The following is a 72089-nucleotide window of genomic DNA, read 5'->3' as shown; positions in this document are numbered from 1 at the left end:
CCTGCTAGTGTTGCAGGGTCTCCTGCAGAGGCAGGGAGTGGCTGTGGCTCACCGTGGGGACAAAGACACTGGTAGCAGAAGTTCTGGGAAGTATTCCTTGGCGTGAGCCCTCCCAGAGTCGGTTATTAGCCCACCAAAGAGCCCAAGTAGGCTCCAGTGTTGGGTTGCCTCAGGCCAAACAACCAACAGGGAGGGAACCCAGTTGCACCCATCAACACTCAAGTAGATTAAAGTTTTACTGAGCTCTGCCCACCAGAGCAACAGTCAGCTCTACTGACCACCAGTCTCTCCCATCAGGAAACTTACAGAAGCCTCTTAGATAGCCTCATCCACCAGAGGGCTGACAACAGAAGCAAGAAGAACTACAATCCTGCAGCCTGTGGAATGAAAACCACATTCACAGAAAGATAGACAAGATGAAAAGGCAGAGGGCTATGTACCAGATGAAGGAACAAGATAAACCCCCAGAAAAACAACTAAATGAAGTGGAGATAGGCAACCTTCCAGAAAAAGAATTCAGAATAATGATAGTGAAGATGATCCAGGACCTAAGAAAAAGAATGGAGGCAAAGATTGAGAAGATGCAAGAAATGTTTAACAAAAACCTAGAAGAATTAAAGAACAAACAAACAGAGATGAACAATACAATAACTACACTAGAAATGAAAACTACACTAGAAGGAATCAATAGCACAGTAACTGAGGAAGAAGAATGGATAAGTGACCTGGAAGACAGAATGGTAGAATTCACTGCTGTACAACAGAATAAAGAAAAAAGAATGAAAAGAAATGAAGACAGCCTAAGAGACCACTGGGACAAAATTACATGCAATAACATTCACATTATAGGGGTCCCAGAAGGAGAAGAGAGAGAGAAAGGACCAGAGAAAATATTTGAAGAGATTAGGGTCAAAAACTTCCCTAACATGGGAAAGGAAATAGCCACCCAAGTCCAGGAAGTGCAGAGAGTCCCATACAGGATAAACCCAAGGAGAAACACGTCGAGACACATAGTAATCAAATTGGCAAAAATTAAAGACAAAGAAAAAGTATTGAATGCAGCAAGGGGAAACTGACAAATAACATATAAGGGAACTCCCATAAGGTTAACATTTGATTTCTCAGCAGAAACCCTACAAGCCAGAAGGGAGTGGCAGGATATACTTAAAGTGATGAAAGGGAAGAACCTTTAACCAAGATTACTCTACCCAGCAAGGATCTCATTCAGATTTGATGGAGGAATCAAAAGCTTTACAAACAAGCAAAAGCTAAGAGAATTCACACCACCAAACCAGCTCTACAACAAATGCTAAAGGAACTTCTCTAAGTGGGAAAAACAAGAGAAGGAAAAGACCTACAAAAACAAACCCAAAACAATTAAGAAAATGGTCATAGGAAAATACCTATTGATAATTACCTTAAACATGAATGGATTAAATGCTGCAACCAAAAGACACAGGCTTGCTGAATGGATACAAAAACAAGACCCACATATATGCTGTCTACAAAAGACCTACTTCAGACCTAGGGACACATAAAGACTGAAAGTGACGGGATAGAAAAAGATATTCCATTCAAAAGGAAATCAAAAGAAAGCTGGGGTCTATTTTAAAATAGATTTTAAAATAAAGAATATTACAAGAGACAAGGAAGGACACTACACAATGATCAAGGGATCAATCCAAGAAGAAGATATAACAATTATAAATATATATGCACCCAACATAGGAGCACCTCAATACATAAGGCAACTGTTAACAGCTATAAAAGAGGAAATCAACAGTAACACAATAAAAGTGGAGGACTTTAACACCTCATTTACACCAATGGGCAGATCACCCAAAATGAAAATAAAAAAAGAAACAGAAGCTGTAAATGACACAATAGACCAGATAGATTTAATTGATATTTATAAGACATTCCATCCAAAAACAGCAGATTACACTTTCTTCTCAAGTGCGCACAGAACATTCTCCAGGATAGATCACATCTTGGGTCACAAATCAAGCCTCAGTAAATTTAAAAAAATTAAAAGCATATCAAGCATCTTTTCTGACCACAACGCTATGAGATTAAAAATGAATTACAGGGAAAAAAAGCAAAAAACACAAACACATGGAGGTAAACAATATGTTACTAAATAACCAAGCTATCGCTGAAGTAATCAAAGAAGAAATCAAAAAATACCTAGAGACAAACGACAATGAAAACATGATGATCCAAAACCTATGGGATGCAGCAAAAGCAGTTCTGAGAGGGAAGTTTATAGCTATACAAGCCTACCTCAAGAAACAAGAAAAATCTCAAATAAACAATCTAAGCTTACACCTAAAGGAACTAGAAAAAGAACAAACAAAACCCAAAGTTAGCAGAAGGAAAGAAATCTTAAACTCAGAGCAGAAATAAATGAAATAGACACAAAGAAAACAATAGCAAAGATCAATAAAACTAAAAGCTGGTTCTTTGAGAAGATAAATACAATTGATAAACCATTAGCCAGACTCATCAAGAAAAAGAGGGAGAGGACTCAAATCAATAAAATTAGAAATGAAAAAGGAGAAGTTACAACAGACACCGAAGAAATACAAAGCATCCTAAGAGACTACTACAAGCAACTCTATGCCAATAAAATGGACAACCTGGAAGAAATGGACAAATTCTTAGAAAGGTATAACCTTCCAAGACTGAACAAGGAAGAAATAGAAAATATGAACAGATCAATCACAAGTAATGAAATAGAAACTGTGATTAACAATCTTCCAACAAACAAAAGTCCAGGACCAGATGGCTTCACAGGTGAATTCTATCAAACATTTAGAGAAGAGCTAACACCCATCCTTCTCAAATTCTTCCAAAAAATTGCAGAGGAAGGAACACTCCCAAACTCATTCTATGAGTCCACCATCACCCTGATACCAAAACCAGACAAATATACTGCAAAAAAATAAATTTAGGGACCAATATCATTGATGAATATAGATGCAAAAATCCTCAATAAAATACTAGCAAACAGAATCCAACAGCACATTAAAAAGATCATACACAATGATCAAGTGGGATTTATCCCAGCGATGCAAGGATTCCTCAATATACACAAATCAATCAATGTGATACACCATATTAACAAATTGAAGAATAAAAACCATATGATCATCTCAATAGATGCAGAAAAACCTTTTGACAAAATTCAACACCCATTTATGATAAAAACTCTCCAGAAAGTGGGCATAGAGGGAACCTACCTCAACTTAATAAAGGCTATATATGACAAACCCACAGCAAACATCATTCTCAACGGTGAAAAACTGAAAGCATTTCTTCTAAGATCAGGAACAAGACAAGGATGTACACTCTCACCACTATTATTCAACATAGTTTTGGAAGTCCTAGTCTCGGCAATCAGAGAAGAAAAAGAAATAAAAGGAATATAAATTGGAAAAGAAGAAGTAAAACTGTCACTGTTTGCAGATGACATGATACTATACATAGATAATCCTAAAGATGCCACCAGAAAAGAGATAATCAATGAATTATCTAGAGATAATAGAGGTAATAGATATCTAGAGATAATCAATGAATTTGGTAAAGTTGCAGCATTCAAAATTAATGCACAGAAATCTCTTCCATTCCTATACAGTAATGATGAAAAATCTGAAAGAGAAATTAAGGAAACACTCCCATTTACCACTGCAACAAAAAGAATAAAATACCTAAGAATAAACCTACCTAAGGAGGCAAAAGACCTGTATGCAGAAAACTATAAGACACTGATGAAAGAAATTAAAGATGATAGCAACAGATGGAGAGATATACCATGTTCTTGGATTGGAAGAATCAATATTGTGAAAATGACTATACTACCCAAAGCAATCTACAGATTCAACGCAATCCCTATCAAATTACCAATGGCATTTTTTACAGAACTAGAACAAAAAATCTTAAAATTTGTGTGGAGACACAAAAGACCCTGAATAGCCAAAGTGGTCTTGAGGAAAAAAGTGGAGCTGGAGGAATCAGACTCCCTGACTTCAGACTATACTACAAAGCTATAGCAATCAAGACAATATGGTCCTTGCACAAAAACAGAAACATAGATCAATGGAACAAGATAGAAAGCCCAGAGATAAACCCACAGACCTATAGTCAACTAGTCTATGACAAAGGAGGGAAGGATATACAATGGAGAAAAGACAGTCTCTTCCATAAGTGATGCTGCGAAAACTGGACAGCTACATGTAAAAGAATGAAATTAGAACACTCCCTAACACCATATACAAAACTAAACTCAAAATGGATTTGAGGCCTAAATGTAAGACCAGACACTATAAAACTCTTAGAGGAAAACATAGGAAGAACACTCTTTGACATAAATCACAGCAAGATCTTTTTTGATCCACCTCCTAGAGTAATGGAAATAAAAACAAAAATAAACAAATGGGACCTAATGAAACTTCAAAGCTTTTTCACAGCAAAGAAACCATAAACAAGACGAAAAGACAACCCTCAGAATGGGAGAAAATATTTGCAAACGAATCAATGGCCAAAGGATTAATCTCCAAAATATATAAACAGCTCATGCAGCTCAATATTAAAAAAGCAAACAACCCAATCAAAAAATGGGCAGAAGACCTAAATAGACATTTCTCCAAAGAAGACATACAGATGGCCAAGAAGCACATGAAAAACTGCTCAACATCACTAATTATTAGAGAAATGCAAATCAGAATTACAATGAGGTATCACCTCACACCAGTTAGAATGGGCATCATCAGAAAATCTACAAACAACAAATGCTGGAGAGGGTGTGGAGAAAAGGGAACCCTCTTGCACTGTTGGTGGGAATGTAGATTGATACAGCCACTATGGAGAACAGTATGGAGGTTCCTTAAAATCTGACAATAGAACTACCATACAACCCAGCAATCCCACTACTGGGCATATACCCTGAGAAAACCATAATTCAAAAAGAGTCATGTACCACAATGTTCATTGTCATTCTATTTACAATAACCAGGACATGGAAGCAACCTAAATGCCCATCGACAGATGAATGGATAAAGAAGATGTGGTACATATATACAATGGAATATTATTCAGCCATAAAAAGGAACAAAATTGAGTCATTTGTTGAGACCTGTATGGATCTAGAGACTGTCATATAGAGTGAAGTGATTCAGAAAGAGAAAAACAAATATTGTATATTGACGCATGTATGTGGAACCTAGAAAAATGGTACAGATGAATTGGTTTGCAGGGCAGAAGATGAGACACAGATGTAGAGAAAAACATATGGACACCAAGGGGGGAAAACCACGGGGGGTGGGGATGGTGGTAGGATGAATTGGGCGATTGGGATTGACATGTATACACTGATGTGTATAAAACTGATGACTAATAAGAACCTGCTGTATAAAAAATAATAATAAAATTCAAAAATTAAAAAAAACGAAAAAAAAATTCTACTAACCATGAATTCTTGTAATTCTGAAACAGTTGATAAAGGTAGGAAGTTTGATTTAAGAAAGCCTCCATGAGCTAAGCATTAAAACAATACCATATTCCCTAAACAAGGTTAGGTGCTTATATTTGTAGATAAAATTGCAAGTAATAACTTGATTGTTTTATTTTCATAACTGAATCACTTTGCTGTACACTTGAAACAAACACAATATTTCAATTAAAAAATTTTTTAAAAATTGTATATTTCTATGCAATTCTTCTAAAACATGAAAACGCAAATAGAACTTTTCATATAAGAATCATGAGACAGACATTTTGGGTTTTGGTCTCAATTGTATGAGCTTGAGCAAGTCACACCACTCTTATCAGCCTGATTCTTCATTGTAATCAGGAAATAATTAATATATGTTGCTGAATTACACAGTCTAAATGCCCTCTGGTGCAGTCTTTGGCCCTAAAATTCCCACTTCTAGTTTAAAGTAAATCTTGGTAACATCTTAAAGCTCACAAGCTGTTCCTATCTCTAAGGTGCCAAATAAAAGACAGATGTTTAAATGAATAAAAAATACATGAGACAATACTCAGGGAAGGGTATTTTTTAACTTGTATGTTAAATGCAAAATATATAATCCAAGTGTTACACATGATTCCATGGAAAACAGACCGGTATTCTTAACACTGATAGAAAGCTTTATCTTTATACAAAGTTCAAGTTGATATTTTTCCCTTTGCAATAAATTATCTTAATGACTGAAATGCTTTAATCTAAAATATTAAAATATGAAACAAACTACCGGGATGTAGATGAGTGATGGATGCTTATGTAAATAAGAGAAAGTGAACCAAATGATGTATCCAGAGCTTAAAATACTACATTGCAGGCATTCTTGGCTCACAATTCATAACAAAATAAACAAAAATATGTCGATTTAGTGGTAGTTCAATACTAAGGAATTAGGACTCTTCTAGGTCTGATCTTATTCTTGATCTGCTCAAAAAACTTCCATCAGCTGAAATGAATGCCCTAGAAAATAGGGTTATTTTCATGAGCAAATACATAACATCCACTGTGCAGGGCACCATGAGTGAGTGTCATCAGTCAGCTAATCAGACCTGGAACACAGATAGCCTCTGATGAAAAGCCATCCTCTTTTGGCCACATTGCAGAAGTTTTCAAAAACTAGAAGCTCTAAAGAGAGAAAGCATTGATATGTGAACTCCCGAGGTCACCTCTCAGTGTGGGGCAGGCAGGTTTTGTGGTTGAAGCAACCCTCTCTTCACTGAACAGACCATATGGAACTCTTTTGCTCTGTGTGGTTTCTTTAACTAATGACTTAAATAATTTCTATTTTTAGACTTGATAGAGCCTTACCATCTTGGTTTGGATTCACTGTTTCTATGAAATTTACCCTGAAGTGCCAGGCCACTTAATGACAATTAGAACTATATAAGAATAACATAGGTCTCTCTCTGTCTCATTTTTAGCGAACCTATATATAGCACATAAATTTTGCCAGGCCTGATGCTAAAAACCTTATGTACATTACCTCGATTTATCTTTACACTAACTCCCTGTGGTAGATCTGGTAGGTCAGGTGCTATTTATGGATAAAGAAACTGTAAATTAAAGAAGTTAGCAATTTTCCCAAAGTCACATTGCTGCTAAGTGTCAGAGCCTTGCCCAAAACTAACTACAGATTCCATGTTCTACACTGTCCCACTTCTTGTCTTTCTTATTCCAAGATTCCTCTGGGTGTAATTTTCAGCAATTTGTAGTTTGGGGTGTTTAAGAATATGTTGTAGCTAACTTAAAAAAGAAAATCTGTACAGACCATTCTCAGAAAAATGAACAAAAAAATAACCATATTCACACATGCACGTATTCATTCACACACAGCATTGTTCACGTGTATTCTTTGTAATGGCAGCACACAGAGGTGAGTCTACTTTGTCATATCTATAACATTTCTTCCACCTGAGTTCATTAATAAACAGTGTGAAGTTGTTGGTGGTCATCTAGTAAGAGAGACTATGTAATCACTTTTATATAATTAGTAATGCCAATTTAAATGATATATAAAATATCTATAATGTCTATACCATCCTGAGTAATTAACACAAGAAAATCAGTAAATGAAGGACAGGATTTGAAACTATTCAGCAAATCTTTCAAGAGGAAATATTTGCTGGTTGGTAAACTCATCCTCCATAGACATCAAAGAGGTTTTTTTTTCTTTTTGGTATTCAGAAAATTGGAGTTTTAGATTAAGTTGATATAACTTAGACATAGATCTTAGAGTCAATGAACAAATCTCTATTCATTGTGTCTGATTTTGAGTGGAAGATTTTATGGTACAGAGACTACAGCATCCTAAACGTTTGGGTACAAGTAATGGGTACCAAGTACTAGCTCTGTATACAAACTTACAGATGATGGAAAAATATTTATTTGGTATAGCTATGCAGTTGAATACCAGGAGTGTGTGTGATTTTCCAGTTTATCTGACAGAAATAACATTCAAAGAATATTTCAAACTATCCACTATTAATTTCCCAAGAAACCTTCCTTTCTATAAAATAGAATATCACTTTATTCTTTGTCAGACCCTGTGTCGGCCCAGTCTAATATTTCTCCTCCTTTTTATACATCTGCCTTTTTCTCAAGGTAATTCAAGTACAAATAATGTACTTGCATGGCTCTCACTAAAGGCTTTCCTGCAGTCTTTTCTCAAGGCTTCTCTTATTCCTCTGATGGCAATCACACCAATAAAAGATGACATCTGTGCCTCAGATCACTGTGAACCACTTCAGGTAGGCCATGTGTTGTACCTTGACCTAACATCTCATTTCTGTTCCTACCATTGTGGCCAATTAAATAGGGACCCTGTAAGGAGCCAGTTGACTGGTCGTGTGTCGGCTATCACCACAAGAGCTTAAGGGCCACAAATCTCTGTTATTACCAAGCTGTTGCTGCCAGAAGCATGCTGATTCCTGACAAAAAGAATAGATTAGGATCAATCAAATCTCCCCCAGGCTTGTCAGTGGGACTTTTAACCACACCTTCTACCTCAAACTTTCCCCTTCACCTCCTTCCAAACACCTACGCAGCAGCAAGCTAACAAGGTGTCTGCCAAACCATATGTTCATAATTAGTTGACTTCTTGCCTGTCGCTAGAGGCACCACTGATTCAGCAACAGCCTCAAGGGTGTTGGGCATCCAATAAGACACCACCAACCAGCATCGGCCCCTCCCCTCAGCAGTAGGAGAAGAGGCATACTTAATTCCAGCTGTGGCATTGTTGAGTGAATTAACTTTATCCTCAATTTAAAAAGCCAGCATGAAATCAAAGGAGATCCCAGAAAAGAAAAATAGAGAAAATGAAAAAAAAAAAATGCTTGTAGGTTAACTCAACAAGTCTGATGAATGAAACTCAACTGGTTGGCCTCATTTAGCCAATCACTGCAAAGCAGGTTTCTGGCACCGTTGTTACTTCTGGCATAATTCTTCCTTTTATTTCCCAGTTCTGTGGTTAAGGTCTCTTGTTACACACAGAGGGGATTGATGATATAATTGTTTATGAGCCAGTGGAACACATTTTTAGGTAGTAGTGAGGTTACTGAGCAATGAGAAATTAATGTCAGAAACAGCAGTGTACAATGCTGGCTAAGAAATCTCATCTCAAGGTAAGAGTGCTACATATAAAATTAAATTTGCAATCTCCTCTTTGAACCTATGTCTGAGTGTGTAGTTTTCTTTATGGGAAAGGGTTGGCAAACATTTTTTAAAAAGTTCTAGGGCAAAGAGAATTTCATTGACTAAGGAAACAATGTCTAATATTCTGAAAAAAAATGTACATTTTCATTAAATTTACTTACATGAGTATCACTGATGGATTACACTATTTTCAATGAAATAATTTATACAGTGTTCCAATAAATTTATCAATATTACTTTACTTAAAGGATTACAAATTAATACTAAAGGCATATATGATCCTGAATTTTAGTAGGCAAAATTGGGCAATGTCATTTCTTGGTTTGAAATTTTCAAGACTATGATGAATAAATTTCTAAACTTGAAAAACCTTAAGGATACATTTTCTATAAAATAAATATTATAAACTTAATTTAAATTTTATATAAATTATGAAATTATTTAAATTAGAATGGAAAATATTAGTTAAGCAAAAATATGTATTCTTAATATATAGTCTTAAAATAAAAATTGCTATAAAAATTGAGTGCCTAAAAGCAATTGTGTAAAAAACCAATATTTATATTTTATAAATGATGCTATGAGACCAAAAATGTGGATATAAACATGCAAAAAGATAGAAAATTTAAATTTAAAATAATAAAATTAAATAAGCTGTGTTAAAATAATTATAAATGAGAAACCAGTTTATTGTTTTAAACAGCACTAGTCTTAGAATATTGTGATTTTGATGTTGTAGTTGATGTTATTGTAAAATCCTCTTATGATGCAATCTAAGAACTTTGGACAATGTAAAGAACAGGAGCAGAACAAACCCAAGATCTAGATATCTACCAAGGATGGGTCACTGTTTTAAGTATCAGCTTGAGATCTAATTTCATTGTCAATCACATAATCTCTGCTATTATATTAAAAGTCCATTGAGATTGGCAAGGGACTCGGGGTTTTGAGTAACAGACATTGTCATGATGATACGTGGCTTAAAATGAATTAAGAAACAACTGATGTGGTTTGGGACCAGGGAATTAGAAAACATAAACCAAAGGGAAACTGCAGAAACCACAGATTGGTACAAGTTACAGGCAATTTTCTTAATAAGCCCCTTTACGATAATGTCAGACAAGACACGTTAAGCATCTCTTCCCTTACTGTCTATGGAACAAACCAATTTACAATCAGAGCCAAATGTTTGCTTTCAAAGAAAAGTTGCCATCCTAAAAAAATTTCTTAAAAATATTTTTTTACAACTTAATTGTCATTAAGCAACACCTTTTTCTTTTTCTTTTTTTTAAAAACAAGAAAAATAAAATAACCAGCTTAAAAATGCCCATAGATTAATAAACACTCTTTTCAGTTTAGTCTCTCCAAATTTTCAACTTTGTTATATTTTAAATAAAATAAAGCATGAATCAACTAAAAGTATAATATTTTTTCCCTAGCCAAGGATATTTACAATTCCATAGTAGGGGGTCTTTATTTTAGCTTTTGGTGTGATTAACTTATAATGAGATTTACCTTATAATGAGTATTATATTATGGAACATGAAGATATGCATACTAGAAATATGAAATAATTTTGATCATATTTTAAGAACTGATTTTGAGGAATCTTAAAAATCTTGCAATAAGAAATAGTGAACCATTGCAGAACAGTAAATAGTGATCTAATATGATGAACAGGATGCTTTAACAAAAATCTGTTGGTAGTGAGCAGAGTAGACTGGAGGAAAACAAGAGGCTTATTGAAGATGCTGTGTTCCATATTAGTGATAAGCACTTGGCCAAGGACAGTGACAATGGGACTGGATAGAAAGAGACAAATATGAGACCTAGTAAAGACTGAATCAGACGGCCATAGCTAATGAACAAAGGAGAGATTCAAGATGATAAGGTCAAATTGGCAAGCTTGGGTAGCAAAAAATATGACAGTGGCAAACATGATGTGAAGGAAGACAAGGAGACAGGAAGTCAGTTTTTTGGCAGAAAAAATGCTGAGTTCAGTTTTAGTCAAATTAAACTTGAGGCGTGATATGCATAACAGGAATAAGTATCTGAGAGACCTAGGGTTCTGATGAGCAGATTGGGAACATTTCAATTTGGGAGTTACCAAGATGGTAAGGATTACTAGACACACATGAATGGTGTGCTCTTCAAGGGAGGTGATATAAATCAAGAGGAGAAATAGGTCAGGCCCTAAATGTTAACTCCCAGAGTAAAGGGGCAGAAGGGAAAGGAGTTAGGAATGAGAACATAGGAAGAATGTTAAGAAAAGAATCAGTAACAGAATCTACTAGACGTAATGAAATTCTAAAAAGCAAGGAAAAGTAAAAACATCTTGGGGAGCATAGAGGTCAAGTATAAAGAAAATGGCTAAAAATCCAGTTAAGCTCAGTTAAACATCACTGGCATTTTTCAAAGTCCATTTGTAAAATATGGGAGCCAAAGTGTCCAAACAATATGAAGGCAGTGATAAGTAAACAGAGCCAATATTTTATGATGTATTATTTAGTAGTTTACAACCATGCTTATAAGGGAAACTGGTCAATAATTCTCCTTTCTTATGCCATTTTTGTTCAGATTTTGATATGGAGGTTATACTAGCTTCATAAAATGATTTGGGGTATGTTTTCTCTTTTTCTCATCTCTGCAACTATTTGCAATAAATTGAGATTATCATCCCTTTGAAAGTTTGATTAAAAACTCACTTACAAAACCATCTGAGCCCAGTGTATATGTTGGAGGGAGATTTTTGACTAGGCATTTAGTTTCTTTAAAAGTCATCACGATATTTTGAGTTATTCTCTTGAGTCGTTTTGTTTTATTGATATATTTCTGAGGGGTCATTTCTTCTGTTTCCAAAAATATTTGGATTAACAAATTCACTTCTTTTTTTAAAATTATTTATTTATTATTTATTTATTATTTTTATTTTTGGCTGTGTTGGGTCTTCGTTTCTGTGCAAGGGCTTTCTCCAGTTGCAGCAAGCGGGGGCCACTCTTCATCGCGGTGCGGGGACCGCTCTTCATCGCGGTGCGCGGGCCTTTCTCTATCGCGGCCCCTCCCGTCGCGGGGCACAGGCTCCAGACGCGCAGGCTCAGCAATTGTGGCTCACGGGCCCAGCCGCTCCGCGGCATGTGGGATCCTCCCAGACCAGGGCCCGAACCCGTGTCCCCTGCATTGGCAGGCAGATTCTCAACGACTGCGCCACCAGGGAAGCCCCACTTTTTTATAATTAAAAAAAAAAACTCAACCAAAGCTAAAGTTATAGCTTCCTTTTTATATCTAATGTTTAATTTTTTCATAATCAACGATGTATGTATGTCTATTGGACTAGTGTATTTCAAATAATTACTATTGGGTTTGTTGATTAACTCAACATTTTTTCAGTTCTTTGTTGTAATTCCTCCTATTTTTTAAAATCATTTCCTCTCTTCTACTTTTAAAAATTCTGTTTTATCCTAGTTTAGATTAATCTTAGATTAAAAAGTTAGTTAATGTTTGATTTTTCTTGTTTCCCAGTATTTTAATTTGAGCTTGTGAATCATCTTCTACATCTTTATTTCTAAAAAAATTGTTTACAAAATTATTTTATGTAGTTCTAAAAATTTTATAATATGCATTGTGATTTTTTCTTTAGCTGATTTATTATTTAGTCATGCAGACATGGGGTTTTAATTTTTTCAGTTGTATTGGCTTTGGTTTATAGTATTGATTTGTAATTTTATTTAAAGGGCTGGTAACTAAATAGAAATTACTCACTAATCTCTGAGTTCAGCAAGGCTAAAGAGTGACTTTACTGTCATTATAGTGCAAAACAAAAAATGACAGAAGCTTGGACCATGATGGTGGGCTGGGAATAGAAATAACTGGAGTATTAGAAAAGGCATTTAGGATTGAGATTCCATGACTGATGGGTTGTAGAAGGTGAGGGTGAGGGAGGAGTCAATTATGACTTCCATGATCATGGCCTGAGTGACAGAATGGATGGTGCCACCATTCCTGAGATGGAGAAGGCTGAGAATGATAGCAAAGATTGTGTTCAGTTTGGGACAAGTTGTGCCTGTGTTGCCTGTGAGATAGCAAGCAGGCGATAACAAGAATGTAATAAATATACAAACCCTGAAATCACAAGAAAATTTCAGGCTAAATATATAAATTTTGAAGTCATCTAGGTGTAGAAAGTCATTGAACAAATGGCAGTACAATAGTTTGCTCAGGAAAAATTCATAGAATAATATTTGGAAAAGGGCAAGTCTGAAAGCTTGAGCAATTCCAGTGTTCTGACAGAGGAGGAGGAGTTGGCAATGGAGACTCTGAAGTCACAGAGAGTGAAGAGGAAGAGGACTGGTATCACAGTGGACAAGAGAATGGAGTATTTTGAGAAAAAGGGAATAATGAGCAAAGAGATGCCATTAACAATAAAGTTAAGAAGAATGAACACTATATTGATACTTAATATATATTACAGAAACTGGATTATAAACTGATGATTTCCAAACTGAAGTCTTCATTAGTATTATGATTAATAGGGATTTCAATAGTTCAGGAAGTCCTATGAATTGTGCATATTTTATTGATAGGATTGAATGGAGCTGTCAGATCATTAAATCTAGTAAAAATTCTCCTAACAAACTACCATGTAGTAAGAGCCTGCCACTTTCCAACAAGAGTGATAAGCACCTTATCCGAAGCAACTTTGAAAAAAATGTATAGTTTCCATCTGGATCACAAAATGGTTTAAATAAATAAATGCCTCCCTTAGTAAAGATAGTAAAACTTTCAATTTTGTTTTGTGATTTATAGTTTGCCAAGTACCTTTCACGTGGTTTCATTTAATTATCACTGTCGTGGAAGGAAAAGAATAATCTCTACTCTTCTCTTCATATATCTGCCTTAACCCATAGAAAAGGACACTGTCTACAGCTCTAACTTCTTTCTTACTCCCTTTCTGGTTTCCATGCATAGGAAGAGGGGTTGGTCATGGACTCCTCTGAACATCAGTAATTGGCTTGTATTTTGCTGATAGGCAAGGCTTCATTTCTGTAAGAAGCAGGCAGATATCCTGCTTTCTCTTTTACTTGAACTCCCATGCTTTCTACTCCCATGTGTAAAGCACACCTAGTCACATAGCTGTTAGGTCTACTCTTGCAATGCAGACCCTACATTCACTCCCTCTGTTCTGTCTGTGCTGTAAGGTGACACAGAATAGCTACAAATGTTTATGTAACCAGCTGAGTGAATGAAGCTTGTACCACAAAACTGGCCATTCTAGATTCAAAGGAAGCTGACAGATATTCAAGCCTAAATGCATTCCTCCATCATATTTTACCAGAGCAACCTTGTATTGGGGATTATCAGGTGAACACCCAAATTAGAGCACACACCACACACACACACACACACACACGCACTTTTCCCTCATTGGCATATTCTTTTTGTTTGTGTGTACAATGTTTTAACAAGAAAACTCAGAAGAGAAGAAATGAATTATTACTCACATATTATACACTTAAAAACTGAAGTTCTAAGGTCTTAGAACTTAACCAATTTCAAACTATTAATAAAAAGCAGATTGAGGATTTAAATTCATATCTTTTCAGTTTAGTTTTAGTATTCTTACACCTAATCTGTATTTTTTCACACAGACATTATGTAATAAGTCAACTTTGATTAAGCAAACTGTTCATAGCACTTTTCCTTTTATAAAATATTTGTCATATTTGTATTCATCAATAATTCCATTAAATATATTTTATCTATTTTATTAACACCCAATAATATATGGGCTTTAGGGACTTCAGAATAGAAAAATAGTGCTCCAAGCTAGAGGAACAACATTTTGAGAGTGGGAGAGAGAATGAGGGGGAGGGAGAGAGAAAACATTAAATGATAACATAATTTCCATACCTGAATAAGAAATGAAATACTATCAAATAAATCAGTTGACTTGTCATCATTATACAATCATTATTAAAATGTGGGGCTCTGTCTTATGTTCCCTCATCAAAACTTTTATAGATCAGAAAAAGAAGAGAACAAATGCAGAGTCACACTTAATGCATGGAAAACAATCATAGCTATCCCAACCTTGAATTATTATAGTCACAAAAGGCAGCTGAGAGTCTCATGTGAATAATAATGAGTTCACAATAAAAATCCTTGCACCTTCTGAGGAGTGTAAATATTCTGGGGGATAATAAATGAAATACCTGATACTAGAGACCATAGAGCAGATGGAACAGAGAAAACAATTATTTAAAACACGGATATAAATATTCTTAGAAATATAAGGGAGGATGTTGGAAAACAAGAAGCAAGAATCAGTTGGAGATATTGGTTGCCAAAAATACATTAGATGAAATTTAAAAAAAGAAACTGAAAGGATTAGTAAGAGAATGGATACAGCCTAATAAAGAAATGGAAGTTAGAGACTTGTTAATATTCCCATAGTAGGAATACCAGAAATGAAGGAAAAGAATGTAGAGGAAGCAATTAGTGAAAAGAATAACTGAGGATTCCTCATAATGAAGCCATAAGATCTCAGATTGTAAAGATTCAAATCTTAAGAAGAAAAAAAATCCCAACACCTAAAAACATACTGAAGTATAAGAATATCAAAGATAAAACCTAACAGATTCCAAGAGAATAAGAAAATATTCTACAAGAGAAGCAAAGAATCAGATTAATATCAGCTCTCCTTTATCTAAAGATATGTTAGACAGTTTCTTAATTTAAAAAAAAAATAAAACAAATGCAAATTAACATCTCATCTCAATCTATATTATCCTTAAGATGATGGATAGATATTTATTTGTTTATCATAAATTTCACAAGCCTACTTTCTTTGGAATTTAAGAGTTCATACTATTTTTATTTTTAAATGAATCTTTATCAAATTGCATTTCTTTATTTTCTACAACATGCTCTTAAAAATACACAGGACAATCATAACTCTTTTTACAATATCTTCAAACAAAAAGTTATCTTAGTTATGAACAGTGGCTTTCAGAATCCTACTCATGATTGCAGTCTCTTTCATTGGTTTAAATATTTTCATAAATTTAAAGATAGAGGATAGAAAAGTCTAGACCTGGTTGGTATTTAAAATAAATTTAGTCTCATGCTAGAAAGTCATATTAATACAAAATGTTATAATTGCTGCCACATGTATTTCTTTCACATTTACTTTATTTAAAAAGTGAAATCACATTTCTCTTTTGGATTGCCATTTAGAGGCAGTCATCCCTTCCTTGAATCTGGATATATTGGAAAAGTCTTCAGGAAGCCCCCTCTAGTGTCTGAAGGATGCAACAGCTCACTGGCAAAGGATTTGGAAGAGACAAAGATGTGGAAATTTTAGTGTATCCTCTAAAGTGGCTCAAAGGGACCATGGAGATAGTCAACTCCAATATCCATTCTATTTACAAATAGGAAAACTAAAGGTCCATAGAGAAAATGTTTTGTTTAAGGTCACACTGAAAGTCACTGGTATATCAAGTGTATCAGCTCAAATTTCCTGATTCCCAGTTCACAGACCAATCTACTCTACACTATGGACTTGGATTTGAGCCAAGCAGGCCAGAGTAGAATAAAAGCAAGGAATTTGGGGGATGTGGGATGTTTTAAATGAAAGAGGTATAGAGATGAGAGACGGGCCATTGGGATAAAGGAGAAAATAAGAAGGTTAGCATTAAGGGTTAGGGAACTGTAGTAAAGAAATATCACTTAGCAATTATTCTCTTATTCTTGTCACCTGCCTCAATAGAGTTTACTGACAATGCAGAACATGAAAATGTCATAACAAGGCAATAAACCTTTATTTCCTGCCCCGCTCAAGTTCATGATAATGGACTGGCAATGGGATTGTTAGTTAAAGCAGTCATGATGTATTATTCTTAAATAGGATGTGCAACTTTTGGCCTCCTCATCCTTCCTTCAGAATGTATAAAGTGCTGTAACCAGCTGATCTCTAAGACACGTTATTAAAGCTCTAATTACACCAAGTACAGTTGATAGTTTTCACCTCTCCCACAACTTCCCTTTCCACCACTCACCTTCCTACCCAGGAGCTTTCAGTTACTTTGTTTACTTTTGCTTACTATGCTTGCTCTCTGACTTCAGTAAGGTACCTAGTTTCTTAACTGTTCTGTTCCAAGTCTTTCAATCCTCTTGAGACATTTTTCTTTATGATCCAACATTTCTACCATTTCTTTACTAAAGCCTTCAAATCTGTCACTACATTGAAGTTCCTATAAAACTTTTTAACAAACCCTCAAATAGAGATCAATTCAAACATCCTTATTTTTCTTTACTCATATGGTACTGGTCACATAATTTAGTTACTACCCCTCCAAAGTCATTCTCTTTATTTGAAGCCTTATCTGATGATCAGCTCCCTCTTCTCTCTCTTTTGTGGCAATTTTGAACCTTCATAGATTTCCACAAGCTTGTATCTTTGTCTCTTAATAGATTGATTGTTTCCTTTACAAAGAAATTAGAAATTATCAGGTAGGTACTTTCTCAGTTTTCTATCAAAAAGTATGTCACATCAATATTCTTCCATATCTTTTTATTACCAATTAGGCCCTTTTCCTATTGAAGCTCTAATCTCTATCCTTTCTCTGGATGTTGAATCCTATATTCTTTCTGTCTCCAGGGGTATTATTTTATTAATAATTTTGCATTTGGATACACAATGTTCGTGTTTATAAGACTCAGTGTTGTTAAGATAATAATTGTCCCCAAAATGATACACAGATTCAATGTAACCCCAACCAAAACCCCAATAGGTTTTACAGGCCAACACTGAAGATGTAAATGGACAAGAATATAGTCAGATAGTCTTTTGAAAAGAAAAAAACTGTAAGATTTCAAGAACTTAATATAAAATTATAGTGATTAAAACAGTGTGGTACTGGAGGGAAAAAAAAGATGACATGAATAGATTAATAGGAAATACAAAGTAGGCTTAACTATATGATCACTTGATTTATGATTTATAGCAATAGTGACAGTGCAGTGCAGTGGAGGAAAAGAACAATTGTTTTAATAAATATACTGGATCAATTGACTATGTGGAGAAAGATGAATCTTAAACTCCACCTCACACAATAAACATTACATCAGAGAGACTGCAGATATAAATGTACAACGTAAAGCAGTAAATCCTTAAAAAGAAAAGATAGGAGACTATCTTTATGACCTTGGGGTAGCCAAAGATTTAAAAAATAAGACACAAAGGAATTACCATAACGGAAATATTGATCAACTGAATTATTTTAAAATTCAGAATTTCTGGACATCAAAAGATACCAATAGGAGTGCAAAGGCAATGTACAGAATAGGTGAAGATATTTTGTTTATCTTGATAGGATTAATGTATGATGAATTTTGGATTCTCATTAAGTATTTGATTATTTTGGAAACTATGTATTAAGTGCCTACTAAATGCCCAGGACTCACTGGATATTTAAAATCATTATTTCATTTATTCTTCACCACAATTATGCAAAGCACATGGTAATCTATTTATAGAGAAACTGAGGCTCAGAGGGATTTAGTAATTTGCTCACAATCTCACATCTACTAGGAGACAGAGGTGCAACTTAAAGAATCCAAAGCCCAAATTCTCTGTCTTGGTTGATTTAATTCAATATCTAGATACATGCATATTTTATGTGATCTACTCCACAGATATTGTATATATTAAATTTTGAATAGGAAGAGATGTGAGTATCATTTTTATGCCATAGAACACCTCAGTGGATTCTTGAATTTGGATAATCTAACAGCTAAGCAAGCTTGAGGCAACGATGAAGGGAAAACAGAAGAGGAAAGGAAATCTTCAAGTCTTCAGTGTAAAGGAAGAAAAGAGAGTCCAGAGAAAGTCTGGTGTAAGGAGACATAGAAACAAACAGGCAGACATTATACAGCCCAGAAACAGAAAAGAGTATTTCTGTGTAGTAGAAAGACTGTACTGGCCTAGAAATATGAAGTGTGTCCAAGAAAGAGCTCTGCTAGGGTCTCCAGTGAGAGCCTGGAAAAGTCCCATGATCTCTTTGTTGCTGAGTGTCTCTGTCTGTAAAATTAAAGAAATGGACAAAGTGTCTCAGATGTTCCCTCCATCTCTGGTACTGAATGAATCTCTCTGTGTATTGACCAAGTGCTACACATAGGGCAAAGAAACCACACAGCCTTTACAAAGTGAATACCAAATTGTCTACAACTAATGCATTTCTTTTCCATTTATTTTTCAAAGTTATTGATCAGTCACATTTAAATCAATGCTTTAAAGAATTGAATTTGTTTAAATCACAATGCTTTTTTTTCTGTAAACTTCAAGTTTTACTTCTTCTACTAGGCATGTACTCTATATTAAATTGTAGTGAGTTCAATCTTATCATGTCAAAGACACTGATTTAGTTTTCCACATGACTCTCTTGGTCATTTTAATGTATGTTCCTTTCACATATATCTTTCCATATAAGTTTCTTTTATGTAAATAAATACCACTGTGCAAATCTCTGGGCCACAGTAAATAAATAAATAAATAAATGAAAACAGTTGTTGTGGAGCAGCCAAAATCCCATAGAGGGCAGTATGGTTTTAGCTGACCCAGTACTAAATACTATTTCATTGTAAAGAATGTAATAACTCTTTAAAAGAATAAAAGAGTAAGGGGCAGAGACCTGATTTTAAAGTAATATATAACCAATGTAAAATCTTTGGCATATGCCAAAGTAAAAATAATTTTTAGATAACCAATTATCCCTAAGTTCAGACAGAACTGTTTTGAATTTATATATAATTACTCTCTGATTATGTGGTTTTGTATACATTTTTTTTACTTTTTTATTTTGAGATAATCATAGCTTGATAAACAGTTTCAAGAAATAATACAGAAGGATTCTACTTACTATTTACACATTTTACGTCAATGGTAACACGTTTTATACATTTTTTTGATGTCATATTTAAAATTTTTCTAGTGTGATTGAATTCTTTATATGTTATTTTGAATGGATGGGTAAAATCCCTTTATAAGGATATATGTTAATTTAAACCATTCAGCTCTTGATTGAATTTTAGGTAAATTTCATATTTTCACAATTAATGTTGTGAGAAACATATTTTCATTTAAATTTATGTCAATTTCTGGATATTTATTTATAATATGTTCTTAAAGTGGAATTAATGAGTAAATAGGTATTACCATGTAAATATTCTTTATATCTAACACCAAACTGCTTTACAGAAATGTTATACCAACTAACACTTGTGTGACTATAGCTTTGACAACACTTAATTTTATTTTTATTAGGAAAAATAATATTTCAGTTTATTTGTGATGGGAAAAAAGCATTGGTATGAATAATAGTTGAGAACTAAACATTGTAAATTATCTTAGCAAAATCTAAGAATAGGTTGTAGGCAAATAGAGTGTAAAAGCATTTTAAAGGTCTCTTGAGAAGGGCAGAGGAGAATAAAGTTGAGGGAAATGAAAATATTTTTTAAATATTATCTTATTGGAATGGAAAGAAGGAATGAGGAAGTATAATGCTTTCCTAAGGTAAACCATTAAGTCAGTGAGAATCGGTATATCATTTAGAGTTTCACAGCTTTGGCTAGACTCAGTCTACCTGGTTTGAAAAACCTCTGTTCCATCTCTTACCTGTGTGACATTGGGTAAGTGGCTCAATTCCTCAGTAGTTAGAAATGATAAGTATGTCTACCCTAGAGGATTGTCATGCTGACAGAACTAGATAATATAGATGATTATAGATTAACTACAATTGTAGCAAACATATCACACTAATGGAAGATGTTAATAATAGGGGTAATTTGGGGGAGGGGAGAGGGAGGAGGGAGTATATAGGAACTCTGTACTTGCTACTCAACTTTTTTGTAAAGTTAAAACTGAGCAAAAAGTAAAGCCTATTAACTTAAAAAATAGTGTCGAAACCTCTGCTGGATTATATACATTATTTAGTAAAAACATTTTTTTGTCAGCTGTACAACAGAATAAATTTACATAAGGTTTTAATATGTTAATTGCTTTTATATTAATATTTCCTTAAGGTATTGCTGACACCTTAAAAATTTATATTTTTCAAATATAGATAGATAGATAGATAGATTATTTCATCATGCCAGTAATCCCAAGAGCTAAGCAAAGGCAGCTACTATTTTTTTTTTTTTTTTTTTTTAATTTTTATTTATTATTTATTTTTGGCTGTGTTGGGTCTTCGTTTCTGTGCGAGGGCTCTCTCTAGTTGTGGCAAGTGGGGGCCACTCTTCATTGCGGTGCGCAGGCCTCTCACTATCGCGGCCTTTTTCTTGTTGCAGAGCACAGGCTCCAGACGCGCAGGCTCAGTAGTTGTGGCTCACGGGCCCAGCTGCTCCGCGGCATGTGGGATCTTCCCAGACCAGGGCTCGAACCCGTGTCCCCTGCATTGGCAGGCAGATTCTCAACCACTGCGCCACCAGGGAAGCCCGGCAGCTACTATTTATGCCTTATAGATTTAAAAAAAAATGGTTAACTTCACAGAACAAGAAAGTTGTTTAGTAAAAATAAAGACTAATTCTTCTGATTTCTTGGATCTTGGAAAGATCCATGTTCATCGATATGAAAATAAAATAGACATTGTACAAAAAATGCTAAAAATAGTAAATCAAATAAATAACAAAAAACAAAATGAAAGATATAAAATGTCTTATCAATCATTATTCAAGTTGGGAATGGACTATAATCTCCCTTAAAAATGCATGTTTTTAAACCAGATTTTTAAAAATCCAGCTCTATGCTATTTACAAGAATCAGAGTGAAAAAATAGTAATGAAAATCTGAAAGTAAATGCAATTGAGAGAGAGAGAAGACATAGCAATATTAATGTCAGAAAGTGGACTTTACAATTGAAAGCACTAAACAATATATAAAGGGGACTCATGTATTAATAAAAGACACATTTGGTGAAGAAGATATACAGTTATAGACCTTTGTAGCACAAACAATATAGTAGCTAAATATATAAAGAACTATATATTAGAATATTGGCAACTTGATGAAAATATAATTACAATAAAAACCTTTAATATGTTTCTTTTGAAATTTAAGTAAATTTAAGCACTTCCTGAACTTAACTGATTTAATCCTCACCATAATAACCCTGTGATGTGGACATGATTTTAATCTCTATTGCAACTGAGGAAAAGTACAAAAGATAAATAAATCAAAAGTTTCTTTTTTTTAGATGTCTAATAAAAATGATAAATCCCCCATAAACCTGATTAAGAACAAAAGAATGGAAGTAAAATATACACGATTAGAGAAGATAAGACCTAACTGAGAGGATATTAAAAGAATAATAAAATGTTATGATATGCAATTCTATGGCAACACGTTTGAAAACCTAAAAAATGGATTTTGGGGGACAAAATATATAAGTACCACAAGTGAATGAAAAATAAGTGGAAATTTTTAAATGGTTATTTATAATTGAAAAATATTGAAGGACTGGATAGGTTCACAGATGATTTCTATCAAATATTTAAATTATAGATACTCTAGGCATATTAAAGTAATATGGAAACTATTAGAAAATCTATAGATAGAGATATTGAAAAGAAATGTGATAAAATTTAGTGGTCATTTTAGTAATTACACCAAATAAAATCAGAAAGAAAAGAAACTACTAAATTTAATTATTGACTATGCAAATAAAACAATATATTGTTATAAACAGCAAAGCTTTAAAGTAATTTTATTTAAGGTCAGAGGAAGCCTGCTTTTGTCATTAGTTTTCAGTGTTGGCTGGATGTATAAAAAAAGCAAGAAGGTAAGGAAAAAAAATTAGTATTGATATTGGAAAAGAAAGAGTTTCATTTCTTTCTGTTGTTGATATGATTGTATCCAACCCAGGAGGTTCTAAAATTATAATGAGACTTTGTAAGGAGTCTGGGTATAAGATATATGTAAAGAAATAGTTTTCTCTTTAGCTCTGAAGTATATAGAAGTGGAAAGAGAGAAAAAAAAAAAAACCCTCATGGATAATAGCACACACACACAACTGAAAATACTTAGAAATGAACAGAGTAGAGTAGGACCTATATAATATATATATATATATATATATATATATATATATATATATATATATATATATATATATTGAAGTATATATGAAATATATATATGTATATATATATATAATCTTATGAGGGACATAAAATATTCTCAACTAATAAAAGTAGTTGTATGCTGATAGTTGAAATGTGAAGTATTGCAGCCAGTTTAAAAAGAAGCGTCTAGCAGCATCTATTAAAATTATAAGACCTTTGACTCAACAAATACACTCCTGGAAATCTACCTCTAAGAAATAAATTGCCACTACATCAGGATATATGCATGGAAAAGGTTAACTATGTAATGTTTATAGAAACAAAAAATATGAAAATAATCTAAATTTTCATTAAGATAAATTATTGAATATATTGTATAATATTATATATCCAATGTATTATTTTATAGCCAATAAATCTGTTAAAACTGTTTCAGTTTACTTAGCTTCTACAAGGTATCACTGAATGAGAGAAGAAATATTATATAGACAAATCTATGTATCTTTCCATTCTTTTGTAAAAGTATGTTAAAATGTAAAATAATGTTGAAAATAGCCCTCTGTGGTATGTGTGCATGTACTATCTATAGATGTTTATGTACATTTAGTTACATGGGCATGGATAAATTACCTAAGTGGGAGATGTTGGCGGAGGTCAATGTCCAGGACGGGGAGAGACAAGTGATCACTATGGCTGCATAACAACCCCAAAACTTAGTGGCTTAAAGCAGCGATTCTCAACTGGGAGTGATTTTGCCTCCCAAGGGACATTTTTTGATTGTCATGACTTGAGAAGGGATTGCTACTGGCAAGAGGCCAGGGATATTGTTAAGCATCCTTTTGATGCACAGGACAGCTCTCCAAGGCAGAGAATTGTCCCGTCCAACATATCAGTAGGGCAAAGCCGAGAAATCCTGGCTTAAAGAAATGATAATATTTATTTGGCTTATGGATCTGCAATTTGGGTCAGGAAGAGCCGAGTGAGAATAGCTCATTTGTGCTCTACCCAATGTCTGGCTAGAAGGCCAGGCTGAAATCACATGAAGGCTCTCTCGCTTACATGGTTTGGTTTTGATACTGACTGTAGGCTGAGACCCGAGACTGTCAACAGGAACGTGGATCTCATGGACCCTCTCCGTGTGGCCCCGCCTTTCTCATAACAGTGTGGTTAGTTTCCAAGGAGAGAGAGAGAGAGAAACCATATCATCTTGTGATATTAATTTGGTTGAGGCAGTCACGACGTCCCCTGTAGTTTCAAGATGAAGCAAGATAGACTCCAGACCCCACCTCTTGACAGGAGTGGCAAGGTTCTAAAAGCACATATAGGAAGGGAAAAACTACTCTGTCCATTTTTGAAAGATATAATTTGCCACACAGCAACAATGAAAGATACACATTTTAAAAATTACTTCTGTAAAATTATCTATAAGTGTGTGTGGACATTTTAGCATTCCTGGTAAGGTTAACTATTTTACACTTTGGTAACCATTTGCTGTTTTCTTCTGTGAATAATGTCCATTGCACATTTTTTTCTATTGTTAAGTTTAGAGTTTCCTTATTTATTTGTGTATGTTCTGTATTATTAACTATTCTCCACCTCTTTCCAGAAAACACTTAAACTCCTTAAAGGAAGAGAAAAAATACATGAAGTTGGCATAGAAAAAATAGGAGAGACAGAAGAAGTTAAGTAAATGCAAGGACATCAACCAAGACCAGAATGAGGGTAAAAATTAGTGCCATAAAAACCTTTACCTTCCTATAGGCTCTACACTTACACAGCCAAAGGAAAGAGGGAAACCTGGACCAAATTCTCAATGTTCATGTTTATTTTGACATAAAGAGCAGCTTTGGTCAGGGGACTGTTGGGGAAACATGAGAAAATTATACAATATTTAATTAAATACAACAATTTCATTGACATGACAAACTTCACAGTTATTCCATACAGACAGTCCCCGACGTACAATGGTTCGACTCCCGTACAGTGGTGCAAAAGTCATACTAACTAGTGGAAACCATACTTCGAATTTTGAATTTCAGTCTTTTCCCAAGCTAGCGATATATGGTACAATACTCTCTTGTGATGTTGGGCAGCAACAGTGAGGGTAAACACAAGGGTAAACAACCATTCTGTACCCATGCAACCATTTTGTTTTTTACTTTCATTACAGTATTCAATAAATTAATTGAGATATTTAATACTTTATTATAAACTAGGCTTTGCGTTAGATGACTTTGCCTAACTGTAAGCTAATGTAAGTGTGCTGAGCCCATTTAAGGTAGGCTAGGCTAAGCTATGATGTTTGGTAGGTTAGATGTATTAAATGCATTTTCAACTTAATATTTTCAACTTAGGATGGGTTTATCAGGATGTAACACCACTGTAAGTTGAGGAGCATCTTTATACAATAGGAAAATAAACCTTTGAAATATTGCATGTTTTCCCCCCGTAGGTAATTTTATGTACATATATGTATGTAATAGGATATTATTCAGCCATTAAAAAAAAAGAAGGAAATCTTGCTATTTGCGGCAATGTGGATGGAACTTGAGGGCATTATACTAAATGAAATGTCAGACAGAGAAAGTCAGATACTGTATGATCTCACTTATATGTGGAATCTAAAAACAAACAAAACTAAACTAATAAATACAGAGAAGAGATTGGTAGTTGCCAGAGGTGGAGGGTGAGGAAGTGGGCAAAATGGGTGAAGGTACTCAAAAGATACAAACTTCCAGTTATAAAACAAATAAATCATGGGGATGTAATGTATAGCACAGTGACTATAATTCATAATACTATATTGCATCTTTGCAAGTTGATAAGAGAGTAGATCTTGAAAAAATATGCATTTATGCTTAGAAAGTTACAGCTGGAGTCCAGATTACTATTAAGAATATGGTAACTTTTTATGTTACAAATATGTTTGACTGAATAAAGATGCTTAAACAAGTGGCATGATATGGCTAATATAACTGTAATTTAATTTCAAGGTATTATATAAGTTTTTCTCACGATATTTAGAATACCCAAAGAAGGCCATTAGAATAACTTTTTAACAGTTCTAAGCTGTAAAATAAAATCACAATAGCCTAAGACCTCAAATTTAAAATGTGACTGCCTAATAAACATTACAGAATTATTATCATCGCTAATCATTAATAAAAAAACAACATTGATTAATAACAAGATTGGATGGAAATTTGGAGATTCAGTTTCTGGTTCTAGCTTTGCACTTAACAACAGGTGGTCTTGGGCAACTCCAGAAACCTCCTGGATGTGTCTCCGGAGATGAAAGATTAGATGGGATGACGTCTAAAGCCTCTTTCTATTCTAAATATTATGAATACACAGATTTAAAGCCTTAGGCATAACACAAGATCAATGGAAAAGGATATTTTGTCTTTGTTTTTAAATGAAAGCTAGTTCTGCCCAAGGGTATAGGGGCCTGAATTGCCCAAGGTGTAACTGGTTGGATAAAGTGCATCCATTTTGCAGAATCTTGAGTTTGGAAGACCATTATTTTATCCAGTAATTGGTTCTTTGGAAACAAACGTCAGTTGACTCATCTAGTTAAAACCCTTCAATAACTTCCCACTGCTTTTAGGATAGAGCCTGATGCCTGCATCAAGCTTTGTCTCATCTACCTCTCCCACCCCATTACTCATCACTTTGTTTCTGAATATGTGTCTCAGGGGCTTTGCATGTGCTTTTCACCTTCCTTGTTGTATATTTCCCTCTCCTCTACCTGTTCAACTCCTACTCTTCCTTCGAGTCTTTACTAAAATGTCATTTCCTCAGGAAAATAAACCTTGGTGCCTCAGTCTACTACCAGCTTTCTTGCTCCTGGTAAATGGGTTAGGAAAACAGGTTCAACACTCCTACACCCTATAATTAATCTTTTATTGCATTTATCACAGTTTCAATTTAGGTAACTATGTGGACAATATTTCCCTCCTAGAGTAGAAACATCATTAAGGTAGAGACTATGTCTGTTTTGTTCATGATTTATCCCCATTACATATATAATACAGTGTAAAATGGAAGAGGAGCTCACTTACTTTTTGAATGAGTGCCTGTTTGCATTAACTAAACAACATCTCTGTGTTTTGGTCTTTGATGGAATACCTCCAGGAATGAAGAACCTACTACTGCTTAAAGAAAAAAGAAAATTATTTCCTTTTTGACAACTCTGTTAAAAAATATCTTCAATTATTGAACGTAGATCTGTGTCCCTGTAAGTTCTACCTTGTTTCTGTTTTAGCCTCTGACTATACGTAGAATAAGTCATTCGTGAGGGTCATAAGATATGTAAGACTTTGTCTCTTCCATACATACATTTTCAGCTAGGATATAGTCACATTTCCAATGTAAAATGAATAGTAAAACCTGATGTCTGCAGCAAAATGACTACATAAAGGAGAGCAAAAGACGAAAGGTCAACATTTGTTTCACAAAGAGCAAAAAGTAAAATACTTATTTAACTTGTGGGGTTTTTAGCCTCAAGAAAGCACAAGATTCAGTAAGCCAGTTTTCGCATTCTCCTTCTCTTCTGATTGCCCATTTTTTTGGTCCATTTTCTCCTTATAGGCTTTTTATTTATTTATTACATTTTACAACTTATGCAAGATATCGTCATCTACTTTGTGTATTTTTCAATTTTTCTGGACACCCTAGTGTCTCACAATCTGAAGTTCCCACAGGCATAATCAAAGCATCAATGTGGGAGGAAAGCTCATCCTGGTAACCTTTAATTTTCCCTTGAACCCTGATAAGTTCTGACTTAGTGTAACCTAACCTATGCAGGTCCTGCACTCCAAATTCTCATTTTTCCCTAAAACTTAAGCCCTTAAGACCTGGGATGGACTCAATATATCCTCTCACTTAATGTGCTCCTTCTATTTATTATGACTAGTTCTCAGGACCTAGTGATCCTGAGGTTGAAGGAAAAGATCCTAAAGGAATGGGGATTAGCAGTGATCCTTCCCTACCACCAACATTTTCACCCACAGCTTCCTCTCCCCATCTTCCAAAAACCCTTGGTCCCTATGGAAGTTCTATTAAATCACAGCAGAACTCTAAATCTCTATTCCCATACAAGAAAGGACAAGGAGTCCCTTTAAAGATATGCATGGAAATTAATTACAAAGACAGACTTCTAATCTCAAAATCCTGTTGAATTGTAAATTCTCATTATTGGAAATAATTTTAAGGAGCATATTTTCTTGGTATTACCAGTGTATGAATGAAATATAAAACATCTGAGATTACTGGTTATCTGGCCTTTCTGTGAATTTTTCTAGTGACCAAGAGCTCACTACTCACAGAGTATCAAGTTCTATCTTTATATACTACTGAGTGTTAGAATGTCTTCTTTTTTAAGCTGAAATCTGGCAACTTGTTAATTCTTCCTATTGGCACTAGTTTTATTTAATCTCTACAATACTTTGTTTTAATTTAAAGATTATAATAATTTATTTTATTTTCTTCTTTGATATATTTAAAAAAGACCCTAACCTTCTTGTATTTTGTGACATTTTTATCTTAGTATCAAAGCCTAAGTCTTTGTAATTTTTGGCATTTTGGAGCAATGCAGTAATTAAGTAAAGTGGCTATTTTGTGGTAAAGGATTTTTCTCTTCTCTGTAGATTTGTACAATTTTTAAAACAGTTTCAAGGTTGTGGAAAGAAATAAAATATTTTTCTGCCCCCACTTCACCCTTCATACTGCAAATTTGCATAAAAGTAGAAACATGTGGAATACTTATTTTAATCAATATACACATAGACATTGTCTATCACTACTGTTCAAGTTGCTTTAATTTTAAATATGATGTTATTCCACAAAAATCTATCACTAATGATTTTTCCCTTATTTTTTTCAGTTGTATGAATATACTTGTATGTATCTTAATGTAGTTAACATAATGTTGTTTGTCCATGTCTTTAACTCTTTTACAAAAATATTTTCTATGAATACACAGTCTATGCTATGAACATACTGCCATTTATTGAAAGAGTCTCTTATTGGACATTTAGAAAGTTTTTACAAATATTTTTTATACTGATATGATAATCAAAGTTGTACATTACTTTTGTTCAAATTTATTATTTTCATAAATCGATTATTTTGTGCTTGCTCCCTTAAAGGATATGGATATTTTAAAGTTCTTGAAATATATTCACATGTGGTTGATTTCATATAATTTTTTTCTTCTGATTACTTATGTTTTATTACAAAGCCTACAATTTGTGTGTCTGTGTGTGTATAGCAATAACACTTTTTTCTTTCTCTCCTGAGCTAAGAAACAAGCAATAAACATAAAAGGCAGGTACATGGATATAAAAGTTACCTTTATCACTTGAAAAAATAGGCTTGATTATCAAACATGATTTATATTTGTAGTTTTAATAGGCTTCCTAATAGTATTTCTAAATAATATAGATTTACTTGCCCTATCACAGGTGACACTGGCTAGCCACACACAATTCCAATTGGTACAGAGCTCTCCCTACTTCATTTCCTCAGGGGAAGCAGAAATAGTTTGTGTCATGTAGATGTTGACATGAATGTGGGTAACTCATTTCCTTTCCTTCTTTCAATCTCGCCAATCAAATAAATCCTTTCTCATGGGAACAGTTGCCCCTTTATAGAAAAGTGAGGAGTGAAGAATAAGTCTTTGTTTCCCAACACCTTTTCTCTTCACTCTGTAAGTATTTCAAGGCAATGGGCTCATTGATTCCTCCAGATACATGCATATGTATATAAGCAAATATATAAACACGTACATTTATACACATCTAAATAGATACTAAAGAGTGCACAAAGAATAATTGTTAATAATTTTTTAAAAGATAAAAGCTCTTCAATATGCAACTTGTGTTCTTACCAGTTGTGTTCGGGGACAACAAACCATTTTTTAAAGAGCTTAGTCAATTTGCTTGCTTGTCTTTTGGTGCCTTCTCACCTATAAATGAAGCCATGGAAATTTATTGTGTTTAAAATTATTGGCTATGATTTGGTCGTGCAGGGCTAATACTGCTGTTCCAGAGGTGGCAGGCAGCAGGAAAGCTTCTGGTTGGATGAAGCAAAAACAGATTATTTACACTGTCTTCATCGTGACTCTCTTTTTATACATTAACAGAGGATTTTGGAGTTTTACTTTATTGCTGGCATGGTACTTTATTCATAGTCTAATGCTTCTGCTCATTCATTCAAGTGTTATTTAGCATTATTAATTTCATAGCAATTATAATTCTCTGTATTTTTCTCAGATTGTTTTTGAATGTATAAATGCTTCCCTTAGCTAGAGGTTTTTATTATGCTTTCATTTTGTAAAAAACAATGTGGAAAACAGTTTGACTAGAGGCACCCAAATTTGATTATTACAAATTTCAAGTAAGTTTCTTTGATTTGATTGTAAATAAGGTGATTTTGCCACAAATTATTGGATCAATAAGAATTCCGCTAACATTTTATGGATTTTTATGGATTACAAAGATATGGAATTATAACTTCACTTTAACATTTTGTATCTAAATATATTTCTTTATCTTCTTTTAATGAAAGATGTCACATTGTTTCAGATTCTCTAATTCCAGGGTTAGAAGGAATGAGGTCCTGGTGGTCCTGTTTTGCTAACACCATGAACTAAACTTTTTGAATAAACCAGCCACTGATGTACCTATTTGTATTATCTTCGGGATAAAATTAGATGTCATGGTCTGTGCCAATGCACCTTTTAGGTCTTTAGTGCCTAGTCAGCAATCCATCTACTAACCCCGAGATCAAAAATCCTTAAGAGAGATTACAGGAGCAATGAAGGTACTGAAACCTAGTTTATGAAAGTATTACTGCTCCTGAAGCAGAAATTCATTTTATTTCAAATTAGAGTTGGACTAGCATAACTCTGATGTATAGTAATCATAATAACTCACGATTTCCATTATTTTCTAATGTGGTTAAAGTAATGAGGAGTAGAGTTGTGTTTGTTTTATGTTGTTTGGGATTCCACATCTCTAATCTTTCTGTTAATTCAAATAACTTTCACTACTTATGTATTTACAGTGCTATTGAGATTATTTTATTCCAATTTGGCCAGAGAGGAGAGCGGGGCTTCCCAACCAGTGCACCAAAGTGCAATGAGTTAAAGCTCTGGGAGATAGTGTTGTCCCCTGTCCTCATGGTGGCCTGATAGGGCCTGGGAGAAATGGGATATTTGCCCACAAATATAATTTTCTTAAGTGCCATATTATGAGAAAAGCCAGAAAAAGCAATTTCACAGAGCACAAAGGAGGTTTCCTCACTTTACACAATGAATACAGATTTGCATCCACTTGCTAGGTATCCTTCAATATGAAGTACACAGTTGATATTTGAAAGATTTGTGAATATCATTATAGTATATGATGGTTCTTAATATAATACAATCCAGTACAACTGAAAAATTAAGCAATCACTCAATGAGTCAATAAGTACAGGTCTAAAGCTGGTTATAAAGCTATTGAAATAAATTCTGGTTAAAACATCCAATAAAATAGTATCATAAATCTTCACCCGCTGCCCCCTCATTCTCCATAGCACTTATCTGAGTCAGGCCTGAATCGAACATTTCACTCTATAATTTGTCCCTGGCTCTTCTTTTCTCTGGCTAATAACCTGATATTAACAGTAGACTTTCTTTTGTATACCTTTTGTTCATGTAGAAATAGTTTTTACTAGGGCATAAGTTATTGCATATGTGATGATTATTAGAAGCTATGGGTAGGTGGTGAAGAGTAGGCAAAAACTCTGTCCATACCAGCATGATTGATTTCTGCACATCACTCTGGAGGAGTGATATTCAAAACTAAAACTAAACACGTCATAGTTCTCCAGATATGCTGAAATAAAACATGCAAATGTTAAATATCCCACTGTAAATCATTTACTGAATTGAATTTTCTCTAAGGGTTTCACTTTTCTTTACCTATATGTGAAAGCAGGCCTAGTATCTTTTTATTCCCTGGAGACTTCGCTGTAGAAGTTATAGGGAAAGGTTATGTTTGTAAAGAGAATTTTTTAATTGTTCTTTTATTATATATGCTACTGAATTCACTAATGAGGTCATCAAATAAAGTGTCCTCCAGGGGCAAAATAAAAGAACATTCCATATGCCAATCTATTTATCTCCTTGGCCCACCTCTGATCACACTCTCCCCTTTTCTGTCTGCAGACTTGGTTTGTGTACAGATCAAATTACCTCCTATTTTGTTATATCTTTGGCCTGGCAGGAGGCAGTGCCCTGATTCAACAATTGGGCTGTTATTAGCCACCTTCCTTTAAACACCATCCCTTCAGCCACAATACAAAAAAGCAGTTTTAAACCGATCTTATTTTTCATAGAAGAAAAAACATCTACATGGATTGCAATCACTAACGAAGGTGTACCTTATGCTTTGATACTTACGAATAAAAAATGGCCAAAGAAATTCACATTATTGCTTAATTGATTCATTTTTCAAAAAATAATCATCAAATAAACCATAAGGCTTATACCTAAGCAGTGGACCTTAAATAAAAATATGAGCTTAAATCACACCTTAAGAGTTTAGAAATTTTTTCCATTAGTTTATGATTGCAGGAAAGCTTTATCTTCTGACTTATGTTAAATTGCCAATAGCTCTTTACTGCTTAAAGATTCTCTGCCACCATATACACTTCCAGTCTTACTAAGCTAAAGTAGTTAATGATTTATGAAACATTTATGTGCTGAAAATCCATCAAAATGTTTTAAAATATATTTCTACCCCTCAAAAAAACCCCTGGAATTTTGCAAATGTAGTTTGTATTTTTAGTTATTTTTAATAGGCAAGGCACTGCAGCATATATGTTCAAAGAAAGAGTCTTCTACACCTAACAGTAATAATAGCTACTAGTCAGTCATGATTTAGGCAGTGAATTAAGAATGTTCAAGCATTAGTGGTCAGTTTTTTAACAAACCTCTCAAGTGGGTACTTCTTTCTTAATTTACCAGAGGAGCTAACTGAGGATTTGGAGACCATAATATAGCCTCAGGTGACTTAGTCTCAGAGGGTAGAGCAGGAATTTGAACCCAGGTATATTTGGATCTAAAGCCTATGCCCTTTATGTCATACCATGCTTGCTCAATTGCCTGTTTTGTGTCATTTTTGGAGTCAAGAAATTGTATCTCCCAGAGGCTTACATGTCTCAGTTATGACAGTTTTCAAAAACAAAACAACCTCCCTCCTCCTTTTTCTTGCCCCAGGTGCTCATTGCAAAACTAATTAGGATTTTCTTTGCCCTGAACAAGATCATTGATTCTTACCACCTAAATCAGTTTTGAACTGTTACCAGGGCATCTTTGCCCTTTGTGCAGCGAGAGCAGAGAGGGGACCACTGTTTCATGTCACTGAATGAAATGAGTCCTGTTAAGTGACTCAGGCAATAACTTCCAGGGAGTGATCTTCAAACCTGGTACTAGTCACTTAAAAATGTGTGAATAAGCAGTATTAGAACAGGATAAAAGGACTCTACTGAGTCTGTCACCTTCCTCCTCTTCCTCTTCCATCTCTTTCTTAATTTTGGACACAAAGCTTAATGAGCATCTGCTATATGTTAGTCACTGCTAAATGCTATGGATGGTAAATACAAGGACGAATGAATAAAGGTTAAAACTGGTTTAGAGAAAGGACTATGCAGACCAGAATCAGAACTTTTCTCAATTCCTTCACTTTGTCTGTATTAGTTTGCTAGGGCTTCCATAACAAGAACCACAGACTGGATGTCTTAAACCACAGAAATTTATTTTCTCACAATTCTAAAGGCTGGAAGTCCAAGGTCAGGGTGTCAGCAGGGTTATTGGTTTCTCCTGGGACCTCTCTCCTTGACTTGCATATGGCTGCCTTCTCTCTGTGTCCTCACGTGGCCATTTCTCTGTGCATGCCATCCTTGGTGTCTCTTCCTCTTCTTGTAAGGACACTCGTTTTATTAGCTTAGAGCACCACCCTTATGACCTCTTAACCTTCATGACCTCTTTAGAGGCCCTATCTTCAAATACAGTCACGTTGAGGGTTAGAGATTCAACATATATAAAATTGGGGAAACACAGTTCAATCCATGAAAATGCCCATTACATAAATATAATGTGCAGTGAAAAGACGTCAGAGAGAGTCAGAAACTATATTTATGGTAGTTAGCATGGATGCTGGAGCCAGAGGTTCAGATTCCCAGTCTGCCACTTCCTAATTGTGTGAACATTGGTCAAATTTAACTTCAGTGCTTCATTCACTATCTTTTGAAACAGAGACAGTAAAAGTACCAACCTCCTGGGTTATTGCAGATAAAATAAGAGTTGGCTGTTAGGGGTAGATGAATAGTTTTAAGGATGATATTACTCGTTTTTCTCCTCTGGATATAACATCATAGGAATGGTGAGAATAAAATGCAAGAGGAAAAATGGCAGAAATAAAACACTTTGAGAAGTATTAACACACTGAATTTCCTTAATTATATTAATTCATTCTATATAAGAGTAGTTGTGAAGAAAACACCAACACAGAGACAGACACTTGAGATTCCTACATTTGTAGCTTAATTCATTCTTCACTGAGCACCCATTACATGTTAGAAATTGTTCCGGGCACTTTGGAGACAGCAGTGAACCAAATGGACAGAAACCGCTATTCTCCTGAAGCTTACATTGTAGAATGGATATAGATCGCCTCCACATTTCACACCCACTTCAGAAGCTGGGTGAGATATTATATAGAAGGAAAATGCCAATCAATCGGCAACGTCATACAGCAAGCTGATATTTATCAAGTGGCCAGAGAATACCCATGAGCAGTATTAACCTTGGGGTTGGAAGGGTCCCCCAAGCGACTCTCTGACCCCCGAGATGCTGGTTTGGGTTTTTCCTGACCCTGCGCCCTGGCTCCCGGGCCAACCGGTGTGCCCCGCCCTGCCCGGCAGCTGCGTGCCTCGCGCGGGCAGGAGTCGGGATCGCCCTACCGGTCAGGGCGGCGCGGTCACGGCGGGTCCTGACGCCGGGGCCCGGGGGACGCGCGGCGAGCCGGCACCGGCGCGGGTTTTGAAGCCGCGCTGCGCACCCGGAGGCGGGGCGCCGTGGGCCTGCCCGGGACCCCGGCCCGCTGGTCCCAGGTCTCGGGAGGCGGTCGCCGATAGTGGCAGTGACTTTGGCTTTGGCCAGATGTCTCCTGACCCACGTCACCAGCTTGTAAGCCTCGCACCAAATCAGAGGGCGGCGCTTGCCGGGAGCCCCGGGCGTCACCCGGAGCTCCCTTAGATTAGAACTCGCCTCTCCTAGCTCCTCCCCTCAGTCCCATTTAAAGCTCCCAACGGCTTTCCCGAAAAAAATTAAAAGAGTGGGCTCAGTTTCTGCAGCGCCTTCTTCCAGGGCAAGATGGTAAGTGAGGAGTCGGCGTTAGCTAGTCCGCTGGCGAAACCGGGGGTCTCTGAGGTCTAGTAAGCTTTGCCTTTAGAATTTCTTCCACCTTGGAAACAAGATTTCTCTGCTACCTGCCAATTAAAACAGGTCTTCCTTCCTGCTCCATCTCTCTTTTCTTCTCCCTTGTCTCCTCCTGGCTTTCTCTCTGTCTCTCTCTCATCCTTTTGTCCTCTCTGTTATTTCTACTCTCTGTACTTTCTCCCAACTTTCCCTTTACACCTGTACTCACTTTTCATTCCCCCTCTTTCTCTAGATTATGCACATATTTGCAAACACTTGAACTTGAGGCTAGGGGTATTTGGGGTTTGTTTTCTTCTCAGGTGTCAATTGCATAATAGCTCAGCTTTGATTCCAATAATAACCTCAGGGAAAGAGCCTACAAACATGCTTTTAGAATAAAAGAAAATAGCACTTGATAAACTTTTGGCTGAATTTCTTTGGTCTGCACTGCCCACGCTGGACTTGCTTCAAGACTGGACTTTTTCAAAACTTAACTTATTGGGAACGTTAACAAAGTGTGACTTAATTGACAACTTTCTTTTTTCCTCTTTTTATTTGTTTTCCCTCTGTTTATGTTATGCCTGAGAAAGTTCACAAGTCAACAGAAGACTTGTCGTGGTCAAAAAGAGTTTGTCCAAAGCTGGGCTCTGCTGAAATGAATGGCTTTTACCTGATTAACCATTGACAAATAATTAGGAATGGGCTGTTGTACAAATTAACCCAGGGAGTCTGCATACCTGCCCCTAACTGGACATTTGGAAAGACTGTGTGTTTGAGGTTTGAGGAGGCTGGAGCAGGAGGGATTCACTGGCTCAGAACACAGTAGAGGATACATGCCGGGCAGTTAGTCGTGGCAAGATAACTTTGGAAAGGCATTGAGATGTAGTGATGGAGAGACCTAGCTAGAGCTTGCTGTCTCTGCTAACTAACCTGTTTCAGTAGTATCCAGTAGCATTTAAAACCAGAGGAAGAGAGGTAGGAGGAAGGGAGGAATGGAGCAAATTTATAATTCAGAAACTAAAAACGAAAATAAGGAGGTTAGATTATATGACGTGTTCTGTCAATTTCAGCCTTAGGATTCTAAGTTCTTTGTCATTTAAGGTTGTTAGAAATATAATTAAGATATTTGCTAGAAAGAGTCAAGTAGTTCTTACGTGTTTCACTCATTAAGTAGAATTCCTTTTACTTAGATCTTGGGTAGCCTGTTAGATGCCTCAGACCTGGCAACAGAGACTACTCCTAGATATTTACAAGTTTGGTCCATCTAATACTAGCCTGTTCTTTGCTGAGAGGACCTAAGGAAAGTACTGGGTAAACCAAGGAGCTGATTCCTTTTTAGTAATTATATTTGGAGCACTCAAAATCAATCTGGGATCTATATTTAACACCTTTACTGTTTTTATTCACTGCGTATATTTTCTGTTTCTTTCTCCCACTCTTTTCTCCCTCCAAATTCTCATCACCCCATCTCTTGGGACCTCCCACATACTGAATTTTACAGAACACCGTTCTGCCTTGCCAAGACCAGTACTTTGTAGGAGGCCAGAGCTATAATTGCCCGTATTCCGGTACAACGTCAGAATCTAGTGTTGATGTTTCCACGGAGACTTGGGTCTCTTTCTGGGCTGCTGGTCTCCTGGACAACAGAGAGCCCCAACAAGCACCACAGGCACAGGGTAAGTTCTGCTCTTCTGCTTTCCTGGTAGATCTGAAGCCCTTTTCCTGTACTCATAGTTGCAAGGCATTATGGGCTGGAACTCTGTAAAAGAAGGGATGATATGTAAAGTTTAAGAAAGCCCAAAGACTCCTGTATTTTGCAACCTAATAACTTGCTTTTTGTGTGCTTGCCAAATAGTGAAAATGGGCTTCTTCCCATTGCTCACTGGACAATATATATTTCTCCCTATACTTTACAGTTCTTGGAGATTTCCAAGTCACTGAGAAAGTTTGGGTCTGGGTCAATGTTATATAAACAATACTATTGGGATGCTTTTGGAATTAAAATACCAGTTAGAGCATTTTTTTTTTTTTTTTTTTTTTTTTTTTGGTATTCAGGAAAATTCCCCTGGGTATGAGAGAGAAGCAAGGAGAAGTACTAACTTAATCTTTTATTTCATAAAGGAAATTCTATGAATAGTGTCTTATAAGTGGAAAGAAAATGATTCCTTTTTGCCTAAAGAAGACTTCAACTTTGGAGGGAAGTATAACTTTGATGGAAAATTACACATTAATTTTGCCCTGGAGCTTAGTAAACAGTGTTTATAACTATTAAAGGAATTTCTGATTAACACTCAAGTTTCTGGAAGAACTCTAAGGCATTTCAGTATTCAATATCTGGACTGTTGGTTCTACCACAGGAATTTGTTGAATTTGAGAAAAGACACAAACAAAAAGCCCCCAAATATTGAAACACACTTATATGTAAGGAAGGAAGTTATTCAATTTTAGCTTTCTACCACAAGAAACAGAGAAAACAGAATGCCCAAGAATGTGAAACCAAAGAGAGTATAAAATTGTATTCCTGTTTCCTTGCCCATCATTCCACTTTAATCAGAAATATTTCAGTAATATTTTAGTTGAAATAGAGGAGAGCAAGAGTCAGAACTGTACTAGATGAGGAAAAGAAACTAAAAGTAAACAAAATTAGCATGTCCAAGCATAGTTCTTATTGGTAGGCATAGTTTGCTGTCAAATACGAAGAAACCAACAAAAAACTCTTTGAAAAAGCATAAAACACTTTATAGATGATGACATTTGAAATACATGAGTTTGGGTACAGTTTTGAGATTTTCATTGAGTTCTTCAGAGAAGCAAGTTCAAATTATTTTGAAGTAGAAAGCGCTATTCCATAGAATTCTGAATAAATACTCTCCCTCAGGCTTAACTGATAGGCAGATAGGCAGAGATTTTCATCTGGGGAAAAATGGTAGCATCAAAAATAGGATTTGATTCTGGAGCCAAACACTATATTATTAAGCACTACAGCTTAGAAAATAAGATAAAAACTTGGAAAACATAGTGGAATTGCAATGTAGGCCTAGTTGAGGGTGGGACCAATAAACATTTGCATGAATTAACAATGCAGATAGGACAGTCTTTATAAATTTAGCCAGCAGGAATATATATATCAGGAAGGAACTTGACCTCTTGACTCCTAAAAATTCACCTCTGTAGCCACCTTGGTATATTGTCTATAAATATTTGTCTTTCATAGCATGCTTGCCCCTTCTGTAAACTTTAAATGTTATTTTCCCATGTGGAGGCAACGGCTAATTTTAGAAAGGTAGTTGAACCTATTACCTTTCCAAAATCCTCCAGTGAGTTCTTTATTACACAAAAACTGCATGTGTGTTTTCTCAGTTACCCATTTGGTGTTTTCACATAGAATCATCCAGTGACTCGAATTTCCCTGTTCTTAATTCGTGTTCATGGGAAGAGGCTCAGCTTTCCTCTCAGCTCTACAGAAACAAGCAGGTATGTGTAGATGATCAGAACATGAGACCGGCCATGTTCCATGCAGTTCATTCCCAACATCGTACCTTAATGTCACATGGCTTCTTTTCCCTTGTTCAATTCATTGACTTTCAGTTTAGAACCAAAATGGATATTTGTCCACAGAAAAGTCAAAGTTAGGTGATCACTGTGACAGAAAATAATAACAACAAAACCAACAACAACCAAAACCCTCTAGGAAGACCTTCAATCAAGCCGTGACCCTACACATTTTAGCTGTATGACCTCTCAAATTCTCCTTTCTCTTATCTATGAAATGGAGATATTTGTGCTGCCTACCTCAGAGGGCTGGTGGAAAGATCAAATGATAGAATGAGTGTGATAGTATTTTTTTTAAAGGAATTCCTTTATTTTTATTATTTATTTATTTATTCATTTATTTTTGGCTGTGTTGGGTCTTCGTTTCTGTGCGAGGGCTTTTTCTAGTTGTGGCAAGCGGGGCCACTCTTCATCGCGGTGCGCGGGCCTCTCACTATCGCGGCCTCTCTTGTTGCGGAGCACAGGTTCCAGACGCGCAGGCTCAGTAGTTGTGACTCACGGGCCCAGTTGCTCCGCGGCATGTGGGATCTTCCCAGACCAGGGCTCGAACCCGTGTCCCCTGCATTGGCAGGCAGACTCTCAACCACTGCACCACCAGGGAAGCCCCGTGATAGTATTTTTAAACCATAAACAGCTCATCACTTGGACAAGGGATGATGATTATAAAAGTTCTTGCAAAGATTGCTTCATTTTTCCTATTTTGTTTGTTGTTATTTATGAGAGAGTAATTTAATCTAGTGGACGTACAAACTGACCTGAGGCTGAGGGAAGCCAACCCACGTCTTTTTTTCTTTCTTCTTTTTGTAACATGCAGGGAAGAAGTTCAGCAAAACCTTTCTAAACACCGTTTTCTATATTTAAACAGTTGCACGCAGCTCATTTTCCTGCATACCTTCCCGATCCCCTTGTGGTTACAATTTTTAAAGTCATATAATCTCTTCAAACAGTTTGCAATGAATAAAAAATTCAGAGCACAAACTGAACAATCAAGTGGTAAGTGGGTGTAGATTGAACTTAGGCCTTTGAGGACGAGGGCTCCCTGAGATTGAGTTCATAAAACAAACAGAATTATAATCAAGTTTAAGTAGGTTAAGGATCAGTGGCATTATTGTAAGGTTACAAAGTCAATATAGTGGAGCAGTCTTCACCATTGTCTGCTTTTTGCAGCTCCAAGATACTCTGGTGCAGAAGGAAGAAGAACTTGCTAGGTTACATGAAGAGAATAATCATCTCAGACAATACCTGAATTCTGCTTTAGTTAAATGTCTTGAGGAAAAAGCCAAGGTATGTGATGACCCCCTTTATAAGGACAGAGCAGTGATTTGAGAAAGAAGACCATTTGGGTAAAACTCCTTGATTCAGTGTAAGAAGTGTATTAAGCAATGTGCCTTGAAATGCGTCAATAGGATGGGCAAATTTTTCTGAAGGAAATATAGCACTTTCACAACAATGTTTATGTATCATTTCCCTGAAGTATCTAGATTGCAGATTTTAGCATATATTACAAAAGGAGCTGCTTAAGAATCAAAAACCAGTCAAGGGGATTGCTGAGACAACAGAGGCTAATCGAAAGATAGAGTTGGATGGGACATTGGAGTGGGAATTAGATCCGAGAGACATGGGTTTCTTTTAATTATCTGTTTAACTTTAGGTCAGTCACTCTCCCACTTGGGGCCTCATTTACTTCATTTGTAAGTGTATGGGCTAAAAGATCTTTTAAGAATCTTTCCAGCTCTAAAATGTTATAAATATGGCTGGAGCCCAGATCTCTTGACTGGCAATTAGACATAGCCAACTACATTATCTTTTCATGAACATTTCATTCTTACCCTTTTAAAATGAACTGTTTCTAACTCAAGGATAGTTTACCCATAGTCCCTTTTTGCTGTTCTTCCTTTTTTGGGGTTTTGTATTTTTTGTTACCTATCTGCCATTCTGTTACCATTATTGTTTTATCATCAATCTTTACCTTACTTCTAGACAAGCTACATTATTTATCTAAATCGATCATATTTCTTACGACTCTTACCCAGATATAGCAGCTCAGAGAAGAAAAACCACTATATTTAGTTCCTTTAGAATTCAGTTAGCTTTGTTAAAAAAGGGAGCACAGCTCACAGTTATTAGCCTGGGGTCCTATCTCCAGCCACCATTCTGTGAAAAAGGACAGTTATTAAATTAGTAAGTGATATTAATTAAGCAATTTTTCTCTCTTGTTCTCAATTTTGCAAGATTTAGAATAATATAATACATACCACATGGGAGTGCTGTGAAAGTTAGGAAAATTAGAGGAAGAGTGTTATGTAGAATTGTAATCAGTGGTTCTATCTAGATTCAGGCGGCTTAGGCTTAAATCTAGCAGTTTCCTCATTAAAGGAGGGTTTAATAGTATCTACATAAAATGAGATCATGCATATAACCAGTCCTCAATACATGATAGTTGCTATTATTGCCATAATAATAATAATAATCATTACTTCCCGGAATTGAAGTTTTAAAGACATCATTTACATCATTTCAACTTTTAAATGACTAGTAAAATTATATGAATTGGAATTTCTAGGTGGTAACGTGTCATCATAGATTTTGATTTAAAAGCAGAAGTTAATCCAATCAGTTTTGCTTTTGCATATGAAAATATAAATTTAATCAAGTTTTCTAAGGAATTAAGGTGACCAGTAAATATTTGACAGTCATAAAGAAAATGATGTTGATTATCTGACTGTGTATTTTCAAATATTACTTCCCCAGAAATTGCTGTCATCAGATGGGTTCTCCAAAGCATGTGGAAAATTCAGAAAGGGGAAGAGGAAACCCAAAGAGCAAAGATATTTTCCTCCTGAGATTCCCCATCATAAAAATGCCAAAAGAAACCTCTCTAGTGAATTTGCTAACTGTGAACAACCTGGGCCCCCTGTGGATCCCTGGGTTCTTCGAACACTGGGGTTGAAAGACCTCAACACCATTGACGACACCTCATCAGCTAACTACAGTGCCCTCTTGTCTCATCCCAGACGGACCACAAGCACATTGCCCCAGTTTCTGGATGATGCAGTTGATTATCTCAGTGCCTCCAGGGAAGATCTGCCAATTGACTATGGCGGTGACAGAACAACCCCCTCACACAGCACTGCCAGCCACAGGGAAGATTTTCACTTCCTTTCTCAACTTTCAAATCCCCCAGGAGGACTACAAACTCTTCCTTACTATACTTCTGATGTGTCACCCAATAAGACAGAGATGGCCTTTTCCACATCCCTGAGCCCTCACTGTAATGTGAAAACTCACTCCTTCCACCAGGGACAAGCCTTTGTTCGTCGAGATGAAGAGGGAGGCTGGAAGTTTACCTGGGTCCCTAAGCAGTCTTAGTGATCCCCTCCTCTATCACAAAGGACTGCCATGAACTCTGTTTACAAGACCTGTCTTGCACTTGAACCTGACTATGTGGAAAATGCAAGCTATTGCCCAGACTGTCTCCTGCCACTTTAAATGTCACTCTCAATTACCCACTTAAATCTGCAGGGAATGGCTTCCAGGAATCTATAATGAAACATGCCTGCTCTTCTTTCACCTAAATTTGACTTGTTTACACACCCACACCTGCTGTTGACTTCCTTCCTTGGCCCTATACTTGAAAAGGTATTTTCCAATTGCCTGAATATTCCTTTGAGACCTACATGTGCCGTTCCAATTATAACAAGTCTAAAAGCTTTTCTTCTCTCATCAGACAGTTTAAATGTTCACAGCCTTCACCTTTCCACTTTTATTTCTCTCCTGTTCCTCTTCATTTCTAAAAACTGCCTTTGAAATGAGCATTATAATTGCTCCACATACCTGTTATTGGGTGTTCAAATAACTGGGGGTGGGGTAGAAACAAGAATCTTTGCCCATTGCCATTCCTGAAGACATAATGTAGGTGTGAGTAATGTTATGTGTAGTGCAGTTCATTAACTTGAGTGTCCCATGATGGAGCTGAAAAAAAAATCTCTTCAACACCTGGAAATCTACTGATAAGCAACAACACTGATAAATTAAAAGATAAAAGAGAATGAAAATTACTTCAAAATGCCTGCATGGTGTATCAGCTTCTATGGGCACCTGGCATTGTGTTTGCAACCAACATCACTCAAACAAGAAGATTTTTGAGGAACTCGTGGTAACAGAATAAGTCACTATCCTAAACTAATTAGATGCTGATACACTTCTATTCCTGAAAGTATGGTCTAGCCTAGCTCTGACACTGTCTTACTTATCCATTCAGTCATTCATGTGTTCATTTGTTCATTCATCAACACATCCAAAATATTTGTAGAACACCAACTGTGTACCAGGCATTGTGCTATGGGGTGATGATAAAATGTGAACAAGTTAGATGCTGTGGCCACCCTCATGAGACTTAGACCCACTCATCTTCTATGACCTTGAGAAAGCTACTTCCTTGGTATGAAAATTCACTTTTCCCAGCTGTAGAATACAGAAGTCAAAGTAGATAATCACTGACATTCTATAAATTGAGCCTGGGTCCCATCGGCTTTACTCCAACACTGCCATCCCAGGGCACTGTTCTCTGCTTTTGATTGGCATTGCAGATATGTTGGGTGTACTTTTTTGTACACAATTTTTTAAAAATGTGAGCCATTTGTAGTTAACACTAGAAATCATTGCTCTGATCACAGTATTCTTTTTCTGGTATGAGCCCATTTTTGGGCTAATTCAGTCTGTGTGAGAACATGCATCTAAAAAATAGAGACATTATTTTCTAAATAAGTGTGCATAGATTTAATGGAAATATTGACATCAAAGATCTCTCTTTCTAGATTAAAAAACATGCATTCTTCATGTTCATGCTAGTTCTCCTTCTTTCCAATTCCCCAGGCTCCCTATCCTTCCCAGAATAAGTTAGGTATCAAAGATGTGCACCTATGATATTGGGGGGACCAAACTTCAGTTGATGATAAGACCCACCACGTTGTAAATCTTTCCCATTTTTCTTTATTCCACCCTTCAGTAAGTCATCTGTACAATCAATGCCTGAGAGCATGAGTATCCTATTTGGAATTCTTTGTGACTAAGACATGTCTTTTGTTTTGTTGCTGTTTGGTTTTTGCTTTATTTTGGTGATATGGACAAATGATCTATTTTATAAAGTTTTGCTACCACCCAGTTTTCTTTATAATCCATGAAGGGGAATCAAATATATTAATTATTTTCATGACTTGGGAAGAAATAGAACACATTCTATTTTCTAAAAACAAAAACCAAAACAAAAGTGCCTTTTACATTCTAATATCTGTTCCCCTGTATGGTGAAATTTATCTCTTTTTAATTACAAATATAAGAATTAGAATTGACTGTGCTTTAATAGTAGGAATCAAGAAAGCAACATAAATATTTTGAAAGTCTAAATGATCAAGCTGTAAAACAAAATTGATTAGTCAACAAATTATTTTGCATTTTTTACGTGCTTCATCATGTGTTAGGTACTGTGAGGAAGCACCCAGGCTTAGCACATTTGGTACATACAACAAAGCCACATAAAATGTAATAGCTTTTAAGCGAAACTTGGTCTCAGCCAAATTTAAAGAAATTACAGCACATTTGTGGTAAATGATAACTCGCTCTGGCTTATGCAGGAGAAAATTACCACATAGTCTTACAATCATATCTATAGGCATTTGATATTCACTGGAATTATGTATAGAAACTTATTTTAATGATGTTTGAAAAATTAGAAATTTCTCTCACCTGAGTCTATGTTCTAACTTTATGGTTTTACCATGCCCATCCAGTAAACCAGAGTTAATATTTTACTAATATAAAGTGAGAAATAAAAATTAAATAGCACTTATGTGATTGCAATGAATATTTTTATATTGTGCATAATATTTTCGAATAATGGATTTTCTTCTTCTAGGTTTTAACCATAATCTTTTGATGTACACCTCTTTTGTATGGTATACGTGGCCAGACTAATATTTTCAGCATTTAGGGTTCAATGGTTCTTTCCTTTATCCAGGATACATTAATGAGGCTTTCAGATGTTAACTGGCCTAAAAGGTCAAGTGTTTTGGGTGTACAGCATTCTCTTACCTAACCTCCCATAAAAATTAGAATCCAGTATCAGTTTTTAAAATTTGATCACATTTCCAGTGTCCTCTAATCATCTGAAAACAAATCATACTTGTATCTCACTAGCATCTGGAAAATAAGGGCAATTGGAAAACCTTACTTATGCAGGTGACATTTAATGAATGGGATTGTTTAATACTGCAGTGATGCTAAACTATAATTTTGAAAATTTTGAAGAAAAGAAGCTATGTGATCAATGAAAAGAATTACTCTGACCTATTTCAAGAAAACAGGAACATTTTTTTAAAGTGTGACAGATCAACAACTGGCCTACTAAATATAGAGTTAATACACCTATGATAATTTTTTGATAAATTTACCTCTTGCCTGTAAAGTCAAGGTATGCAATTTACATTTGTTTCGGTTTACCAAAAGATTCACATAAGGTTAATATTAAATGCACCATTTAAAAAAAATTTTAATAAATCAAAATAATAAAAATTTAAATTAAATTTTTAATAATTTTATTTGGTTTACAAGCTACAAATATATGGTATATTTCTTAACATATTTGTCATATTTTTAGCTACATTTTTTGTTACATGAACATAACCAGACATCCAGTTATGATTCTTAACATTGGATACTCTATAAATGTACGATATAACTTAACACTTAATATTTTAAATGATGTTGATTTATGATTTAAAATATTTCTAATTAATGTAAAAGTCAATTTTGTAATGAATTTATATTTAGTAAATAAATAAATGACAAAAAATTTAATCCTACTTTTTTGGCCTTATTTTAGAAAATTTTTCAGTGAATAAACAGACAAAAACAAGTTTTTGGTATTTATTTCTGTCATAAATTTTGTTATAGAAAAATATATGTATTTTAACTTCCAAATAGTGGTATGATTAATAATTGAGGCACTCATTCAACAGATATAGTCTGTGTCAGGCTCTGCAGAAGATATAAAGATGAAATATGGGCTCAAACTAACATAGCTATAAATGAGAGAAAATAACTGAAACATGCTTAATCAAAGCAAGGGAATAATTAGCATTCATAATTAAAAAGTTTGTGCTTCAGATATGGCTGGATCTAGGTGCTCAAGCAATACTGTCAGGAATCTGGTTTGGGATCTCAAGGAAAACTGATGATTAGGAATGAATTCTGGAATGGTGTTAAGATAGTCTCACCACACAAAAGTATGGCAGAAACCAGGGTGAGATAAGCAATGCGAGCCTAAAGAGCAGCAAGCTATATCCCATAAGATATTGTCTAGTTTTGTAACATTCTCCTTATCTTTCACATTGTAACCTCCTCCCCCCCTGAAATGAATAAAGTCTCAGTTAAATGTTCCAGATTGGTCTCAGTCATACCATGGTAGATTATGAAAATATTTGGGTGTCTGCACATACAAATTGTGAGCAGATTTTCCCTGAGGTCCTATAGAAGCCATATATCTATCCCTAAGGAGAAGATTAGTATCAAGAGAAATAATTTGAAACTTGCATATCAGGCCAATAACCCACTGTTACACAGGTTACCAGTAATGGATAATCTGGATTTTACTTAGTTTCCTTACAGGGATTTTTTTTTTTTTTCTTGGAGACAACTACCTCTGAACCTCACTCACTCTAAATAACCCTTGAAAATGCATGTCATAAGTACAGGTTATTAGAAACATCTTGATTCCCATTTTACAGATGAGAAACCTGGCTTTAGTGTTTTATAGATCACATTGTAACAAGTAGCTGAGGCCCAAAGTAAACCCTGGCACTGACTTTAGACCCAATTCTTTTTCTTCTATATTACACAATGATGATGTTTGGGACCAGTAAATATATTTACAGTCTGCAGTCTGTTACAGACTATTATAGGCCTCGGAGCTAGAGGCCTGGGAGTATGGGGGTTGTCTTAGATCTTTGCTTACATTCATCAGAAGGCTATTCTGGGGTCCAAGCTTTCTTAATCCCATCATTGCTAAAAGAGATTATTCACAAAAGACCTAATTCATCCTCCACCATTTCAAAAAAAGGCAACTGTATAAATTGAAAACTATTGTAGAAATTTGGGATAAAGAGAGTGGGATGGAAAAGGTAGACCACACACAGTGAAAAATATTAATATGCTTCTTAAACGAAAGGAAGATAAATTGAAAGGGAAATAAATCTCTCTTCTAATCTTGCTACTGCTGCTAAAAAGCCTAAAGCCTAAAGTAGCAAGGCTCATGAAGTCTCTTTCTTCTTCCCTTCATACAGGAAATAGATTTTATGCCTGTTGAAGTAATAGCATCATTCCCTCTCTTGTCAATCCTTTTAAGTATAACTCTAGGGACAGTAAAACAGTTGAGGAAACATATTTACAATGCTGAGCCCAATTCTTCTAATTCAAAGGGAGCATTCTATCTAATTCCTGATTCTCCCTTTGGAAATCAGGGATTAAATGGTACTTTTTCAGGGGCACAGCTGATGTTTTTCTTTCATCTCTTTTCCAGGCTTATAATCTGAAATAATAAGGCATTGAAAGGGTGTTTCAAGGTAATTTCTCATTTCAAAAGGGTCCCTAATACTCAATGGATGGTCCCTCTGGGATGAGGCCTAGGACCTCAGATCTGTAATCAGGAGCGTTCCAAAGGTACTGTTCCCTCAGGGTCCTCTGTTTGCTCTGAAGCTGAGAGCAGGAGAAGCCCTTTAATGAGTGTGGAGTGAGAAGTCAGAACCCCTAGTTATAATCAGGCAAAAGGCCGAATCACACCCTCCTTTCATTTTAGTCTCCTGAGATTTGCCACCTTCCATTCTTCTTCCATCCCTAACCCGCAGGGGAGTCAATACGGGTGGAACCTGAAAGTGGCATCTGCACAGTGCACCCCCTGCCCTGTCCACTGGGAGAGCTGTGGTGCACCCCAGGAATCCCAGCCTCCTTCGGGAGCAGAGCGCCGTATTGCTATAGACTTAGCCTTTCCTTCTTTTGATTTTAAGGATCATAAGTAATCCACCCATCCTATTGTCCTCACTCCAAATTTCTACAATAGTTTTAATTAATATGCTTTCTTTTGAAATGATAAAGGTTAGATTAGGTTTCTTGTGAGCTGTTCTGTTAGCAACAAAGGAAGAAAAAGGGCTGAACATCCAGAATAGCCCTCTGACAAATGTAAATATCTTCCTTCCAACAGCCTTGGAATGGGCTTCAGGAAGATTGTTTAATATCTATGCTAATTATTAGCATTTATTTGTGTCAGTAGGTCAGAATACTGACAAAAGATTCACATTCCCCTTCCCTACATTTCAGTGATATTATGGAAAAAGAAAGGACTCTAGTCAAAAAATTGAGGTTCTTCCCTCACAGCTGTAACACCCCAGGAATTAATTTAGCGTTCCTCAGCCTTGGTGTATTCACCTATAAAATGGAGATAACGTTTGCCCTATCTATCTCATAAATTTGTGAGATAATCTTGCAATTTTTAAGAGCCATGCGTAAGCTAAGATTCTGTTATTTTTCACAATCTTCACACAGAGTAAATGTACATTCAATTTAATTCTTGAGTAGAAAACTTCATACTTCATAAAATGCCATGTCTTAAAACCACTTATACATATTTCTATTGATTCAAATCAGTAAATTCTCTCTGTTTTTCTCTTATGTTCAAAGTGCAATTTTATGTTCCAGGGACTATGGCCCATGTCTTAAAAGAGTTTACAGGTTAGTGAGTGGAGAGGAACTAAGAAAGGAGTCATTGAAGTCATGTTGAGACATTCATTGGATATTAAGTTAGAATTGCATCAGTAAAGATAGATGCAGGAGGAAAATAAAGAGAAGAGAAGCTCAACAGAGTAAGCATGAGGCCTGTGCAAAGAATGATCACTAGCCCAGGTGGCTTCAGGGTAGATTGTTTATAAAATAAAATATCTATTCTTGGAATCCAGCAGAAATTTCTGTACAGTAAGACCTGCTACTGACTCTACAAATGTGCTATTAATAATAGAAGGGAGGCACCACTTATAGCACCCAAAAGAGTAAAGGCAATAACTTAGATATGCTATTTTCATCCTTAAAATAAAACAATTCATTTATGATTTTCATGCCTATTTATGTTGGTATTGATACAGTAACTCATAAAGAAGTCCAACTTTTATGATTTCTTTTAAAATACTCTTAACTTCTCAAGAGAGAGTCAGGAAGACTCTTCAAAGACAAAGGTAAGGAGATACAGGTAGTGGAAATTACCAGTTGTTCTTGATTCATATCCAGGAATGGGCAGTGATTTTAAGTGTGTTAAAATTTGCTTTATATATGTGAACATTTTAGTGTTTCCCTTTGTGTTTTCTCTATTTGCTTAAAATATGAGAAAGTGATAGCCCATCTAGAAATTTGAAGCAATATCAATTGTTTTTTTCTACAATTACTTGCAAACTGCTTTTTTAGTTTGATTAAAGAGTGTCCAAAAATTGCTTCTATGCAAAATACTGATCAATATTTTTTCTGGTACTGTTAATTAATCATCTTCAAATTACAGCTTTGTGAAAGTTTTCCTAAAAATATGTTGCATTTTTATATATGAATATGCATTTATGAACTTTACATTAATTTTTATATACAAAGGGAATGAGTTATGAAATACATATTAAATAATAAAAATGACAAAAGCAAAAACATAATTATAACTTCATTACATGAAACAATTTAATAACAATGTATATGTGAACAAAACAAGAAGCAGAGGTGAGATGAACAATACAAAGTTTTTTTGGGTGGGGACAGTGGAGGAATGGAAAATTTTGTGTTTTTTTTTTTTTTTCCTTTTTTTAAATAAACCTTTTATTATTTTTAACAATAATGTGTGTACATTCTAGGAATAAGGAAAAATACAAATAAGCTGAATAAAAAAATCACTCATAATCCTACCACTGACTGTACTTTTTGTCTTTCATCCTTCACATGTTCTTCTGTGCATATATGTAATATACAAATGTACTCTTCCCTTTCAAAAATATGATATTCACATATTACTTAGCAACTTTTTTTTTAATTTTATATCCTGTCAGGAACCTCTTTTTGTACAAATGAGTAAAGTTCTCTTATTAAAAGGCAAAGACTTGTAGATTGGTTTGAAGTAAAATAAACAATGAGATGCATCTAAAACCACTAATAGCAACAAGTTAAAAGTAGAAAGATGGACAAAGGTGTATTGGGAAAACGCAAATCAAAAGAAAGTAATGTTAACATCAGGAAAAATAAAAATCAAGGTAAACTACATTAAATAGGGGTAAGGATGGTTTTGATTAACCTTCCAACGCATCACTATAAGTTTGTTTCTTACTCTCCTTATCTCGTCTAATTCATTCACTTCTCTAAACATATCTTCCTTGCTTAAATGCCTGTTGTGTATATCTTCTTTAAATTCCTGGAGAGACTGAATCAGCCTTTCTCTAAAAGTTCCTTCTGTTTTTTCCTCCCCCTCTGGCTCTTCCTCCTCCTCTGGCTTTTCCTCAGGCTTTGGCTCTTCCTCAAGTTTTGGTTCACTCTCATTTTCTGGTTTTCCTTCAATCTTTTGACAGGGTTTCATCTTGTATCTGTCTCTCTTCCTTCCGTTCCCTCTTCCTTTCTTTTTTTCTGCTTATTCTTCTTTGAAAACAACTACTTCCGTACTGATCCGGTCAGTTTCTTCCTCGCCTTTTCTAGCCCTGCGTACTGCTACGAACAACAGACCTGCAGACCTGCAGACCTGCAAAATTCCGGCAAGCTGACTCCTTCTCCTTCTCCTAGCCTCGGGCCCCACCGGCTGCGCTGCTGAAGCAAACTGGTACCCAGACGGGAACAAGGACCAGACTAGCAGGACTTCTGCACACGTCGACTCCTGGTCAATTTTGTGTTTTTAAAAAATATTTATTTATTTATTTGGTTGTACCAGGTCTTAGTTGCAGATCCAGCTCCTTAGTTGTGGCTCCAGGACTCCTTAGTTGTGGTTCCAGGGCTCTTAAGTTGCGGCTCGCTGGCTTCTTAGTTGCGGCACGTGGGCTCCTTAGTCGTGGCATGTGAGCTCTTAGTTGCGGCATGTGTGTGGGATCTAGTTCCCTGACCAAGGATTGAACCTAGGCCCCCTGCATTGGGAGCACAGAGTCTTATCCACAGCACCACCACAGAAGTCCCAGGAATGGAAAATTTTGGATGATATTTTTCTTCTCATTTATGTTTCTGTTAATATCCAAACTGAAACAATTTGCAGAAAATCTACAGAGAGATTCCCACAGAAGATAATAAATGGAGATCATAGTGCTGGACATGTGATAGATTTCCATTCTCCCAAAACAATTAATTGTCAAGTATGTGCATGTAAAAATGAAAAGAGTTATATGACTGAGTTAGACATTTAGGCAACATATTCTTGAGTTATTTTCTTCTCAGACAAGGTGATTTTTAAGCCATGGGAAGTAAGTGTTCCAGATCCTTAGTTAATTAGGTCATTCTATTAGCCATCAAATTATGCATTTCTAATTCTTCATCGTTTTTTTTTTCTTTTGATAGGTAAGAAATGGATTTATTTAGAGAGAAACACACTCTATAGACAGAGTGTGGACCATCTCAGAAGGTGAGAAAAGGCCTAATTCTTCATCATTTTTGAATAAAATAATGCTGCTATTAAAATTAATATCAACAGCTTTATTAAATTTTAAATACTACTTACATTAATTGATTAAAGTAAAAAGCAGTCAATGTCTATAATATACAATGATCAAAAATCCATGTGTGCATGTGTGTAGATAAATAAAATGTTGTAGGATGCACAACTTTTTCAAGGGAAAGAGTCAAGTTTACTTTGCTGTGTGGGAGGGAGCCTGGAATTCAATTTCTTTCCAGAATCTCAAAGAAAAAGCAGCTCAGAAACCTTTGTTATTTATGTCACTCCCTTAACATGCTTCTACTCTCTAAGAAGTTGTAACAAATATCTGATCACCTGCTTTCCCTCTACTTTCCCCCTTCTCCTTTCCGTTCCAGCTTGCCAATGATCAATCCTACAACCATGCCTAGGAAGTAATTTTCTCTCCCTGTCAATCTCATTATCTTTCTGTGATATTATTTTCAATGTCAAACATGACTTTTAACAACTTTTTCCTTTGTATCAAGACTATGACAATTCTAACCCCCTTCCAAGCCAGAGACAGATGGTGTAAAATAAGAAAGAAAAAGCATATTACTCTTTATAAATAATATTAATCTTATTGAATATGAAAGAACTAAGAAAGTGTTCCTTTCTCACTTCCTATCCCATTGATTTTACAATCTGATCAATAGATTTTGGAATCTACTACAAACAACACTGAGGAATATTGAAATATTGGATGATTGTTTTTAACACTGAGTCTCCAATTCTAGAAGAGCCAGGTAAAGCAAGCTTCACATGTGTCTAGATTCATTTAGAACTTAAGAATAGCAATAAAGAACAAAAAAAGGCTATTTTTTCACAATTTAGAATGGATTATCATTTTCCACTTAACAGTAGTATGGCTTTAGGCAGATTACTTAATCATAGGATTTTGCCTCATTTGTGATGTTGGCAAAATAATAGTGCCTAACTCAAGTTTTGAGGCAGAGACTGAATAAGTTATATTCAAATATTTAGAATTGTTTCTGACACATAGTAAGTACACAGAAATGTTAATTATATTATTACATTTATCGCCATCATGATTATCATAAAGAAAAGCATCAATATAATATATGAAAGTTTGAAAGTACAATTTATGAGAACTAGGAGAGATTTCCAAAACCATCTAGAACAACTGTATATAGCTCCTGTAACAAGTACAAACAGAAAGTAGATAGTTTAGAAAGGAAAAAAGAATCTGTGAGTGGGAAGAATGGTCAATCAAATTTGGGTCTCCCTCACAGTATCTTAATGCTCTCAGGTTGGTCTTTTTACCTCTATTACCACCCCTGCCATCAGTATATATTGGACCCATAAGGCATGTTACATGTAATATTTAAATCTATGATCTCTGCTAAGGCTCTTGCTTCACCTTAGCATTGTGAGGACAAAATAATGATGTGTTTTTACAGATTGTTTGTATCTTTTTCTAAACCATACATGCTTAGTAGAGAAATATTAGAAAACAAAATTAGCAAAAAGAACAATCATAACTCTGAAACTACTATGCATATGTCTGTATACATACTTCTCTTTTCTTCTACACACAAATGGGTATTTTTTCCAAAAAAATTAAATTACTGCATTTTTTAAGTTTTTATTATGTAAATTTTTTTTTTTTAAGCTTTTTTTTTTTTTTTTTTTTTTAATATTTATTTTTGGCTGTGTTGGGTCTTCGTTTCTGTGCGAGGGCCTTCTCCAGTTGTGGCAAGCGGGGGCCACCCTTCATCGTGGTGCGCGGGCCTCTCACCGTCGCGGCCTCTCCCGTTGCGGAGCACAGGCTCCAGACGCGCAGGCCCAGCAGTTGTGGCTCACGGGCCCAGCCGCTCTGCGGCACGTGGGATCCTCCCAGACTGGGGCTCGAACCCATGTCCCCTGCATTAGCAGGCAGATTCTCAACCACTGCGCCACCAGGGAAGCCCCTAAATTTTTATTCTTAATAAGTAGAAGTCTTTGTCCATATATAAAGGGAGTTAGGAATTTTAGATGAAATGATCTATATGTTTTCTTGAGGGCAATATGTTTGATTTTTTAAAAGGATGTTTATTAAGGTAAAGCTTTTTGAAGACTTTAATGGGTACTTACAGAACGATTATAGTTGGCTACTGCATCACTTTGCCAGTCACTTTTGAGTATATATTCATTGGTATAGGGAAATGATGATTGCCCTGTTGTATCCGAGGTATGCAAATGTATAAAAATGTTCTTAATCTCATTGCTCTGACCAATGTTCTGAAATCAGCCCCTGAAACTGCATCCCAGCTATCAAGAAGGATAGGAAAGTGGTAATTATTTTCCATTATATTTCTAATCACATCCAAATGAACTACATAGCAAGATACAATACAATTCTTAATATCATCCCCCCACCACAAATGACATCAGGTTACTATAACCAAAGCTATAGTTGAAGATTAAGATTAATGCCATGATATATCTCATTTAAAAATATTGAATAACTGGAAAACAAGCAAACTTATATGACGCATTTAAGAGACCGTAACACAAACATACACAACAGAAATCACAGATAGATATTTTCAGGATATACGTTAGAATTATGCTAATCTTAATGTCATTCTTAAATAAGACAGTGAATTTATGAAAATATGTTGTGCTGTAAATTCTTCCTTTTATCATTGAATTTAGATATGAAATTTTGTCAAAAGGAAGGAATCCACTTCTGTGCCAATGTCTTTCCTTTCCTTGGAATTTCCTTTCTTTCTTTTTTTTTTTTTTTTTAGGGTGTATATTTCTTTTATTTTTCTTGAATTTTTTTTTTATATATACAGCAGGTTCTTATTAGTTATCCATTTTATAGATATTAGTGTATATATGTCAGTCCCAATCTCCCTATTCATCACACCCCCCCAACGTCACCACTTCCCCCGCTTGGTATCCATACGTTTGTTCTGTACATCTGTGTCTCAATTTTTGCCCTGCAGACCGGTTCATCTGTACCATTTTTCTAGGTTCCACATATATGTGTTAATATATGATATTTGTTTTTCTTTTTCTGACTTACTTCACTCTGTATGACAGTCTCTAGATCCATCCACGTCTCAACAAATGGTCCAATTTCGTTCCTTTTTATGGCTGAGTAATATTCCATTGTGTATATGTACCACATCTTCTTTATCCATGTATCTGTCGATGGGCATTTAGGTTGCTTCCATGTCTTGGCTATTGTAAATAGTGCTGCGATGAACATTGGGATGCATGTGTCTTTAATATGGAGCTGCCTGAGCTGTTTGTATATTTTGGAGATTAATCCTTTGTCCATTGATTCGTTTGCAAATATTTTCTCCCATTCTGAGGGTTGTCTTTTCATCATGTTTATAGTTTACTTTGCTTTGCAAAAGCTTTGAAGTTTCATTAGGTCCCATTTGTTTATTTTTGTTTTTATTTCCCTTACTCTAGGAGGTGGATCAAAAAAGATCTTGCTGTGATTTATGTCAAAGAGTGTTCTTCCTCTGTTTTCCTCTAAGAGTTTTAGTGTCTGGTTTTACATTTAGGTCTCTAATCCATTTTCAGTTTATTTTTTGTGTGTGGTGTTAGGGAGCATTCTAATTTCATTCTTTTACAGGTAGCTGTCCAGTTTTCCCAGCACCACTTATTGAACAGACTGTCTTTTCTCCATTGTATATCCTTGCCTCCTTTGTCATAGATTAGTTGACCATAGGTGTGTGGGTTTATCCCTGGGCATTCTATCCTCTTCCATTGATCTATATTTCTGTTTTTGTGCCAGTACCATATTGTCTTTATTACTGTAGCTTTGTAGTATAGTCTGAAGTCAGGGAGTCTGATTCCTCCAGCTCTATCTTTTTTCCCTCAAGACTGCTTTGGCTATTCTGGGTCTTTTGTGTCTCCATACAAATTTTAAGATTTTTTTGTTCTAGCTCTGTAAAAAATGACATTGGTAATTTGATAGGGATTGCATTGAATCTGTAGATTGCTTTGGGTAGTATAGTCATTTTCATTATATTGATTCTTCCAATCCAAGAACATGGTATATCTCTCCATCTGTTGCTATCATCTTTAATTTCTTTCATCAGTGTCTTATAGTTTTCTGCATACAGGTCTTTTGTCTCCCTAGGTAGGTTTATTCCTAGGTATTTTATTCTTCTTGTTGCAATGGTAAATGGGAGTGTTTCCTTAATTTCTCTTTTAGATTTTTTGTCATTAGTGTATAAGAATGCAAGAGATTTCTGTGCATTAATTTTGTATCCTGCAACTTTACCAAATTCATTCATTCTCTAGTAGTTTTCTGGTGGCATCTTTAGGATTCTCTATGTACAGTATCATATCATCTGCAAACAGTGATAGTTTTACTTCTTTTCCAATTTGTAATCCTTTTTCTTAAAAATTTTATTTTATTTTTTTATACAGCAGGTCCTTATTAGTTATGAATTTTATACACATCAGTGTATACATGTCAATCCCAATCGCCCAATTCATCACACCACCACCCCCAGCCCCCGCCACTTTCCCCCCTTGGTGTCCGTATGTTTGTTCTCTACATCTGTGTCTCAACTTCTGCCCTGCAAACCGGTTCATCTCCACCATTTTTCTATGTTCCACATATATGCATTAATATACGGTATTTGTTTTTCTCTTTCTGAATAACTTCACTCTGTATGACAGTCTCTAGATCCATCCACGTCTCTACAAATGACCCAATTTCGTTCCTTTTTATGGCTGAGTAATATTCCATTGTATATATGTACCACTTCTTCTTTATGCATTCGTCTGTCGATGGGCATTTAGGTTGCTTCCATGACCTGGCTATTGTAAATAGTGCTGCGATGAACATTGGGGTGCATGTGTCTTTTTGAATTATGGTTTTCTCTGGGTATATGCCCACTAGTGGGACTGCTGGGTCATAAGGTAATTCTATTTTTAGTTTTTTAAGGAACCTCCATACTGTTCTCCATAGTGGCTGTATAAATTTACATTCCCACAAACAGTGCAAAACGGTTCCCTTTTCTCCACACCCACTCCAGCATTTGTTCTCTGTAGATTTTCTGATGATGCCCATTCTAATTGGTGTGACGTGAAAACTCATCGTAGTTTTGATTTGCATTTCTCTAATAATTAGTGATGTTGAGCAGCTTTTCATGTGCTTCTTGGCCATCTGTATGTCTTATTTGGAGAAATGTGTATTTCGGTCTTCTGCCCATTTCTGGACTGGGTTGTTTGTTTTTTTAATATGGAGATGCATGCACTGTTTATATATTTTGGAGATTAATCCCTTGTCCATTGATTCATTTGCAAATATTTTCTCCCATTCTGAGGGTTGTCTTTTTGTCTTGTTTATGGTTTCCTTTGCTATACAAAAGCTTTGAAGTTTCATTAGGTCCCATTTGTTTATTTTTGTTTTTATTTCCATTACTCTACAAGGTAGATCAAAAAAGATCTTGCTGTGATTTATGTCAAAGAGTGTTCTTCCTATGTTTTCCTCTAAGAGTTTTATAGTGTCTGGTCTTACATTTAGGTCTTGAATCCATTTTGAGTTTATTTTTGTGTATGGTGTTAGGGACTGTTCCAATTTCACTCTTTTACATGTAGCTGTCTAGTTTTCCCAGCACCACTTATGGAAGAGACTGTCTTTGCTCCATTGTATATCCTGCCTCCTTTGTCATAGATTAGTTGACCATAGGTGTGTGGGTTTATCTCTGTGATTTCAATCCTGTTCCATTGATCTATGTTTCTGTTTTTGTGCCAGTACCATATTGCCTTGATTACTGTAGCTTTGTAGTATAGTCTGAAATCAGGGAGTCTGATTCCTTCAGCTCCGTTTTTTTCCCTCAGACCACTTTGGCTATTCGGGGTTTTTTGTGTCTCCATACAAATTTTAAGATTTTTTGCACCAGTTCCGTAAAATTTGCCTTTGGTAATTTGATAGGGATTGCATTGAATCTGTAGATTGCTTTGGGTAGTAGAGTCATTTTCACAATATTGATTCTTCCAATCCAAGAACACGGTATATCTCTCCGTCTGTTGGTATCATCTTTAATTTCTTTCATCAGTGTCTAATAGTTTTCTGCATACAGGTCTTTTGTCTCCCTACGTAGGTTTATTCCTAGGTATTTTATTCTTTTTGTTGCAATGGTAAATGGGAGTGTTTCCTTAATTTCTCTTTCAGATATTTCATCATTAGTGTATAGGAATGCAAGAGATTTCTGTGCATTAATTTTGAATGCTGCAACTTTACCAAATTCATTGTTTAGCTCTAGTAGTTTTCTGGTGACGTCTTTAGGATTCTCTATGTATAGTATCATGTCATCTGCAAATAGTGACAATTTTACTTCTTCTTTTCCAATTTGTATTCCTTTTATTTCTTTTTCTTCCCTGATTGCCGTGGCTAGGACTTCCAAAACTATGCTGAGTGATAGAGGTGAGAGTGCACATCCTTGTCTTGTTCCTGATCTTAGAGGAAATGCTTTCAGATTTTCACCACTGAGAATGATGTTTGCTGTGGGTTTGTCATATATGGCCTTTATTATGTTGAGGTAGGTTCCCTCTATGCCCACTTTCTGGAGAGTTTTTATCATAAATGGGTGATGAATTTTGTCTAAAGCTTTTTCTGCATCTATTGAGATGATCATATGATTTTTATCCTTCAATTTGTTAATATGGTTTATCACATTGATTGATTTGCATATATTGAAGAATCTTTGCATCCCTGGGATAAATCTCACTTGATCATGGTGTATGATCCTTTTAATGTGTTGTTGAGTTCTGTTTGCCAGTATTTTGTTGAGGATTTTTGCATCTATATTCATCAGTGATATTGGTCTGTAGTTTTCTTTTTCTGTAGTATCTTTGTCTGGTTTTTATATCAGGGTGATTGATGGTGGCCTCATAGAAGGAGTTTGGTAGTGTTCCTTCCTCTGCAATTTTTTGGAAGAATTTGAGAAGGATGGGTGTTAGCTCTTCTCTAAATGTTTGATAGAATTCACCTGTGAAGCCATCTGGTCCTGGACTTTTGTTTGTTGGAAGATTGTTAATCACAGTTTCAATTTCATTACTTGTGATTGATCTGTTCATATTTTCTATTTCTTCCTGGTTCAGTCTTGGAAGGTTATACCTTTCTAAGAATTTGTCCATATCTTCCAGGTTGCCATTTTATTGGCATGGATTTCCTTGTAGTAGTCTCTTAGGATGCTTTGTATTTCTGTGGTGTCTGTTGTAACTTCTCCTTTTTCATTTCTAATTTTATTGATTTGAGTCCTCTCCCTCTTTTTCTTGATGAGTCTGGCTAATGGTTTATCAATTTTGTTTATCTTCTCAAAGAACCACCTGTTAGTTTTATTGATTTTTGCTCTTGTCTTGTTGGTTCCTATTTAATTTATTTCTGCTCTGATCTTTTTTTTTTCTTTTTATGTGGGAGGTTCTTGATATTTTGATAATTATTTATTTATTTTTGGCTGTGTTGGGTCTTCGTTTCTGTGTGAGGGCTTTCTCCAGTTGCGGCAAGCGGGGGCCACTCTTCATCACGGTGTGCGGGCCTGTCACTATCGTGGCCTCTCTTGTTGTGGAGCAGAGGCTCCAGACGCACAGGCTCAGTAGTTGTGGCTCACCGGCCTAGTTGCTCCGCGGCATGTGGGATCTTCCCAGACCAGGGCTCGAACCCATGTCCCCTGCATCGGCAGGCAGATTCTCAACCACTGTGCCACCAGGGAAGCCCCTGCTCTGATCGTTATTTCTGCTCTGATCTTTCCTTCTAGTACCTTTGGGTTTTGTTTGTCCTTCTTTCTCTAGTTCCTTTAGGTGTAAGGTTAGGGTGTTTATTTGAGATGTTTGTTGTTTCTTAAGGTAGGATTTTATTGCTATAAACGTCCCTCTTAGAACAGCTTTTGCTGCATCGCATAGGTTTTGGATTGTCGTGTTTTCGTTGTCATTTGTCTCTAGGTATTTTTTGATTTCCTCTTTGATTTCTTCAGTGATCTCTTGGTTATTTAGTAATGTATTTTTTAGCCTCCATGTGTTTGTGTTTTTTACGTTTTTTTACCTGTAACTGATTTCTATTCTCTTAGTTTTGTGGTCAGAGAAGATGCTTGATATGATTTCAATTTTCTTAAATTCACTGAGGCTTGATTTGTGACCCAAGATGTGATCTATCCTGGAGAATGTTCCATGTGCACTTGAGAAGAAAGTGTAATCTGCTGTTTTGGGATGGAATGTCCTATAAATATCAATTAAATCTATCTGGTCTATTGTGTCATTTAAAGCTTCTCTTTCCTTACTAATTTTGTTTGGATGATCTGTCCATTAGTGTAAGTGAGGTGTTAAAGTCCCCCACTATTATTGTGTTACTGTCGATTTCCTCTTTTATAGTTGTGAGCAGTTGTCCTATGTATTGTGGTGCTCCTATGTTGGGTGCATATATTTTTATAATTGTTATATCTTCTTCTTGGATTGATCCCTTGATCATTATATAGTGTCCTTCCTTGTCTCTTGTAACATTCTTTATTTTAAAGTCTATTTTATCTGATATGAGTATTGCTACTCCAGCTTTCTTTTTTTTTTTTTTTTTTTTTTTTTATAGTATAGCCACTTTGGAAGTCAGTTTGGCAGTTTTTATTTTATTTATTTATTTATTTTTGGCTGTGTTGGGTCTTCGTTTCTGTGCGAGGGCTTTCTCCAGTTGTGGCGAGCGGGTGCCACTCTTCATCGCGGTGCGCGGGCCTCCCACCATCGCGGCCTCTCTTGTTGCGGAGCGCAGGCTCCAGATGCGCAGGCTCAGTAGTTGTGGCTCACGGGCCTAGTTGCTCCATGGCATGTGGGATCTTCCCAGACCAGGGCTCGAACCCGTGTCCCCTGCATTAGCAGGCAGATTCTCAACCACTGCGCCACCAGGGAAGCCCTCCAGCTTTCTTTTGATTTCCATTTGCATGGAATATCTTTTTCCATACCCTCACTTTCAGTCTGTATGTGTCCCTGTGTCTGAAGTGTCTCTCTTGTAGACAGCATATATATGGGTCTTGCTTTTGTATCCATTCAGCAAGCCTGTATCTTTTTTTTGGAGCGTTTAATCCATTCATATGTAAGGTAATTATCAATATGTATGTTCCTATGACCATTTTCTTAATTGTTTTGGGTTTGCTTTTGTAGGTCCTTTTCTTTTCTTGTGTTTCCCACCTAGAGAAGTTCCCTAGTATTTGTTGTAGAGCTGGTTTGGTGGTGCTGAATTCTCTTAGCTTTTGCTTGTCTGTAAAGCTTTTGATTTCTCCATTGAATCTGAATGAGATCCTTGCTGGGTAGCGTAATCTTGGTTGTAGTTTCTTCCCTTTCCTCACTTTAAGTATATCATGCCACTCCCTTCTGGCTTGTAGAGTTTCTGCTGAGAAATCAGCTGTTAACCTTATGGGAGTTCCCTTGTATATTATTTGTTGCTTTTCCCTTGCTGCTTTCAATAAGTTTTCTTTGTCTTTAATTTTTGCCAGTTTGATTACTATGTGTCTCGGCATGTTTCTCTTTGGGTTTATTCTGTATTGGACTCTCTGAGCTTCCTGGACTTGGGTGGCTATTTCCTTTCCCATGTTAGGGAAATTTTTGACTCTAATCTCTTCAAATATTTTCTTGCGTCCTTTCTCTCTCTCTTCTCCTTCTGGGACCCCTATAATGCAAATGTTGTTGCGTTTCATGTTGTCCCAGAGGTCTCTTAGGCTGTCTTCATTCCTTTTCATTCTTTTTTCTTTATTCTGTTCCGCGGCAGTGAATTCCACCATTCTGTCTTCCAGGTCACTTATCCATTCTTCTGCCTCAGTTATTCTGCTGTTGATTCCTTCTAGTGTAGTTTTCATTTCAGTTACTGTATTGTTCATCTCTGTTTGTTTGTTCTTTAATTCTTCTAGGTCTTTGTTAAACATTTCTTGCATCTTCTCAATCTTTGCCTCCATTATTTTTCTGAGATCCTGGATCATCTTCGCTATCATTATTCTGAATTCTTTTTCTGGAAGGTTACCTATCTCCACTTCATTTAGTTGTTTTTCTGGGGTTTTATCTTGTTCCTTCATCTGGTACATAGCCCTCTGCCTTTTCATCTTGTCTGTCTTTCTGTGAATGTGTTTTTTGTTTCACAGGCTGCAGGACTGTAGTTCCTATTGCCTCTGGTCTCTCTCCTTTCTTTCAATTTCTGTTGAAAAATCTTCTATTTCTAAAGTCTCCCCTCATTATTTACATGGTCTACCATCTAAATGTCATTAAATATATTTGACATGTATATCTTAAGGGAGACAAATCATTTCCATGGCTGGTTATTCAGCTGTTATATTTTCAATGTCTATCTGTATCTCATTCACTCAGTAAATTTCACCTAGTAACCACCATGTACTAGTCTATGCTTTCAGTGAAAAAGGAAAAACAATGAGTGTGGGAGATAATACAAAACAAACATGTATAATACACATGTTTTTAAATGTTACATTACTGAAGAAAATAAAAATAATGATGTGGAGTCTAAATATAGAAAGATATTAATTCCAGGTTGGGAGAGGCAATTATTGCAAGTATGAATAAAGACTAAGGACTGAGGAAGTGCCATTTGACTAATGGAAGTTGGAAGAACATTTGAGAGGAAAAAAAATAATGAGAACAAAATAATGAAGGAAGGAATTTTGGGTGCATGAAGTAAAGTGATGGTATATATAACTATGAAATTAGGTGGTAATAAAGTGTAGATAACCTTCTATTCATCTAGAAACATTTTACTGGGTTTAGACTTATTTTTTTAGAAACTGGGGTTCATGCAGGCTTTAGGGAAAAAGAATTATCCACTTATAACTATATTTTAGGAAAATAAAGATATCAATAAATGTAGGGGCAATAAGGAGGAAGTGGAACAATAAGGGGTTATGTGAATACCTTAGCACTGGCAGTAACAACAGAGGGGAAAGTCAGAAAGGACAGTATTGCATTATTTTTTCCTCAGAAGAAATAAAAATATGATTTTATTTGTCTATCAAAAGAACAGTGTGTTGGTGAAAAACTCTAGCTGAAGTATTATATGCAGCATTTTTGTTGACCTTACTTAATTCTGTTGGAAAATCTACAATTAAGTATGAATTCTCATTTTTTCCTGCTCTATTTCTCATCCTCCCACTGTCTTAATTAAGATTAGGTTGTTCATTTTCACAGATGAAAGAAAGGGAATAAGGGAATAGAATGAGTTCCTGAGCTGTCTGTTTTCTAAAAACTGATAACCATTATGTGCTTAATAGAACAAAGCCTAGTCATGTGTGTATAAAATTTTTAAATCCTACACAAAAGACAGGATACACATGATCAGCCCCTTGTTTTTTGTTATTTCACTGAATATTTACATGCTGAATTGAGATCCATTTAGCATTGCATTTTTAACAATGCTTCCCCCAATGTACTGAAATTCGTGTAAAGAAAATACTTGAATATAATTTATTATAAACATAATTTTCAAATAAACTGGAAAATGTTTATCTATCTTGGTAGCTATTCAAAAGTTATTCATTGAACAAATATAACGTTAATAGAGTACTTAATATGAGATGTTAACTTTGCTCAATTTAGGAAATAAATACATATGTGATACATCCCCTTGTCCTCAAAAACTTTTTATCCTAGTTTGGGACACAGATGTATAAACAGATAACTTATATATAATTATATATTTGCATAAATTAAAAACATATTGAGAGGATTTAGCAATAAGATGTAAGGGAAAGGGCACTGCAATGAGAGTCTGGAAGTCTGAGTTCTAGTTCTTTTTGTCACTTATACTCTGTATGAACTTGCATTCTAAGTCGTTTTCTTTATGAATCAGATTCTGATACAGAAATTTGCATGCAAGAGATTTTCATGGGAATGTTCTCAAGAACAAACTTCTAAGGGGACTGCTTGCACATTTGGGGAAAGAGAAAAAAAATGAATGGCGTCATGGTCAAAACAAAGCCCTCAGCTGAGATGGCCCTCCAAAATTGAAGCAAAGGGCTTAGTTTTTTGTACCCCGACATTAAAAGTGGGATTAATCTTGGATGGAGCAGCTTTTTTCAGCTGAAGTCCATCCCTGGAGAGCTGGGGGAATGAGTACTTTAATCCTGAAAGGGATTTTGGATGGTGCGTATCTTACAGCGGTCCTTAAGATGCACTTCTTGCATTGCTCAGATCCACTTGCATCAACAATATGTTCATTCCATATGGAAACATTTCCTACAGTATTCTGGTTGATATTTGATCTTTCCTCCTGGAGAAAACTAGAAGAATTTTAAAACTACAATGTTCATGTAGAAGTTCATTTTGGGACTGCAACTGATATCCATTATATCTCTTGTTTATTGTCCATTCTTGGTGCACCCTAAACTTGTGCTAGCACCTCTGCTTGTCTAGGTGACTCACCTTGTAGTGACTCAGACTGTCATTCTCATGTGGTCTTCTCACCATAATGATATTCTCACCATAATCAGCAGTGGCTGATGCTCTTGTCCATTTACGATTAAATTGAGTAAGAGAGTACTAAGAGTTATTCCAGTGGGTCAAACAGATGTCAAGCATTTCCTCCATATTACCATTTTGTAATGGTAGCCCACTCTCTTCCCGATGATCAAGATAAAGTACTCATAACAGTGTTGTGATTCTTTTCCTTATCTATTAGTTTCTTGTCATAACGAGCCCAAATGACTTAGAAGTAACCACAACATAAAGTTCTATGGGACTCTTAGTGTATCTCTGATGGAGGTTTTCCTCCTCTGAGAAGAGGACATCCAGAAAACAGATGTTAAAGCACAAATTCTCCAAGTAACTTAATGGGAGTGAGGGTAAGTGGGCCATTCTTACCTCCTCTTCTTTGATCTGGGACCCATATATTTTACTTAATGGGGGCCTAACACCATAAAATGGGTCAATGATTTAGAGTGTAAACCACATCCTGGAGGATAACATATCACTCTTGTGGGTTATCACCCTCAAGTTGATGCCTTATCTGCATTACTCTATTATGCTGGCAGATTCTGGGTGGGAAGGTATGTGATGAGTTATATGCTCACTTCCATACCTCCTTTGCTGTAAAGTAGTTTCCTCTTTCTGAAATGATATTATACAGTATTCTAAGTAGTAGATCAAAAAATCTACATGTTTTTAGATAATGATACTGGCCAAGATAGTAGTAAAGGTAGGCCTGTAACTTAAATATGTATCTACCTCAGTCAAAATGAATTTCTGTCCTTTTCTGATGAAAGGGGTCCAATATACTCATCTTGAAACCAGATAACTAATTGATCTCCTTGAGGGATGTGGCAGAAGCTCTGCATTTGTCTCCATTGATGGCAGATTGATATTAAGCAACAGCTAGAGCAAGATCAGATTTGGGTCGTTGAAGACCATGTCGGTGGATCTGTGTATGCATTGCCCTCATCTTCACCACCAAGTGTCCTCCATTTGTTAGCTCATTGTGCTCTGCTACAGTGTCATTTGGGCCTCTGCCATGGTTAGATTCTTCTCTGGTGAGTATTAACTTGTAATGAAAAGATCCTTACATTCATGTCCACTCCCAATAAGACTTTTTGATGTATCATCTTGTCCAGGAGTGGGGCTGGGGGATAGATTTAGAGATTTCCACTTTACCTTCCCCATTTAAACAACTCTGGTCCTACAGGCCAAGAAACCAACATAGGGTTCTTCCAACAACCAAATATGTCCATTCCAATTATGTGTTCAAGGACCAGAGAAATAACTTCTGGAATGTTTGGAGACCCATTGGACACAATGTCAGCTGCACCTGGGCCAGAATTCCGCTTAGTATCAGGTCCTCACATTCACCCACTTTAACAGCAGGACCATAATAATGATCCAGACCCTCAAGTGTTAATATCAACTTGAACTCTGTTCCATAGCCTTCAAAATGTCAGAGCATTCACATGTTCACAGTGTACAGTTATTTGATTAAATAACCATAAGTCCTTTGGGAGATTAGAGGAATCATAACTCTATACACATGCCATGATGTTCAAAATCATTCCTCATGGGGACTCAGCCTCTCTATTAATCAATGGATTCATTAATAGGGTTTGAGAACTGGCTCAGATCTGGAAACTAGACAAGGGATTAGAATACTTTATTGGAGTGGCTGTTTGTACTCTTATTGGCTGATCATCTATCTTTCCCATAGGAACACTGTATCCTTTGAATCATTTCCATAGTTCTTGGGCTGCACACTGACAGTGACACTCATTACCATAATGACTTCAAACTTGCTGTTAACTGGCCTCTCTTATTTTAGGATCATATTATCCCCATTATTATCAGTGAGCCCAATTCTTAGCGTCTCCTAACATCTACTTTGGACTGGAGAAGATAGCCATCACTGAGCTTTTCAAACATGCTAGTTCCTCTCTCATCAGTGCATTGATAATCACTTGGTAAACAGAGTCATGGGGGCTCTCTTTCATAACATAATCAGCTATTGTGTTTTCTGACCTCACTTAGTAAATCCACTCTAGCATGCTTACTTCTCTAAACACTCTTTCACCTTCTGCCTTAGTATTTCTGTCATTTCTACTTCACTTAGGTGTGGGTTATTATTCTTTTCTAACTTCCATTAGCCATTTTAACATTGTATCATTGCCATGTCTCAGGGTCTTGTATCACTTAGCTTTGTAAACGTTCTGCCCTTCTTTGATCCAACACATTTAAGATACATTTAACTATGTGTACCCGAGATATTCTTATGCATATTTTAAGAGGAGAGGTGAGGCGTTCAAGGCATAGAAAAGGGGTTTATAAAAGATAATTATCTGTTAAGAATTAATGCATACTTATTGGAATTCTACGTTAACTTGATGTTTCCCATTTACATACGTCCTTATCCTTATTGAATGTGGCTACACTAAACATGGAACTTGGCCTCATTTTTTCAAGACGTCACCACTTCAAATGCACATCACTTTGGGCATGCATATGCACACACACACATACACACACACATTTACACATATGTATATACTCACACATCCTCCCTTGTGCTGGACCAAGGAATTTAAACAACAGGCTTAAACTAGGTCAAAGGATGAGAAGAGAAGTTCCAATCTTTTAATGTTTAAGTGACCCCAGTTATGCATGAACGAGAAGACTGAACTCAACTTGCCAAGTAGGTCAGCAGACAGTACTATGAAAGATCAGAACAGTCTGGACATGGATTGTCTTTTCCAGCGCTGGTTCATTACCTTCCATTTTAGTTCATGAACATTATCCGTTATATCAAGCCTGGGTTATCTAAGATGAAATAGTCCCATGCTGCCAGAAATAAGGTGGGTGGAAGATGACAGAGAAATTGCTAATTCAATATTGGAATTCTTTGGGACCTTTTTTACCAAGGTTAAGTTAGAGCATCATGAAGTCATATAGTCACAACAGAAAAACAATCATTATTGCAGAGATGAGAAATATTGACAATTCCAAAACAGCTTTTAAATATGAAATAAGAAAATTTATTGTGACTAGCTGTTTAAAAAGAAAATACTAAGAGAAATACTACTAATTGATAATCTCTTCTGAGAAAATCTAAGCTTATTTTTTTATGATTATCAGAGTTTGGGGGTTTCACATTACTGTTAATGCCATGGATAAAATACTGAATTTTAATGAAATCTAAGTATTTAGGTGTGTCTTTTTCTTTTATAACTTGGCATTTTACTTATCATATTTAATCATGTAGGGTATAGTCTTCTCCCTATGTCTTTCTTCATCTCTACATTTTGAGGAAAAAATGTCTCCTCAGCATAAATCTACCTCCAAAAATAGTGTTCTTTGCATGGTTTGGTTGGAAGAATTAGTCCTTATAGAGGTTTGATAAGGACACTTGAAAATAGAACATAGATTTCATTAAATGAAGGAAAAGGAAGAGTTCTTTTGCAACCTCTTAATTAATTTCATTTAAATGGCCTCATTAAAGGAAAAACAATTCATGAAACATGTGAGGAGACTGGCATAACTAAGATTGCTCCCATCAGCAGGACCATATATTAAGTCGACCCATTTGAAATTTCCATTTCTATAGGACAAATACGGTTTAATATTGGCAATTTCATGTAATGTTAATGTACCTGAATAGGTATCGGTAATGTATTTTAAAAGAAAAATATCTGTGAAAGTGCTTAGCAAATTGAACTGGTAAACAAAGTATATAAACAAAGAGCTAGAAGTGGCTACTTCACATGTAATTGAAATTAATATTTTTTTTTCTGAGAATGCTTGCCTAGATTGTAAAATAATGCTTTTTAATTTCAAAATTGACTGCTAATTCAGATCATTTGTAACCATTAAATACACTTTGGAATTTAGTCCAAATGTAAGACCAGTAATAATTATTACAAAATGCCAACCTACCAACAATGTGCTTGTTACTTAAAAACTCTATCTTGGATTTTACTGGATGGAAAAGCTTTCCTCTCCATACAAAAGTGAATATCTTCACTTGGAGACCTTTGATAGACTCTGTAAAATTCTAATTGTGTTAGATGGTGAAGTTATAGTTACTTACAGTCCTGAGTAATAAAGCAAAGCCTCTAATTCAGATAGTCTTCCGATTTTTGTGAGCCATTGCTGCCATTTTTGGAACAATACTTTAGAGGCATATAAATATTTGCTGCTTATTTTGAAACCACTCCATTGAAAAAGCTGTCCTTTACATGTATTTTTAACTAGGTCAACACATACCAGCATTCAGCACTCTATTTTTATTCTAATAGGTGCAATCAAATGTAACAGTAGAGTAAGGAGGTACTTCCAAGGCCAATAACTAAGTGACTTCAGTGGCTAAAATTCAGTCTCTGGAATTACTAATGTCCTTCTGTGCTGCAGCAAATTACAAAATTGTAAAAGTAATTGTTAAAGAATGATTGCCTTGCAAATGATTGTTTTTTCGATCAGTGTGCTAATATATAATGAAGAAATATATGCCAAATATATCTCTAGATCCAGATAGCAAAGTAGTACCTCATATTCCCTTAGTGTTTAGGGAAGTGATGAAAACATTTAACAGGTATTCAGAGAAGGTTTATTAAAAGAACAAAAGAATAAATGCATTAATTGGTGCATTAATTAATTAATAGATCTAGTGATCACATAGTACATCATATGTATACAACACCTTACTATTTATTAAGCACTTTCAAATATATACAATGTAATTTGATACTCACAGGATGTATGATGTACTGGAATGCACATATACTTTGGAATGAGAGGATAAAGGTTTGAGTTCTGTTCCTGTAATTTTTTCTGTTTAGATAACTTTGAACAAGTAAACACTCTGAATCTGATCTTTCCACATTTGTAAATAGGATTGATAAAACCTCTATCATAAGTGTTGCTGCAAGAATTAAGTGAGAGATTGCATGTAAAAAAGTGATCAATAAAAACAATTCAAGTGTTAGAACATTTAATTAGAGATGAACAACCTTCAACTCTGGAAATTAAATTACTTGATCAAAGTCACGGCTACAAATCCAGTTTCCCAGATGTGGTTTACAACAATACCATTATTTATCATTTTTATCATTCGTATGAACCCCTTATAAGACCACATATAGTGTTTGTATAAACCCTTTAAGAACACATATAGCATTCTTACATGGTTAAGTCCATTATCCCTTATTGAGCATATTTTATTATAAACATTATATTTTAACATTTCATTCAAGACCTCAAGTTCCCCTCTTTTAATGATCCTTAATGAATGGCTTGTATTCATGAAAGGAACAAGGCTCAGACACCCAGACTTTCCTTCACTGACTAGGGAATGCATCATTGGTACAGGCAAGTATGAACGGTCAGATTCAGGAATTAGTTCCCAATAAGACTTGCTTTCCAAGCCCTATCATTAATTTATAGACCAATCCTTTTCCATCTGAGCCAATATATGTCTGTTTCTTCTTCTCAATTTAATTTTTTAACTTTGTGCCAGTCTTTCTAACTGGTTCTCACAATCATTCTGATATTTGCTAGTACTCACTCTACGTAGAATTCTCTGTTAAATTCAATGATGAATACCAGGGGGTTTAGAATTAAACTTTGGCTTCTGTATATTTGAAGAGAATAGGTAGCAGTTATTCTTTAGTAGTTCAATAAATAGCAAGAAGTGCCTCTGATCTTTGAGAAGATTAAATTCTAAATGCAGATAAACTTTGTCCTCTTTTCAGCTAGCTTTATTTGAAAACAATTGAATGATAACCTCAATGATAAATTTATTAATAACTCCACATGGCAGTTTCAGTTTTTAGACTTTCTTATCTTTTCGTGCAGATTACAACCAGATGCAGAACTTCCTTCCAAGAAACTCCTTTTCTTATTCCTCTCAAATTAAGCTAGATTCCCCTGATTTTCTCTCCCAGAGAACCCTGAACATTTTCTTTATGGCAATTCCTACAGTTTGAGTTTTTGAGGGCAGGTAAGTTTCCAATATTCATCTTTTTTTTGCCCAATATTTTTCACCTTTATTTGGAATATAGCATCACTCTACAACCCTGTTAAATGATTGCATGGACCATCCAAAGTGTTTTCCTCAATGGTCCCCCTTTCTATTAACATTCCTTGCATCATTCTGCTAAGAAGGGTTTCAATGAAGATCTGGTATTTTAGTCCAGAAAATAAATGCCTCACCTTGTGCTCATCAGAGCTAGATACAGAAGAGGAAAATTGGTTTAATAGACCAACTTTTCACAAAAATCATGAGGGAAAAGCTAAAGCCTTTGAAACTAAACAAAATATACTTTTCTTTGCATATTTCTTATACCATATAGCAATCCTCTTAGTCTGATTGCATCCCAAATCTGACCTATAACTAAATCTACTCAAACATACAGCATGTTGTTTTCTCTTTTGGTGTTGCTGACAGAAACTTCAAAGATTTTAGAGACTTGTCCTGTAAGTCCCATATGTGACTCTTTTTGTGAGGATAAAGTCTGATGGAGACAGTTGGGAATCACATATCAAAACAAGGTACTAGAATCGGAATAGTCAGGGATTCTAGGGTAGAAGTCACCCTGGTTTTCATTGTAGGGAAGATAAATATGTAAGTGTGGTGGCCTAGAGGGTTACTCTTTCCTCTAAGTGATTCTGTATTCTTACTCTTTTTTTTCTTCTTGGCTTCTTTGGATCTCTTTGGAATGTGCTGTTCATTTCAGCATGGATGCACTCAGCAGTTTTTGGCCCACTGGGCTGTTTTACTTCACCGTCAAGTTGTGCTTGCCAGCTTTTGTTGAGAAATAACAGGAGGTCATACACGGTGTCAAGAAAATGTTGGCATAGTTAGAGAAACAGGTATTGTATTAGTTGCAGTGAATTCAGACCTACTGATGGTAGGATTAATGAAATCCATGTCTGGCACTCTCCACAGCTCGATGGAGCTTACAATGAGCTATAGCTTGGACCCCAGAGAGGCTCAGCAAGACACCTGGCCTCTGGCCTGCTTGATCAAGCCAGATTGGCCCAAGGTATTGGGAAACAAGTGAAAGCCTCCTAAAACACTTACCTAGAAAGGGAGGAGCACATAGAAGTGAGAAGAGGGAGAGAGGGAAGGGAAGGGAAAGAAAGGAGAGAGAAAGAAAGGCTGGAAGGCAGGGAAGGAAGGAAGGAAAGGGGAGCATAGAGACAGAATTACATAAAATATCAATCTTTAGCAACGCCAAATTGAATTAAGATAAACATTAGCAGGAACAACCCTTTATTAATTGCTTTGTTATAGATAAATCACTGGTCCTAAACTTTTACAAGTATTAATGAATGTAATCTCACAACTGCACAATGATGTTGGCCCTGCTTATATAACCCTTTTACAGATAACAGAGTGGGGCACAGGGAGACTAAGTAAATTGCCCAAGAGTTCACAGCTAGGAAAAGGTGGACCTAGGATTTGAACTCAGAAAATCTGACTGCAGAGTCTGTGTTCTTAAACACTAGGTACAACTGCTTCTCTCCAGAGGCTGTCACCCACACTCAACTGGTAACCCACAAATGTGGCTTGGTGGGCAGGGTGAGTGAATTGGGAAGGAATCCTAGAAATATGGAATGACAGATGT

The 72089-nt window shown here is 35.7% G+C and overlaps 2 protein-coding genes across 2 annotated transcripts; one reads left to right on the top strand and one right to left on the bottom strand.

The window, feature by feature from the left end:
• The first annotated feature begins 35648 nt into the window (after positions 1-35648).
• On the top strand, positions 35649-43897 carry GMNC (geminin coiled-coil domain containing). Its single transcript, XM_007195203.2, has 5 exons — positions 35649-35720; positions 37264-37438; positions 39148-39236; positions 40482-40598; positions 42066-43897. Exons 1-5 carry the CDS (start codon positions 35718-35720, stop codon positions 42681-42683), a joined length of 1002 nt encoding a protein of 333 aa, XP_007195265.1. The 5' UTR covers positions 35649-35717; the 3' UTR covers positions 42684-43897.
• A 6317-nt stretch (positions 43898-50214) lies between these two features.
• LOC103002289 (transcription elongation factor A protein-like 9) lies at positions 50215-51227 on the bottom strand. The gene has a single exon (XM_057545760.1). It carries the CDS (start codon positions 50956-50958, stop codon positions 50644-50646), a length of 315 nt encoding a protein of 104 aa, XP_057401743.1. The 5' UTR covers positions 50959-51227; the 3' UTR covers positions 50215-50643.
• Between the last annotated feature and the right edge of the window lie 20862 nt (positions 51228-72089).

This window comes from Balaenoptera acutorostrata, chromosome 4, assembly GCF_949987535.1.
Source record: "Balaenoptera acutorostrata chromosome 4, mBalAcu1.1, whole genome shotgun sequence".
In the NCBI taxonomy this organism is placed as follows: domain Eukaryota; kingdom Metazoa; phylum Chordata; class Mammalia; order Artiodactyla; family Balaenopteridae; genus Balaenoptera; species Balaenoptera acutorostrata.
The sequence above is the reverse complement of the archived record's forward strand: the minus strand, read 5'-3'. Positions and strand labels throughout refer to the sequence as shown.

Coding starts and splice junctions, on each gene's coding strand:
- GMNC (XM_007195203.2), top strand. Junction 37,439..39,147: donor ACAAGCACCACAGGCACAGG/GTAAGTTCTGCT, acceptor GTTTTCACATAG/AATCATCCAGTGACTCGAAT. Junction 40,599..42,065: donor GTCTTGAGGAAAAAGCCAAG/GTATGTGATGAC, acceptor TTACTTCCCCAG/AAATTGCTGTCATCAGATGG.
- LOC103002289 (XM_057545760.1), bottom strand. CDS start 50,958: ATGAAACCCTGTCAAAAGATTGAAGGAAAACCAGAAAATGAGAGTGAA.